The sequence below is a fragment of the Prosopis cineraria genome, unplaced genomic scaffold, assembly GCF_029017545.1.
Source record: "Prosopis cineraria cultivar Desert tree isolate PC_DT_omini unplaced genomic scaffold, ASM2901754v1 PC1, whole genome shotgun sequence".
NCBI classification, from domain to species: domain Eukaryota; kingdom Viridiplantae; phylum Streptophyta; class Magnoliopsida; order Fabales; family Fabaceae; genus Prosopis; species Prosopis cineraria.
The window spans coordinates 13,543,237-13,615,325 of record NW_026555332.1 but is presented as its reverse complement, the minus strand read 5'-3'; the positions used below and the strand labels follow the sequence as shown (position 1 = coordinate 13,615,325).

Here is a 72,089-nt window from a genome sequence, read left to right as displayed (position 1 = left end):
TTATTGACTTGAGAATGATTGTAGATGATTTGCTTTGCCCTAGGATGATTATTAAGATAAAAATTGGTGATCAAAATGGGATATTTGTGATGATTGTATTTTTCTACGAATTTTGACTGATTTATTTCAATAATTTTTAATTTAAATTTCGTGCATTGTTTGATTGAAGTAGTTTTTATCATTCAAAACTACATATTAAAATGTACTAGTGTACCAATTTTCATTACAATTAGAGTTCATTTTAGTGACAAAAACTGACATACGGTTTCTGTAAAAATCATTGCTATTTTATTGATATTTTACATTTGGTAAAGAATGATTTGTTCTTGGCTTGAGATTGCTAATATAGGATATGTGTAATCTTAGAATGATCAATGAGACAGAAAACATTGATTCAAAATGATTTTGTAGTATTTTTCTTTTTTCTATGAATTTTGAACGAATTTTATATATAATTTTTTAATAATTAGAGTTGCTATTTTGTGAGAATTTCGTTGGTTTTGTGATTGTATATAGTTGAAATTAGTTTGTTGAGTAAGATGCCAAGAATGAAAAGAGGGTTTTAGCCCGAGAAATACTTTTTTTATGTTGTTATGCTGCCGAATTTTTTATCTGCGATTGAAGGAGTATGAGAATGCTCATGCATTGTGACTCATGATTTATTAATTACTCTATATTATATGTAGAGTAGTCAATTTTTTTATTGATAATCTTTCTATCATTCCTTTCCTATCTCTATATTCATGAGTCATTGATCACATTTCCTTGAATGAATTATCTTTTAGATTATAAAGTTATAGATAGAGAATAGATGTCTTCCAATCGATTAAGTAAAGAGTATTTAAATGGTGTGAAAGAGTTTATGAAGTTTTCTCTTGAGCATGTAAAAGACCCTAGAAGAATAGTGTGCCCTTGTGTAAGATGTGGCCTTTTAAAGCAAATTAGTGCATCTAAGATGGAAGACTATTTAGTGTGCTATGAAATTGATAAAAATTACAAGTGTTAGCATAAGCATGGAGAGACTAGAGGGGATGAGTCTACTAGTAATTAGGAGTATAAAGGAAGCTTTGAATCAGACGATCATGACACAGATACTTATAAGGGTGACTGTCTTGAAGAGATGGCCAATGCAATTGAAAGGGAACTTGAGGATTGTCCTGAAATGTTAGAGATATTGAAAAGTGATACAGAGAAGCCCTTGTATGCTAGTTGCACTGAATTCACAAAGTTGTCAGCAGTGTTGAAATTGTACAACTTGAAAGTGAGCAATGGATGGAGTGATAAGAGCTTTACAGAAAATCTTACACTTATAAAATAACTTCTACCTGTGAATAACGAGCTTCTAAGGACTATGTATGAGGTAAAACAAATGCTACGCTTAATTGGCATGAGTTATGAGAAAATACATGCATGTCCTAATGATTGCATATTATTTAGAAATGAATATGCATCATTAATGGAGTGTCCAAAATGTAATGCCTTACGCTATAAAGAGAATGGGAAGAGTCCAAAGAAGGCATTATGGTACTTTCCCATTGTACCTAGATTTAGACGGCTGTACAGTAGTGCAGAGGATGCAAAAAATTTGACATGGCATGCGAATGAACGAATCAAAGATAGAAAGCTTCGACATCTAGCTGACTCTTCTCAATGGAAAAAAATTGATCTTGATTACCCTGACTTTAGAGTAGAAGATAGAAACCTTCGCCTCATATTATCTACTGATGGAATGAATCCACATGGGCTTCAAAGTAGCAGTCACAGTATATGGCCAATTATTTTGGTAATTTACAACTTACCTCCATGGTTATGTATGAAGAAAAAATATATGATGTTATCCATTCTAATTTCAGGGCCAAAACAGCCGGAAAATGACATGGACATATATTTGGCTCCTTTAATTGAAGATTTAAAATTGTTGTGGGAGCACGGTGTTGAGGTATATGATGGACATAGAGAGGAAAGGTTCAATTTAAGAGCATTATTGTTTGGTACAATCAATGATTTTCCAGCATATGGTAATTTATCAGGGTATAGTATCAAAAGAAAACTCTGATGTTCTATTTGTGAAGATGGCACACATTCAGTGAGATTAGAACATGGGATGAAGAATGTCTATCTCGGACATCGTAGATGGTTGCATCCTGATCATTATTATCGACGCCTAAAAAAAGCTTTCAATAGGAATTCAGAAGAAAGTAAGGCACCTTTGCCACTGATAGGTGAGCAACATTTTGACAAGGTGAAGAATTTGAATATCGAGTTTGGCAAACCTTTTGCAAAGCATCTTAAGACATGTGGGTGGAAGAAAAGGTCTATTTTTTTTTACCTACCATATTGGCAATCTTTATATGTGAGACATTTTCTTGATGTGATGCACATTGAGAAAAATGTGTGTGACAGTTTGATTAGTACATTACTTCATATTCTGGGAAAGACCAAAGATAGCATCAAGTCAAGACTTGATATGATTTCTATAGGGATAAGGGAAGAGTTGGCTCTGCAAGAGAAGGAAGTCACACATTTCTTCGTGCAGCAGCTCATACATTGTCTAGAAGAGAAAAGAAGATTTTTTATTAGTCGCTTGCTACTGTTAAAGTTCCAGAGGAGTACTCTTCAAATATTAAGGGTCTTGTGTCATTGAAGGATTTTAAGTTGAAGGGTTTAAAGTCACATGATTGCCATGTGTTGATGGAAAATTTTATTCTAGTGGCTATATGTTCTATTTTACCTGATACGGCTCGAGCCACAATTACAAAATTGTGTTTCTTCTTCAAGTCTATATGTAGTAAAGTGATTGACCCAACAAAATTGCTAAGATTGCAAAGCTGAATTATATTAATCTTGTGTGAACTTGAAATATATTTTTTGCCTGCATTCTTCGATATAATAGTGCACCTCACTATTCATCTAGTTAGAGAGATACAAATGTATGGCCTAATTTTTTTGAGATAGATGTATCCATTTGAGCGTTACATGAAGATACTAAAAGGATATGTGAAAAATCAGAGTTGACCCGAAGGTTGTGTAGTTGAACAATACATTTGTGAGGAGGCAGTTGAATTTTGTACTGAGTACTTATCAAATGTCAACCATATTAGTCTTCCGACTTCTCGGCATGATAGTAGAACTAATGGAGAAGGAATTATAGGCAATAAAGTAGTTACAATCTCCAACTTGCAATGAGAACAAGCACATTTATATGTACTACACTACTCTGTCGAGGTTGAGGAGTATGTAGAGATGCACATGGCCGAGCTTAAGTGAGATAACCTTAATAGATCAGAGATTTGGTATGCAAACAAGCATAATAAGAGTTTTACAGTTTGGTTGAAACAACAAATTCTTGAGAAGTTGACTGCCAATCCTGATTCAGTTTCTGAAAAATTAAAATGGTTGGCAAAAGGTCCAGATAAACAAGTTCTTTCCTTCACTAGCTATCTCATTAATGGGTACACATTTTATACCAAAGAGCAAGATGATCGGAGCATAATGTAAAATAGTGGTGTAACTCTTATAGCCCAAGCAATGCATATATCTAGTGCTAAAGACAAAAATCCCTTGTACGAAAAAATGTCATACTTTCGGGTAATTGAGCACATTTAGGAGTTAGATTACATCAAAATTAAAGTTCCAATTTTTATTGTAAGTGGGTTGATCGAAAAAATGGTCTTAAAGTTGATGACTTGGGGTTCTTAATGGTGGATCTTAATAGAGAAGGTTATAAAGATAAGCCTTTTATTTTGACTTCACAAGCTCAACAAGTGTTCTTTGTTCCTGATTCGGCTAAAGTAAATTGGTCTATCATTTTATTGAGCAGTAAAATAAATGAAGATATGAATAATTCTACAGTTGAAGATGATCCCTTTATGGGGATATCATTTGAAAGTTACTTTGTTGAGGATAAAGCCTTTTATATGAAAAATGATCACAATGAAAGTATTTGAATTTCAAAGAAAAGAGGTAGAAACATTCGAGCAAAGAAGGAGAGCAAAGATAAGGAATGTACAAGAAAAAGAAAAAAAATAATTTGAACTTATAGGTTACTTGTTTGTGTGATTTAAAAATTTATTGTTATTTATTATGTGCTATATTTGTTTTGTAATGTGTGATTTACATTAAACCTGAAAATTACTTATTATGTGCTTTATTTTTTTATATTTTCTACTTTTGTAGGTAAATGGCTTCTTAGAGGAGTGCTGGTCTCAGTGGACCTAGTAGTGCTGATCCTAGTGTTGAGATGAATGATTAATAAATTCAGCAAGAAGCCAATCAAATAACTAGAGGATTGACATTGATGACCGAGGTGAATAGAAGAAGGGCTGCTGGACAGAAATATGAAGTTGAATGGAATTTCAAAGGCCAACCTATTAAGACCAACAGAAATAAATTCATCAGCTACATAGGGGTTGTAGTAAAACCAAATGTGTCGATTACAATTAGGCACTGGAATGATGTTAGTCCAGCTACTAAAAATTATATTTGGGAGCAAGTAGAGGTAAAATACTTACTCACATCATTGTAATTAATTAAAATTACTTGATCAAAAATCTAATTAATTGTTTTTGTTTGCAATCAGCATTTGCAATTGATGCTAGTCGGATGAAATTTGTCATCCAACAATGTTCAGAGGTAAAATACTTTACTCACATGTAGGAATTGAGCAACAAATGGTAAATATTTATACTATATAATTGTAGCTTATTTCATGGATATATGTACTATACTCACATTTAAATTTACTTAAATTCGTAGATCGAGCGAGAGGTTCAAGGGAAAGCTCAGTTTCACGTCACAAACTATTCATAGAAGGCCGAACCAATAAAGAAGGAAACATTATTGATGAACGTGTTCAGGAGCTTGCTGACAAGTGTGTAAGTACATTAACTTAACACTTTTTTTTTATACTCAATCAACTAATTTAATTTTCTTACTATGTATTGCATAGGCCAAGATCGAGAAAAGTGGCACGCCTAATGATGATGTCTTGGACAAGGCGTTAGGTAATCTTGAACACCCTGATCGAGTTAGGGGATATGGCTTTAGTGTCTCGAAAAAACAAATATTCGGGTCACAGAAGAAAGCAAGGTCAACAGGCGATGTAGGTGCAAGGGCTGAGATTGCCACCCTGAAAGAGGAGCTATCTAGGAAACGGGACATGATTGAAGCTTTGCTAAAGGACAAGGAAAGGTGGGAGGCAGAGTTTCATATTAGTCTTAGCAGGAAAGATAGTTACAGTGTCATGCAGCCTATTAAAAATCTCCCTGAGGTAAAACATTATTAATTTATTTCACTTATATTTCACTATTTCTATTTCCCATAACTTTAATATAGTATATTACTTATTAATATAGGGTGAGAACCTATGTGAATTGTTGGCAAATAGCCCGAATCATCATGTGGTTGCTATCGGTTGGGTATTCAATTTGCCAGGAGACATGTTACATAATATGCCACTCCCTGCGTCCTATGTACGTGTTGCTATTGATGTGCCGAAGGATTTGAACTATCCGCTACCTATTCCCACCGAGGATGCAGGGATTGTTGGAGAGGCAATGGGTAGTTTTGTTGGATGGCAAGCTAGTCAAGTTAGGATGTCAAGTCCAAAAAAGACTAGCAAAGATGCACAGTAAGAAAAAAGATGATACCCCGATCTAGGCTCTCCTCTAAAAAACCAGTCTCCCATAAAGCTGTGCTTAAACAAGAGCCTCAATTGCCAAGCCAACATAGAAATTTGCTCTAAGCATATGTAACGGTACATAGGTCTAATCCTCCAGTCCTGCAAATCTCATCCGAGGCTGGTATATATGGCGAAGACCGATATGATATGCTTTCACTTGATGTTGTTGATGAAGTGCTTCAACATGATTTGACCAGTCTCACTGTTCTCAGCTTCTACATACAGTAATTTTTTTCCATATATGAATAGTTAATATTTCTTGTATTTATAATAGGTGCTTGTATGACAAATTTGTTATCCCTTTCGATCTACAAATGAAGTTTGTCTTTGTTAGTCCTCATGAAGTGGGTGCACATACCTTAATTAAAAGCGACAAAATTTTAGAACAAGCAAAGGCATTAAGCGAAAATTTCAAAGCAAAGGCTTGAAAGGGAACATTATTCATAATACCGTACTGTCAAGGGTAACGAAATTCTCACTTATCTTAATAATTTTTTTCTTTTTAATCTAATGGATTAATTATAATTTTGCCACACTTGTTAATACTATTAAGGACCATTGGATGTTGATCGCCGCCAAACTATTCGGCAACACTCCAAAAATATATTATCTCGATTCTCTTTGAGGGAACCAGGAAGGAGACAAATTTTATTAGAGTTGATTAATACATAAGTGCATAAAGTATTTTACATATTTATTTAATTATTTAAATTTTATAAAAATATTTAATTATTGTTTCATTAGGGCGATTGTGTTATACCGCACTAACACAAAACAATCAATTCCAAGGTCCTTTACAAATTTTGATGTGACCTACACTTAGAATATAATTAAGGTAATTGGAATCATTTATTAAATTAAAATTTAATGCATTAATACATATTCATATATTCTTTAATTTTTAGTGTCCAAGACAAAAGACAAATAGCTTGGATTGTGGCTATTGCATCATGAGGTTCATGAAGGACATTATTATCCATAACGAGAGCATAATTCCCGAGATGGTGTGTCAAAAATATTAACTTTTAAATTATAAAAATATTTAATGTATTAAAATTATATTAATATATGTTGAATCATTTATATATTGCAATACTATGATGATTCTTATGTTGAAGAATTCAGGGATGCAGAAATAAATGAGGTAATTGAAGAATGGTGTCAATATATTTTTCAAGTGTGGACCTCATACAAAGAAGATTAATAGAACTACCTTGAAGAAGTAGCTAGGAAGTTTTTTTTAATAGGTAGTTTATTTTTGGAAAAAGGTTACTTTATGTAATTACATTTGTTTATTGATTAATTTTGAAATTAAACACAATAAATTTCGTTAGTATTCAAATCTGAAATGGTTGGTTGCTGCTATTTTGATTTCTTTTTGCAAGGGGGTTGGTGTATAAAAAAACTTATGAATTAAAAAAAATCACATAAAAAATAATGGTTATATAAATAACCGTCATTTATACTGAAATAAATGACGGGTAAAAAAATGCCCTTCATTTATACTGATTTTAAATGACAGGTATCTTATTTACCCGTCATTTAAAATATGGTCATAATTTTTACCATACTTTAAATGACGGGTAAATTTTATGCCCGTCATTTAAAGTAATTATAAATGACAGGTATATAACTTACCCGTCATTTAAAGACTCTTTAAATGAACTTACCCGTCATTTAAAGACTCTTTAAATGACGGGTAAGTTATATACCCGTCATTTATACTTTATTTAAATGATGAGTATATCATTTACCCGTCATTTAAATTCTCAATTTGCTTCTCCCTTTGTAAAAATTTTATTTTAAATGACGGTTTTAAAACCATCATTTATTAGGGATCTTTAAATGTCAGTCGAATAAATGACACTTATTAACCGTCATTTATGGACTAAAATAACCGTCATTTATTCCCCTTTTTGTAATAGTGTAAAGAAAAATAAACATGATATATTAAAGGATACCCATTAAATTAAATAAATATATGGAGAATATTGATGAAGGACTCTAAAAGAATTTATGTTATAAATATAAACAATATGTGTCAATGTCCATCTCCCCATGTCATAATTACATAAATGGTCGTCTCCCAATATTATCCACATTACTCAAAAGTTGTAACCTATGACTCTTGAGCTTCAATCTTCCCACATAAAATTAATTTCTTTTTTTTTTTAGGAAACATTATTTCACAATCAATCATTGAGACGAATGAGTTGTGAATATTTGCCTGTACATATGACATATTATTTATATTGTAAGTATGAAAGAGAATATAAGTGAAATCATCATCATTTATATTGCTTCTATGCCCATCCTCCTCCTCTTTCTTCTCACTTCTATTCCTCTTGACACTTTATTTATAACACATTATCAGCCCAAGTTTCTAATAATTTTGCATAAGGCATAGACTTCATCATTGATTACTTGAAGGTTTTTGTTAATCGTAAAAAAAAAAAAATTGTACTTTCAATTCATGTGTGTCAAATTGATCATTTTTCCACTTTTAGTTTTTTTTATTTCGTTTTGATTAAGGCAAAATTTCACTTTCATTCCCAAAAAATACAAGGGCCTTGAGTCTGCAGTGTATTATCAAAATTTATTAGACCCAAAGTGTAATTTTTTTTTAAGGGCTTGCAATGCAATTCTCCCTATATCTAACTTTATATACTTAATATGATTGTTTTCAAATTCTAATTAAATTCAGTTAAAAAAATTCCAATTAAATCAATATATGTTTATTATTTATATATATTATTCATTCTATGACAAACTCTTATTATTTATAGTATCCATATATTAAAATTCACTTATCTTAATGTGATGTGATAGAAATGTGTTAAGTATATAAGATTAAATATATAAGTATTGCCCTTCAAGTTTCAAGGCTTTATTTGTATTTGTAGAGTTATAGTGATTAGATTTATCAATTTATAAAACTATGAATTAGATAGATTATACTTTTTTGTTATAATTAGGAACTAACATTATACCTATGCCATGCATTGGCCATAAAAGTGTTTGTTTTATTTTAACGACTAATTTTTACAAATATTTAAAATCAAAGAATATTCTTGTACAAATTACAAATTCAAATGAATATAATAAAAAAATTAAATTTCCGTGTAATTAAATCAATCTTTAAAGTGCTAATTTTCTTATCAATTTTTTGTTCAGATACACTAGGCACCCTCAAATCAAGGTTGGAGAAATGTCATCTCTCGTATATTAAAAAGAGAATAATATCACTTCCAACTACCATCTGCTAATTTGATTGTTGGGTGACACAAAAAATTATATAAAAGATCACCAAAATTAGAAAAAATAACCCAAAGAATCATGAACAAACACCCTATAAGAAAATTAACAAGAATTAAATTTTCTAAATTACAAACAAATTTCAAGAGACAAATGTTATTTTTTTTCCTTATAAAAAAAAATAAAATATCATTTGACTAACAACTTTGACCAACTACTGAGCGATTATTGAATCATCATTACTTGCAACAATACCCATAAGTAATTAAAAATAAAATTAAATGATAATTTACACTCTGCGATTTGAATCCTAAATTTATATTTGATATATTTTAAATCCTAAATAATTAAATATAAGACAACTTTGCCCCCTATTGTTAATTTGAAATTAACGTTGCTTTGTGCATAGTGAGCCCAAGGTTCTGTTACTTTGTCTCTCCCTATGTCTCGTCATGAAGGCACTCAGTACCAAATGCCCATCAAGGTCAGGAGCAATTCTTACCCTTCATTTTAGCCTTATTTGATCCCTGCCATCCATTTAATTAATTTTTAAATATTTTTATTATTATATTTATTAAAATAAAAAATATAAAAATTTTAATATTAGATCTAAATCATTTAAAGTACATTTGAATGGTTAATTTATAACATTTATAAATTTTTTAATATTAAATTACGTCATCTAAATTATACCTAAATTGTACGAGCCTATCTGTATAGTTAAATTGTAAAATTATAAAATTTTTAATATTAAATTAAATTGCTAGATTAAATCTATACTGACCAGATTGGTAATGAACAGATGTATTAAAATTTTAAAAATTTTATATTTTTATATTAATAAATACTCTCACCATTCCAAATTATAGGGTATTTTTAAAATTTTTTTTATCCTAAAATATAAGACACTTTAAATAGATTAAAATTTTATTAAATGCATCAATTTTAATATTACATTTTCTCTCTATAATTAATTTTTATTCATTCTCTTTTTAATATATTAAATGATAGGTATTTTTAAAAATTTATATTTTTATTTTAAAAAGATAAAATTGTTAAGTGTATTTAATAATATTTATTGATATATGAGATTTTTCTTAAAAATATTTTATAATATAAGATAGAGAGAGCATAATATTAAAAATATTTACAAATTAATTTAAATGGACCGCAGATACTAAATAAGGGTGGGCAGGAACTGTCCGAGTGCAATTCCTGTCTCATCTGTCTTCTCCCGGCTCCCCCAAGCATGTGCAGTGATCCGATGACAACGAAGACCCCACGACCATGGAAGTGAATTACAGGGAACCCACACCTTCAAGCTCAGCTCTGCCGCTCCTCCTCTGTTTTGGGAACTGCTCGTGAACCTGCGTGCAAGCCTCTCTGAACGTGATTCTGTTACTCTCTCTGTCTCGCCCTCCGCTCGAAAACGTGATTTACGACCAAGGGTCTTGAATTGTATCCGGTTTTTGAATTTGCAGAAAATGGGTCTTTGAAAGACTGGCTTCATGGTGGGCTGGCCATTAAGAACCAGTTCATTGCTTCCTACTGTTGTTTCCTTTCATGGAGCCAGCGACTAAGGATCTGCCTTGATGTGGCCAGAGATTTGCAATATATGCACCACGGCACATGATGAAAGCAAGATATACATTCATAAATGCATACACATGAAACAAAACTGTGTATAATTGTATCTCTTCTTCTTGGTTTTTTTTTTTCCCCTAAATTCCCCAACCTCTGACTGGACCCTGTGATGGCTCTTTCCATAACCTCCCCAAGTTATCCGAGTAGCTTTAGTATCTGTACTTGCTATCAGTTTTGGTCTCTGTTGATCTCTCTGCTCTAATATGGCTTCTGCAGGCTGTGGTTGCCACCAATAGATGCCTGAGTTTCTTTCATCTGCTGGAAAATTTAATCCAGTCTAGTCTAGAATGGAGAGTTCACGTTCAGCTTTTTTGTTTGTTTTTAAATAATGTACAAGTAAGGGAGATTACTTGGTCCAAGAACGTGGGCGGCGGCACAGGAAAGGGGGCAAATGAACCTCATGAGCTTCGAGAAAATTACAAAAAAGAAAATCCATATATTTTAATATTTTACACCCTTTGACCCAAATATTTTTTACTCTTTTAACTTAATTTTAAAGATTTTGGATTCAAAAATTTAAAATTGTTTTAAAATTATTAATTTTAAAAATGTTGCACTCCCATAACTAAAGATCCTGACACTGCCACTGTCAAAAAATAAAGTTGCCCTCCCTCATTATTATTTGGAGGAAGATGATAGTGGCATTCAATCCATGGCATGATCATATTGGAATCTGATTGTGCAAGTGAATAACCGAGGGGGAGTTGCTGACGTGGACATCCAAAAGTGGGCCATTGCAGACCTTGGGTGGAGACGAGAAATGGGGACAGAGATTAACAGAACCTATAGCGCCCCACTATGCATAAAGTAACGCCGGTTAATTTCAAGATTTAAAATGTATTTTTTATATAAGTTTAGGGCTTTAATCGCCTCAAATCACTAAACTTTTATTTTAAGATTTAAATTTCTATTTAATATTAAATATTATGCTACTACTACAAGATTAGAGAAATTTGGTGTCTCCAAATTTGATGGTTGTGAAAATAACTGTGGAATAAGATGAGGCAAAGTATCTGTGAAGCTTAATTTGATGGTTACAAATGACATCATCAAACTAATTGTTTTGAATAAATTTGACGATTATTAATGGAACTGTCAAATAAAGCTTTATATTAAAAAATAATAAATTAATTTTGCTTCATTTGATGATTTCCTCCCCTAACCGTTGTATTGTATCTTCATGCAGTTTGACGGTCAATCGATTATGTTAGTAACCGTTAAACTACGTGAAATCGTTTGAATCCTCTAAAATAAGGCCTTTGCGGACGGATTTAAATCCTCTAAAATAAGAATTAGTAAATTTTTGTGAATTTTTTTAAAAAAGAAAGAGAATATTTATATTTTATAAAAGAAATAAAATGAGTAAAAATATTAAAAAAAAAGTAAACTTTACAGAAATTCATCAATTCCAATTTCAGAGGATTTAAATTCTTTGGGGACTTCTCATTTTCACTTAGGTAGTCATGAACCGCTATTCCATTAAAGGCCAATGCCTACTCGCCACTTTCGAAAGTTCTTCAATAACGAATCCCACTAAAGAAATCGTGATTCAAACTCCGGCTGATTGTGAATAATTCGGATATTCGTGAATTAGACTTGTGTTGACAGCGTATTATGAATAAAATATAAAGAAAATACAAATGAGAAGAAAGAGGGGGAGGATGAGCATAGAACCAATAAAAATCAAGATAACTTCTCTTACATTCTCTTTCGTACTTGCAATACAAATAAAATGCCATATATGGGGGCAAGCACTTACAACTTAAAGGTCTCAACAATTGATTGTAAAATAATGTCTCGTAAAGAAGACAAATTATATGTGGGAATATGAAACTCAAAAATTTAGTAACATGGATAGACACATGATCTATTATCAGTGAAACTTACTCCTCTTGCTTACTAAAATAATGCACGTTGTTTTTTAATATTTTAAATTTTTAACACACATAAAGGTAGCAAATTTTTGAAATAAAAATATGCTGATCATTTTTAATATGCATAGAGGTAACAAATTATAAAATAAAATGTGTTATTATCTAGATTTTATAATATTATTTTAATATTTTAATATATCTTTAATTTATGTGCTTTTGAAATTAGCATCCATGTAGATGGTGAAAATAAAAGTAGCATCCATGTATAGTATGTATGACCTTACACATTCATTTCTTAAGTTAACGATTTGCACAAAATCTCATCTAAAGAATCAAATTAAATTAGAAGGTTATTCCCAAGAAATTAACGGAACAGTAACATAAAAAAAAATACTTCAGGTTTTCTATTCAAGTCCTTCAATCAACCTATACTTCCTGAGAAATAAACGTGAAAGCAACAAAAACAAAAACAAAATTCTCAAAAGAACAAAAGAAAATGGCGCTGATTCAGTCGTCGTTGTATTTTCATAAGCATTGATGATCCTCCTTGAGTTGTTTCAAAACCCGAAACCAGATCCAAGGCCGTGAAGCCATAAGGCAAGTGAGACAATTGTATTGGGCCTCAAAAAAACAAAATCATAATGCCCCTATTATATGTATGTATAATTGATATTGGAAAAATAATAATAATATCTCTCTAAAATATATAAATGACAATTTAATCTCTCAAAATATTATAATTTTTTTAAAGTCTTTAAAAATTTTTCTGTCATTAATAAATTTATATAAATTATTAAATTACCCTTATTAAAAATAAATAATTCACAACTTTCTTTCTTATATTTATAATTTTTTTTTTAAATTCACAACAATGTAACAACAAATCATAACTTCACATGTTAAATTTTTTATTTACTGTTGCATTGTTATAAATATAAAAAAAGTTACGAATATAAGAAGAAAAGTTGCGAATCATTTATTTTCAACAAGGGTAATTTGATAATTTATATAAATTCATTAATGGCAGAAAAGTTCCTGAAAACTTTAGGAAATTATGGCATTTTGAGGGACTAAATTATCATTTATATATTTCAGAGAGATTTTATTATCATTTTCTCATTGATATTTGTATTGTTACATATTTAATTGCAAATAAAAGAGAATGAAAAATATTAATTGCTTCTCTTGTTGAACAATCTTCAATTATTCTTAATATAACATCAATTATTTTGTTGAACCCATTATCTACATTAAAAAAGGATAGTAGGATCCATAATATAATAATTTGTACTACATTAGCTTATTCTAACTCTCTCATGGTTTCACTTTTTATTCTATCATTTTCTTATTATGAAACTTAAAACACTGACAAATATCAATATCAAAACCGTGTGCAGTTTTAGACCATTAAGATGACACCTTTAAACCTTATTAAATCTTGTTTATAATTTATATAATTATTATTATTTTTCACATTAATCATTAATATCATCAATCTTAATTATATCTTTTTGTTAATAATCTATTACCACCCCATATTAGTATTAATATTCACATTCTATCCCAAAATATGGGAATGAAGTAGAAGCACTTTGTCAATGTTAATTTTCATCTCTCTGTTGAATGTATTTTGTTAGAATTACTAGATTATAAAATTTTAGTACATGATTTTGTAAAAAAATGATGACTGGATATTTTTTTTATGTGAGCAATTACACATGCTAGCTATGCTTTATTAATAATTTCGCCTTAAACTTCAAAGCTTCTTCGTACGACCATGACGAGATCTAAGGGGGACCCAAAATAGATCTGACAACTGAGAGAGACGGAGAGTGAGTGATGAGATGCGATAGCGTGGACTTGTGGACAGAAGTGACCGGATAGCAAGCAGACTTGTGTACGCGATGGCGAGCTGGTGAGCATATTCAATGACACGACGGTGAGATCGTGGTGGAAGGGAGAGGCACAACGGCTAGCTAAGCGCCCAGATTTGACGGCAGCGTGATTGAGAGATCAAGAAGGAGAGGGATTAGGATTTGGACACAATTGAAATTTGAAGAAGTCATGGGGATAATTTGGTCACACAAAAATCCACTCCGAAGGAATAGACCCATTTCCATGATCTGTCAGTGGAATGGAGATTGCTTCAAGTGGGGTAATAAGCCCTTCCATTGAAATGGCATCCCTTGTGCACTAAACAAGATATTAAGCCTTTTTTTCTTTTGTTTTTCTTTTTTCCCCCATTCTCAATCCATCACCCCCTACTTCCTCGTACCAAACGAAGCCCTGGGAGTTTGATGATTGTGGGCAGGACCATGTTAAATATCTTTTTATACTTCAAGGCTATTAAGGCCATAGCCTTGTGTCTCAAAAAGGAAAAAAAATTAACTCACACTCTATATAACTGGTTATTATTTTTCTGTTCAGTATTGATGTTAATTAAATATTTTTATTAAGAATTTATTTCTTGCTTATACCCTATAATCAATTATCATCTTTACATTAACCATTAATTATAATTACATCTTTTCATTAAAAAATTATTCCCATTAAAATTATATGTTAACTACATATATTGCTTTGAGAGAGCAGTATTGACAATACCACTAAGAGCTATTACCACTGAAAAATATTTTTCAAGATTAAAATTGCTTAAATTTAACTTAAGATCAATCATGTTACAAAATAAATTAAATGAATTGGTTATATTTTTTTTTTGAAAGTGAAATGCTAGAATTATTTAATTACAAAATTTAAATATATTATTTTGCAATTCAAAAAGCTAGAAAAGTGATATAAAGATAGTTAAATGACAATACACTAGATTTCTGAAATAATTTTATTTTAAAGTGAAATGTACAAGGAAGCAAATGATGAACAACATAATGTGCAGTAATTCTCAACATAGTGAACATATATAAACCTGAAACATTTGTATAATATAAAATTTATAATGAACAACATACTTTCATTGAAATAATATACTTCAAGTTAATGTCCACCAGTTTGTGTTGTGCATTTATGAATATTGTGTTAAAATTTTGTGGATATCGTGTTGTGTATGCATGAACATTCTATTGAGATAAGAGTATATGTGTCTTTTCGTCCACAATAAAATTTGCAAGAAAGGCCTCGGACTTATAGTGAAAATTTTTGTATTTTGAGGGCCCTAAATGAGATTCTCCCTAATTTATTTGAAGAAATTTAGTATCTTTATTTAAATATATTTATCATGGACTTTTATTTTTAACTAATTTTCCATACATTCAAATGTTTAACTATAATTAACCAGTGGCCCAATTTTTTTGAATTGAAGCTCAATCTTTTGTCAAAGGATAAGAATGTACAGGATAAAGAAGCAAGATATGAAAAGATCCTCACATCTAGTTATAATTAACCACTGGTCCATTTTTATTTCTATTCAAGTAAAAAATAATTATATCTGTTGCTAGCTAAAATAATAATAATTAAATCACATTTTGGGGACTTTTTGTTGGCAAAAAATTAATAATTAAATCATATGTTGGTGCTCCTCCAATCCTGTTCCTCCTCATCATCACCATTAAATCAATCTAATAAGCATGTAGATTCATGAAGAAATTAGGAGTATAATTGTAAATTGGATTTTCATTCTTTCTTTTAGAACTATATTTTAATTCATTCTTTCTTTTATAGCTAGATTTTAATCCCGTGCATTATTCCTTAAGTGAAATGTAGACAAATATATAAAGACATATAAACATGACTAGGACATTGAAAAATTTTAAAATTTCATGGAAAAGAGAAAAATTGCTATAAGGAAATGAAAGTAACAACACCAATAACCCAACTAATTGCATATATAACTTTAAAGTTTGGTTTAATGCGCCAATAGGTTTCTCGCAAATAATTATAAAGTTGACCATTACAAAGAAAGCTACATACAAGTGGCAAGTCCTTCTTGATGCCAAGAGGTCTTAGGATCAATCCCCAAGTTGGTAACAAGTTGTTGTATGTTTGTGAGATCCCCTTTCCTATGAAAAATGATTAGAAAGGATAAGGGGAAAAAAAAAACCTACATAAATCAAGGATAGCCAAAAAATTTTTATATTACAATAATTTTGTAACTCAAAAATGGATAAATTAGATTTTTTTAGAAATTTAATCAAATGATTTATGTGTTCTCTCTCCATTTTTTATATAATATTTTGATGAGTTCTTTTGATTTTATTTATAAGAAATAAATATTCTTTATATTTATTAAAATTTTCTTTTTATACTCTTATTAATAAATGAGTGACGCCACTCCCCAATTACTAAACCACTAATCAATTTTATTAATAACATTATTAAATAAATTGGTACTTTGAAAATAAAATTACATCTCTAACATATTTATAACTTCTACCAAATTTTCCTAAAATTAAGAATTTCAATGTTAGCAATATGAGTATTTCTAATAAGTAATAAAAATATGTTGTCAACGGCTAGTCGTTTTTCATAAAAAGAAAGGGCTAGTTATTGCAATAATAATTGCACTACTTTCTTACGTTCGAACCTAATAATTAAGTACTATTATAATAGAGCATAATGATTGTTTACTTTACAGTAAACAATTATTGTATTGTTTTTTAAAACATTTTATTTTTTAAAAAAAGTTAACGTAGAATTTTTTTTAAAATTATATTTTAATTTTTTTTTCCTTTTAGCCTTTTCTTTTAAAATTTTATGAAACTTCATTAGACTTTTTTTATATGTGCTTAAATTTATTATTAATATTTTGAATGACTTGGAAATACATATAATGTACGGGTGATACATTTTGAAATAAAATATGTTGTTTGAGAATTTAATGTGCACAATAATAACATATTATAACATAGAATGAGTTGTTATTTATATTTTATGATACAAAATTAACATATTTTTTATTTATTTGATTTCTTTATTACCTTTTGATTTTTAAATAATTTACAATGTTTTGAAATTTCTAAATTGATTTTTTGTAGTCTGGTGAATGTAGTTTGATCCTTGATTAATCTTTCTGATGCATTGACTCTTCGATAGAATGAGCTAGGTAACTAGTGAAGCTCTCTTTCCTCTTCCAAACACTTTGTTTCAACTAAGTTACGGTCAGTTTTTTAGATGGCTTGAAAAGGGCTATAGTTTTCTTCGAACAAAAACATGGCAAGCTTTCCAGGGCATTAAATTGCTCTTTAGTTTTACGGTTTTTCTACTTTTGCAATTTTTTTTTTTTTCAGTTGACTGGTCTCCTCATAGGCATGTAAGTATTACAAGGGTAAATTGATTCGGAACTGTAAGCAGCTAATCATAAAACTACTGAACTAGGTATCTGCTATTAATCATTTTACTTTCAAGCATGAAATTTCTCGGTCCCCTGAATTTAAGTAACTGCAGTTGAGAATTTTGGCAGGACCTATAATCAGTGAAACTGAAAGATTCTGCACAACTTTCAGAAAATGGATTAGGCAACAGTGATCTAAATATGACTTAGTGATTGACTACATTTTTATTAATTCCTCTATTGGAAAATTTGAAAGGGCTATTGCAAGATTTTGTTGATATGTTGATTCCCCAAGAACGTGTTGTACAATGGAATGAAAAGGAAATGAAAAAGTTAATAAAATGAAGGGAAAATAACACTTGCACTTCTAATTTTTAAAAGAAAAGTAATATAAAGAGATGAGCACTTTTTAGTGTTAATAACAAATGCATAATTAACATTACATCATATTTTTTTTCTTACTCTCCTATTCTTATCTCTAATTGCTACCAAACATGCCCAACTGTTAGTAATTTTGCTTGATGCAGAACTTGCTCCCCTTTTTTATAATGTGGGAAAATAGTCTGTAGGGATAGATGCATAAATTGGCAGAGGATTGAAGTTCTTGAGAAACGCGTAAAATGCTGATTCAATGGTATTGTGTGTCATGATACCTGAGCATCTATTTATTGGATAACAAAATTTCATTGAATAAAAAATGTCCATCATAGTTTACAGGAAATGTCTTCTGTGGACTGTATATCAATATAGTTTACAGTATTGTGACATTTCTTTGAAAACTTGAGCATTAGTTCTTACTACTTAACATGTGCTTCTTTGAAAGTTGATAGTTATTCTCTATAAATACAAAATTAGGAATCTTTTTTCTCTTGCTAACAATGTGATGTTTGAGAGTTAATAATCTCTTGTGTACAGGAATCATTGTGGCAGAAAAAGTTACGATACATATGCAGGCCATATATGGCAGGGAAACACAAATAATACCAGATGGAGAGGAAAGTGAAAAGTACTCTTTTGAACCACCAGCCTATATATTATTAGTACATTCTGTGAAATACATAATATGGTCAATAAGCATTCAGTCAAGCATTCCTTTTCCAGAACGAAAATGATAAGAGTGATGATAATTATCCCTGCACTTCTTTTGACGCTGAGAACCACTGGGAATCGTTCTCCAGGGCTGTGACATAGACAGCTTACCGTGTTTCTGAGGGCGGGTTGAGTTTGGGATGATGGAGGATTAATGGCGCCAGGAATAAAGTACCCTACTAAAGTGGAGGAATGAACACCAGTCTTGATCTTGATTGAGTCATTGCACTTTCTTAGTGGATGAGTTCTGTGTTCGCATGAATTTATGAGGGGTATTTATTCTGGTGAAGATGGCAGGAAGTATTTGTATATCAAGTCTAATGGTTGTTTCGTAGGATGTCATAAATTATATCTAATTCATAAGACTGGGTAGCCTATAGGTAAAACATGATGCTTTATTGGCCCCAGATGTAGTTATAGGGGCCTTGCATGCCTTAATGCCTGAAGTACTATGAGTGAGGTGCCACACAGCTCTTGTGCCTCTCATATTACAAGAGTTGCAGGTTTCAGCAAGGCACCAAAACTAAAGCACCTTAGCACTCCATTCATGTGAAGCAATCAGATTATAAGCCCAATTCTAGAAACTATATCAGATAAGCTGAAGAGTCTAGGCCATGCTTTTATGTTTCAGAGAATAGGTTAAAATTGTAATTCTTGCTTTGAAATATTATTTAGGTTATTAGCTTCTTAGGTGATTTCAATGCAGAATTAACATGGGTGCTGTAGTAAAGGCAGTAGTTGTTGGAGAAGCTAGCAAACTATCTAGAAGCCTGACTAAAGGTTCTAGCCTACTTGCTAATATTGAGGAAGTAGAGGCTGATTCAATTGAGATAGAGGAAGGTGATGAAGGATAAAAATCCAATGAATGCGGGGAAAGCGATGAGAACTGTGGATCTGAATTTAGTGTTTTTGATTCAATTATCTAATTTGACAGGCTCTCTCATTATTCCTTACTGTCTTCAAAGATTATTTTGAACTAGATCAGTGGATTTTATCTTTTGTTATTTTGCTAATAGCACATGACTGACATGGCAACTATAATTACTTATTTTTGTTTACGTCTTGTATTCTTTAGAATCTATCCATATACTTCTATCTATCTGTCCATCTGTCCATCTGTCCATCAGCTAATATTGACATATTTATGTATATGCTATGTGTCTCTTTCATTTGGATCAAGGCTAGGTTGTCAAGGGAAATTTTTTTTTTAAAATAATAACGTGTTATTTAATAATAGAAATATCATACAATATATATATTACAATACTCGACGTATCCACAAAAGAAATAGAACACATGTTGTACTTTCCTAAATTAGAATAATATAATAATAGAAATATTTAAATAACATCGTTTAAATGAGTAAACAATATTTCCTTAACTACATTTCTCTTAACTACATTATATAAGTGAATTGATTGGATATTTTATGTTTCATGTCAAAACTGGGTTTGTGTTCGTTGTTTTTTTCCCCCAGGAGTTGCTTGGTTGGTCCATCTCAGTTTGGTTGTTCTTCTAGGTTGACATTACGGGTATTTTTGTAACCCACTTGGCTAATATTTTGTTTACGCATAGATGATAAAATAAAATGATTGGCGTATTTTTAAAATAATATCATGTTAAAGGCCATTATTGTCAAACTATCAAGTTAACTCTACAATTTTATCGTTTTTACTTTTTTAACTTATAAAATCATTTTAACTCACTCTTAAATATAGATTAGATGAAATTGGTTAAACTCATGAGTTGTCTCTTTCAATTTAATATTTTTACATTTTTAATTTAAAAAATTATATTAACTGGTTCATAAATTCAAAACAAAATTGGTATATATTATGTAGAACTCAATTCATAAAAGTGGTAGAACTCAATTCAATGAAAAATAAAACTTAAAAAAAAATACAAACTAATATTAATAAAAAACAAGAAATATTAAAAATAAGTTGTTATATTTTAAAATTTCTATGTTAAGTATAATAATATATCAATGTAGATTGATTTAATTTCAATAATTTATTTTTAAAATATATTTAAACCAAATTATGATTGTATTTTAATTATTTAATCATATACTTTTGAAGGTTATTTATTAATAGAAGTATAAGTTTACGATTCAAGTTTATGTTTTAAGTTTACACTCCCATCCCGAGCTTAACAACTTTGTTAAAGGCTCTACTAATATACTTGACTCATGGAATAATAAATTTTATAATAGAATTAGAATATACTGTTTAATTCTTTTAATACAAACATACAAAGAAATTATAAAATTTAAAATTTAAAAAATTATTATATAATGAGTGCGGTTTAAAATTTTTAAGTAATTAATAAAAAGAAATTAGTCTACAACACATAAATTTGCAATAATTCTAAAAGGATTGGGGGAGTGAAGAGTTATGAGTCCTGAGAAACATTAAATGAAACAGAAGCAAAATAGTTAGCAAGCATATAAATATCTTGCACAGCGAAAGTGATAAGTAATGCTTCAGGAGAATGCAGTGAAATAATTTTCTTCAATAGCACTAAAAATACAAGGCCGTATTGACTGGAGGCCCCATAATTTGAAAATGTTTCTTTGATCTAGGTTAGCATACCTCGAAAGCAAAGTAGACAAAGACATGAGCAATTGATATTGCTTTCTCTCTCTCTCTCTCTCTCTATATATATATATATATAATAAAATATAAAAGAAAGAAGTAAATAAAATTATTTGAAAATTTTAAACCACACTTATTTATATAATAATTTGTTACTTATTATCTATACATGTTTCTCACGAATTGCACTGTAGATGTAGATTGGAGTTTGATGATCACCGAAAAAAATTGATGTGGGCCTTCCATTTTGATTTGTGGCCATCTCTAGTATTCACCTTAAATTAATTTTTAAGTATTTTTAAGATTGCATTTATTAAAATAAAAATTTATAAAAATTAATATTAAATCTAGACTATTTTTTGGGCTCACTTTAGTGCTCATCATTCTTGATAAGATCTTAATCGTTAAGATTTAAAGTTTTTTATTTTTATTTATTTTATATTTACCAAAACAAAAAATTATAAAAAAACTATAAATTTTTTTTTTTAGGGAAAACTATGTTTCAGATCCTGTAGTTTCAGTCAAATTTGGTCAAAGTCCCTAGAGTTTATTTTTTAGAGTATAGATTCTTGTAGTTTAAAATCGTCAAGCTTTGAGTCCTTCTGTTAACTAACCATGTTGATGAAACTTAACATTGTTAAAAAATTATGATGTGGCAAATGGATGAGTTGCCTTTTTTGTTTTCCACAGTGCCTTGTTATACTAAAATGCATAGCATGAAAAAAAAAAATGCATCACATCTAGAGTTTGAAAATGCACCACCAAGAAGAGTCTTGGGAAGGAGAGATTAGCGAAGAAGAAGATGAAGGACGGGTCCACGATCTACGACAAAATGAAGAGATGGTGAAGGAGAAGTGATTGACAAAGGGGAAGAAGAAGGATGCACGCATTTAGTAAAGGAGATCGAAGAGGAAGGAAAGATGCACAACTAATCTTTGTAGCTAGCTTTGAGTGTTATCTAGCTTCAAATTGCTCCTAATTCTTCCAAATAGCAAACCCTAGCAGAGCTCTTCACGTGCTCCTTATTTTCTCTTTTGTTTCTCTTCAGTTTTTAGTGTAATTCTTGCTCTTATTTTTGCAAAAATGAGACCATGCACTTCAATGCATGCCACATGTGCCGTGTCATGTGGTACAGAGAGATTCTCTTCACATTTCTACGGCTCATGCGTTATGGCACATTCAACATGTGGCATAGAGGCACTTTTCTTGTTCTTCTCCCTTCTTATGGTTTCAGTGTGCCAACTCCACTTTGGAATTAATCTTAGGGCTAAAATTACAATCCAAATCATTTGGCAATTGCATGTGCCATGTGCATGACATAGAATTTGGATAAAGGATACGTGGACCATCTTGTGATTTCAGAGGAGAAAGGAAGAAAAGGAACGAATGAGAGGAGAAGAAAGGTTGGCTTTGCTAGGGCATGAGTTTTTCGAGCACTGGGGGATATTTTTGACTTGTTGTTTATCGAGTGAGTTTCATATCACCTTATACTCCTATTCTACCTTATTTTCTCTTAGTTTGAAATATGAAGAAATTAAATTAGGAAGTTTTAAGGGGTTGTTTTCTTATATTCTAGTAATAAAAAGAGTCTTGAAAGTTAAACTAGGGTTTTGTGACTGGGTTATGAATTAACAATGAAACTTTAGAGCTATAAGCTCAATTTGATCTAAACTAAGAAATTTAAGAAAGGTAGAAATATTTGTTTACTGTATGGAGAGGTGGTTTGGCTATTCCAATGCCTAAGAGAGTATAATTGGGGTGAACGGGTTAATGTGAGCTCAAAAAGTATAAATAAGATGGTTGTGAGTGTTAAGTAATGTGACTTAGCAAAATTTAGTGTTTTGCATTAAGGTTGAAAATTGACTAGGAGCACTTGTCTGTGTAGATTGAGTAATTTAGAGTCACTTATAGAAATCTACAATCCCCAAAATGTTTTAGTGCAAATGGTAACCCTTGGTAGAAAGGGTGTGAGATAACTGGATAAACTCTTATTCCTATTTGCTTGGAAAATTGTACACAAGCTAATTGTGAAAGTTATTTATACTAATATTTTCAAAACTAATAGAGTAGTTTTATAGTATTATTTGAAACATGTACATCTGGTGCATATAAAAAAAGTAATGCAAGGAATGCATATGCAATATTGCATATGTGTATACATGAGGACGTAATACCCTAGTTTAAGGTAGAGGCACGTGGCCCTACTTTATGTAAAGTTAGGAAGTCTTAGTCTATCCACTAGTGGGACTCAAGAGTATATGAGCATTCATTTGTGATTAAAGGTGGGAGTTCACCTTGGGGAGTTGTGTACACCATGGTGTTTGGCGTGTGTGTGATGCCTGCTACCCTTATGATATACCATAGCCGACGGGCATGTTTAGGGTACTCCCTACCACTCTGAGAGTGATTGGTAGGGGGAGTATTCAACATCCCACTATTTGGTTAGGGGGAATCCATAGTGCATAGTTGGTAAAGAGGTACTGGCCCTACTTCTTCTACTGATAGTGAGCTTTGAATGACTAGAGAGGTCTTGTGTATAGCCTATGGGTTCAATCAAGAAATTTGGACATTTGGAGGATACTAGTGTTGTCACATCCCAAAAATAGAGGTGACCGGCACATGATGTGAACCACTGCACATCTCTTAAGCCTTGCATCGGGTAATATTTCCATGACTAAAACATAATTATGTTTTAGTTTGAATTAGAACATGCATAAATATTTTTAGTATTAATAAAATGCTTCAATATTTTTATAGAAATTTTGACAGAACCTCCTTTATAAATAAGATCTCCTGAAAATTCTACAATACAATATTTCAATCAAAAATATCAAATTAGTCAAGAGCAGAGCTCCTTCTAGCCAACGGACAAAATATATAACAATATAAATAACCTAGTCACAAACTATGTGGACCACCTAACAGTAAGTTTACAAACTAAAATTTCATAATTAAAACTTTACATCAAGAGAAAGTTTAATTATTAGCTCCTCCATTTCTAGTCAATCATAAACTCTTCAATGCTAGTGGGTGGTTTAGCATCAGTTACACTATCGGAGACCAAAATTATTTTCAATAAATAACGTCCCAAAAATAAATAATTAAACATAAATCAAAATGAATGTTAAAACAATTATGTAAATTAAAAACAAAATGATCTCCATGAAGATTTAAATAAATTCAGAATAAAAGGATTCTCTATAACTTTAAATGAAATCTTGAACCGTTAAATTATTATATCAAATATTGTTATTACTTGATTTCAAGGAAGCAAATAAATGAAATGAGTAATTATAAATAGATTACTTAATTAAAAACCAATGAGATATAAAATCATTAAATAATCAAATTTCTATTTATAGGGACTTGTCAGAATAATTAACAAATGTAGACACACAGTCCGCGAGAGTAAGTAACCAGATACAGCCGAAGCCATGAAACAAATATGGATACACAATCCATGAGGGTAACTAACCAGATGTGGTCAAAGCCATGAAATAGATACAAGTATGAGACCCATGAATAACAAATGTGAGAACAAAACTCACGAAGATCAAACTAGCTAGTAATTGATCGTGGCACGCCAAGGGCTAACGGAACTATCATTAGCAACTAACGCTCTATATACAGTCCTTTTTTAAATCCACTTTTAGACATGCATGAAAATCATCACTTTCAAAATATAAATTCTCTTTTTAATATCAGACTCGCATGAAACATATAAAAGCATCAATATTTCTCAATATGAAAATTCACAATTAATATCTCACAAATTATTCACAAATTTTCATAGTTAACTTTATCAAATATAGGACTACTAGAATTTATAAAAGCATTTTCATTAATATGAAAAGTATAAATCATGACTTCAAGAAGCAGAGCAATTTAATTAACAAAAATAGCTAAAGCAAGAGAAATATACAAATATCTGTAAATTATTAAAAATAATATTTTGATAAAGAAAACATTCTAATATATAAATTGATTGGGACGTTATTCACTTACTTGATAAGTCTTCCCAACCTTTATAACTCAGTTTTTATCACTTTTTTCAAGATCCTCTTCCTCTAAACACCCTATATGAATATATTTTTGTACATATCAAAAATTAAATCAATTAAGACAAACCCCAATTAACTACAACAGTAAAAAAAAATTTTGAGAAAAAACACCAAAATCCATGTCTTAAAAGCTTCTCTAATATCATAGTTACCTGATATGTATACTCCCCTTATCTAACATATTGAGTATACTTCTATAACATACACGTCCAAAAATTAAATCATATGACAATACAATAATTTATAAATTATCAACCATAAAACTCTTAAGAATTCAATTAATCTCCCAATAACTTAGATAAATTTCTTCAAAATATTCAATTTAATTTCACAAATAAGCAACACCTAAGTCAATTCATGTTTCTTGTGAGATCCAACAAGGTTAAAGAAAAATACCTATTCAAGTGTCTCCTTTTGAAATTTTCAAGTTAAATTCATAAGATAATAGCATCCCAACCAATTATATCTTCCAATAAATTTAATGAGATTTTGATAATTGCAATTTCAAACAAAACTCTCCTAATGGGTATTTTATCAAACACCTTATGGGCACCAATTCCTTAAACTAATACCAACCTCTTCCTCTTCAATTTAACTTCCAAAATTTTTTATAATATCAATATTATAACTAATAAACAAATTAAATTTAATTAGAGCTTCAATCCACACCATCATCGTCTTCCTCCTAATACCTAAAGCTTCAACTTAATGAATTTTTCTTCCCTATTCACGTACACACAGCAGCCCACAAAAGCATCAAACTCTCATTCATTACAACATAAACCCATAAAGGCATGAAGACAATTAAGAGGAAAGGATCTGGAATTCCTACCTTGAATTAGTGAAGCCAAAAATTAAGGAAGACATAGAATTCTCATAGCTCAATAGAGAAGGAAGAAGACAATGGTATCTAGCCTTTAAATCTCCTAATACGAACCTCCTATGGCACCAAATTAGCTCCTTGCATCATCACCACACACGAACAAAAAGAATGGATGGAGAAAATTGTTCGGCTATGAGAAGTAGAATAGAAAAGAGCTTCAAGAATGGTGGAGCTACAATGGTGGACTCACAGCAACTCGGCTCTCAGGTCAGCAACAGCAAGGGACGAAGGGATGGGAGGAATCAGAACTTACAAAAGAAATAAAGATAGAGATCGCACTTGAGGTTTCTAGATTTTTCTCTCCCTCCCTCTAATGTAGAAATGTGATTAATCAAGAAGAAAGAAGAGAAAAAATATATATTTGATAGGCCAGAGGCATTTTGGTAATTTCAGAGGTTGAAAATAATTAAAAAAATCTCCCTATATCCTCTAATAGATTCAAATTGTGGACCCAAGGGATACTTTACGTGTACACTTCCACTATACCAACACTCCCTCTTGTCATAATTGTCCCAAAAATAATATAACTACAATTAAAACACAATAATATATTTAATTTTTTTAATTCTTGGGTTATTAAAAGTGTGACATGCTCGTGCATTATTATTGTGCATTGTATTTCTGATACTATTATATTTACATTTATTTGTGAAATGATGATATTACATCCCTTACGTATAGTTTTACTTGTTAATAAATATTTAAGTTTATTTAGTTACTAGGACTTTTGTCTCACTCTGTTACTTCATGATTATAGGTGCAGAGAGTTCGAAGAGACCAAAAAAGGAAGTGCAAGAAGAGTAGCTTTGTTTTTGATAGTTTGTATAGCTATTGTTGAGGTGTAATGAATGTACAATTATATATAGTGTTTAAGTTACCAACTAGGATGTAAATATATACATGTATCTTTTTGGTGACTTGCTTGTATTATTTTTATTGCATCTTCTCCAATTATGGTGGGTGGGCTTAAATGTTATTGCAAGCAAGTGTATATATATACTACTTTGTGAAATCTTGCTTTATGACATATAGTGAGTGGTATCCTCTTAACTTGTGGTGCCTAAGTTGTAGGCTCCTGTGTAAAGCTAATGGTATTTGTTAATAAGCAAATTTTAGGAATTTTAAATGTTTCAACTTGTTCCACTAACATGTTATATATGTTTATGTGATAATGTGTGTATACGTGAGTGGAACAAGTATGATTATGTATATGTGATATTATGTGTCAATCAGGTATATTTTGTCCTTTTAGACTTAGTTTTGAGGCCTAGAGTTGTCTAATGAGGTAAGAAGTTGAATTTGAAAACTTAAGTTGGATTAAATGCCTTCCTAGTTATACCTTCTTAACCTATAGTTGGGCATATAAGATGATATTGAGTCCATTATTTTGTTGCATATTGGGATATCTCATGAGACTCTCCAAAGGAAGATATGTGTGATTTGAAGATTAGCTTAAATGAAAAGTATAATGAATTTGCTTGATATTTTCTTTTATATTTATGCTCTCTACACTTGTTCTTTCATTCTTGTAGGTAGGGGATTACACAATAGTGGTTCTATATTTATATGTAGGCAACTTCTTATTTCATTATTGTTTTTGAATCATGCATAGACAATTTTATTTTTCTTTCTTTCATTTTGACTTATATCTATGTCTCGTTACAATTATTTCAGTTGATGATTTCAAGCATTGCAAGATGTTGTATATATTGTATACTATTTAATGCTAGTGATATCTATAGAGAAAACATCTTTTGATTTCTAAGGACACAAGAATTTTCAAATGACAACAAAGCATCTCATGCTGTCATAACATGAAAGCTTAAGTTCTCACAACTGAAATACTCTTAAAGCTTCAAGCTGTTGGCTTCATTTTTCATCAACAACAAATGGCCATACATCAAATATAGAAGAAGGGAACAACACAAGCAATGCCTCACTTTTGATAAAATATACAAGCAAGATTGAAAAATAAATCAACAAAAGTCAGATGAAGAAGCTGCAAGGAAGGAGAGAAAGAGAATAGGGTAGTTATGAAAAGAAGAAAATTGTATATCTCTTTAGTCTAAACTATTTGAATAAGTGTTAATGTAATATGATTTTGAGATAATCAAAGGCAATACAAAAATAGAATGGGAAGATCAATGTTTGTTTAATAGATTCATTATTGTCCTTTGAAATCAAATTTTGCTCTGCACTTCCATTTCATTTAGCAGGATAAACATTGTGCTTTTAGAATATCCATTAGTGTTTTTGTGAAAAATGAGAAAATTTTTAGAATACCATTTGTGATTTTAGAATATCCATTTGTGTTTTCATGAAAATTGAAGAAGCATAGGCTATGATTTTTTTTTTCTATTTTTTTTCAAAATATGCATTAGTGTTTTCATGAAAATTGAAAAAAATTTTTAGGATATCCATTTCATGAAAATTGAGGAAATAGAGGCTGTGATTCCATTTTGTTCATATGTAATGAGCTTCCATGATATATGCAAGATTTTATTCCTCATAGGCAATACTCTTCTGCATATGCAACACTCTCTTACAAATGCAAATTTCTTTTACGATATGCTATGTTCTTCTATTACATGCAGCCATTCTCCCACATATGCAACACTCTTCTGCATTGCAACACTCTCTTATGCGCAGATGCAAATTTCTTTTACAATATGCAACATTTCATTCGTTATATGCAACACCCTCTCGTCATATGCAACATTCTCCCACAGATACAAATTTCCTCCACGACATGCAACACACTCTCATCATATACAACTGTCTGCTATCAAATGCAATACTCTTCAATAGATGCTGATTTCTTCCATGATATGCAATGTTTCTTCCGTCATATGCAAGATTATTATGTTATATGCATATGATACTGAAAGACCTTATGTGACATATTGACACTTGTGAACATTGTATTTGGTTTGGGCCCTAATAGATAAATAAGATAATATCCATAATAAAAATAAAAAAAAGAAAATAATAAGAATGAAAGTAAAAACATATTTTACAACAAGAAAATATATAAAAAAAAGTTGGATGCGAAGATAATGAAAAAATATATAATCAAGCTAGATCACAATATAATAATTTGAATAATTAGAATATAATATAATAGTTTGAAGATTTTAAGATAATATAATCTAATATTATCTAAAAATTTCAAGATAATCTAATATCTAATATTAAGATTTGAAGATTTCAAAATAATATGATAATCTAGATATTATAATAGGAAAGATAACAATTAATATCTAATTTCTAAATAATAATAATAATAATAATAATATAAGAATATATAAACTATTAATATTGATCACGATAGGATTGAGATATTAGAGAAACTCTAGGTGTAAGGATCTATATAAAGGAGATAGTTAGAGAGACTCAAGGGGATAGTTAGAGAGAGGATGATAGATATTCAAGCAAACCGAGATTCATAGAGGTAAGTTTACCTTCTCTCATCTTATTTAATTCCTTTACCTTTATATAATTTACAGTTTATTAAGATAAATTTTTCATTTGACCTCACGTGCTCCTTGAATGCACATTATTTCCTTGACTTATTCTCTCATCTTTAAGTATGAATTGAAATTTATTTCTTCATTGGTCCCTTGTTTTACACGTAACACTATGAGAATCAATTTCTTAGTCCTTGCTTGTGTCATCCTTAAGTCTCAAGATGCGAGAACCAATTCTTATTTTCCCCTTGCATCATTTATTCCTCTTGCGTTATTTGTTTCCTTGATTGCATCATTATTGGACCTCAAGGTGTCGAATAAGAAGAAATTTTTTGAAGTTACAATAGACGGCTTAATGAATAAGCTTAGCATCATTTGAAAGGTATTCATCAAGGTTTTACCTAATTTATTTATTGTGAGAGACTTTCAGAGTCCTCATAAAATTTTAAGTTAATTAACTTGACATACATGGGAATAAATTATCAACATGTGCATCTACAAGGTGTTATATTTTTGATTGCGTGAGACTTTTTAGAGTCTATGTAAACTTATAAATTAATAAATTAATTTATTATCCTGTACATAGCAATAAATTATTGCATATACATAGTTTTGAAATTATCAATTGTGTGAGACTTTTAAAGTCCTCGCAGATTTATAAATCAAATAATTTATCTTATGCAGTGATAAATTATCACGAGTACATTTTAAAATATTTTATCCTTAATTAAAATAAAAGGTTTTCCTAAAATAAATAAATAAAATAAAATCAATCATACTTGAAAGATTGATTTGGATACATGAAATTTTCATAAATCTTATCAAAATATTTTTTCAATTTTCAAGATTATCTCTCAAAATTTTGTCACAAATAAAGAAATAAAATATTTTCTTAAATAAAAACTACAAACCAACATTAAAACTATTTTATAAAATTTAATAAATAATATTTTCTTTAAAAAAATCTCAACTAAAAGACACGTATTTTTACCCTGAACTACATGAGCTTTGATCCCTTAAAAGTGTATGTAAGCCCTAGAGTTTCATCCTAGGTTAAATCCAACTAATAAATAAATAAAATTTTTCCTTTTGAATTTTCTTACTTTTTATCTTATTTTTATTAAGTATAATTAATATATCTTTTAAGGCCATTTAAATTTATATAGTTAGCTTAAAGTAACCATTCACATGAATGGGTATTATGAGATGCCTAACACCTTCCCCGCATATAATAGACTCTCTTACCCTTTTTCTCTACATATAGACCATATGTCAAAAAAAAGTTTCCAAAAATAATTGGTAGCCAAGGACTTAATGTCTCTACTCTTTTTTAGCAATAAATATGCTTGTCAAGTCTTTTTGAGCAATTTTAAATCCTATACTCTTTGACTTTATTTTATTCTATTCATATTTTTAATTTAATAAAAGTTTCACTCTTTGATTAGATAACTTAAGTGAGACAAAAACAACTTTTGTTTATGTCCAATTCCTTTTCATTTAGTTCTTTGTGAGATGATCTTGATTCACTATACTATGTTATATTTGTACACTTGCGGTGCATTTAAATTTTTTGCACATCAGCAACTAAAGTTGGTAAAAGTAGTAGAGGTTCTTGTCATTTAAATAAGTGGTTGGAACTTGGTGGTTCAAACCCTAGCCCTTGTGTATATATCAATTTAATTGTGAGAAGCCTGCACATTTGCTCTAATTACTTTCAGGGATGATGGATTTGATGGAGAGTATCTCATGATTTAAATTGAGAACCATATATTCTCTCCCGGGGAGGCTGTTTTCTAACTAGTCATCGTCATAGTGGTGGAAAAATTAATTTGGTCATCCATAGTGAAACGTCTTAGAAACTTCAAAATTTGGAAGGCATCACTCCATTTAATATATCAATAAGAATTTTAGCACCGTCAATCACTCAAAAGAAAATTTACACAATTTTCATTGAATTGCCTTGTAATGTTTATAAAATGATTACTCTTCTCCGAGAAGGGAACTTTCCAAGTTCTTTAAAATTAGAATAGATCTAATAGTTGACGCGTACGTTCAAAGACAAAAGTCGACTTTTGTTCTAGTCTCACAAGCATGTGTGAAATTACTTTTCTTACACGTCCTATGCTGCAACCAAAAACTTTTAATAATTGAATATTTTACTTTCGGGAAACCAATATTAAGTTTATCATCGTTAAATAAAAACAAATATAAAACTACCAATATGAAGAATTATTTAAAAAATAAGGATGTTTAAAGTGATCAATTTCAATATTTGCAACTCACGAACTATATGTCAATGTGGGGTTCCAATTTTGGACCTCATGCATGCAAGGGGGGGTGATAACACGGTGTTGCCATAGGACAACTTACCATTAGCAAAACATAAGCATTTAGTTTTGTCTTAAAAGTACATGCTTTAACTATTTACTTCTTTTAGTATTAAATTCAACAAAAATTTTAATTTGTTAATAATAATTTTTTAATAATATTTTTGAAGTATATGACTTAACAGAAAATAAAAAATCAATAAAATTAACAATTTACCTAGCTAGTTGAATTCGTAAAAATTTTATTATTATTATTATTTGCTTTGATTCGAAACCTTGATTTCTTGGTTATGATTTATGCATAATTATACTTAACATTTGAAAGGAAACTAGTGAAAATATATATATGTACATAAAATATAAATTACAAAACAAGTTTACACATTATAAATATCTCACATGTTAAAATTATTTCATTCTTATTTCTTTTTAAATTATAAATATACATACATACATACATACATATATATATATATATTTGATATGGTATCTAGTATTCAGTACTTCCAGCTGGTAATAGGGGTAATTTTCCTAAAGGCATTTTTCAGTTAGTATACAATTTAAAACATGTTAATAACTCAGACCCTAGTTTAACCGCCAAACAACCTTGAACCAGTTTATATATAGAAAATTTTAATACTTAATTTGTTCCTAACCACAATTTCTAGAGAACATCCTATCCCTCAAATTATATTAGTTATGCACGCAACTTGGGTAATATAAAACAAAGTGAGTCAACAATCATCAATGACTTTGAACGCTTTGGCCTAGCCAGTTGCAGAAGAATAATCAATTCATAAACTTATTTGCAAGGGAATTCAATTTGAAATGGCACACGTTTTTCCTTTGAGTGATTGACGGATAACTAGAGAGTCTTTGCCATTAATAAAAGTGGTCTGGTACCTACCAAACTAGTCGCTATATATAAATGATGGTTCAATGAGTAGCCTCGACGTGCTCAAAGTATTTTGCTAAATACCATAAATAACTTTCTAAGGACGAAAGTTAAGCAATACCATCGTGTCTTCCATAATGCTGCTTCTTGTGATGCTATCGTCCATTGCTCTACAATTTACAGGTCAGTTCTCTCTCTCTACCTTGCTCTATCTATCCATTATATTGATGCATATAATTAATTAGCCACCTCTATTCAGGTTTTTCATAAAACAATTACTTTCAGTCGCTGCACTATAATTAATTATCATTGTATTGTTATTCATTGACAGCCAATATCATATGCTTTCTTAAATGTACTAAGAGGTCATTGGGGGGTTTTTTTTTTTTTTTGGCTGGTTCTAAAAGACTCCAAATAAAGTTTTATTGTTACTTTTGGCTAATTATTTCTTGCATAACATCAAGCATTCAATAGCCGTTAAGGTATTATAGGAGAATAACAGATGGGACCTTTTCATTTATTTTTTATTTTTATAAAACCCTCACAAATATTCAAGAGCATTTTTTACCCAAATTCATGAGGAACATTGGGTATTCTAAGCTATTCATTAGAGCAATATCACTCCTCAAGTGCTAATATAAGTGTTATGAGAAGTGGACTAAAGGAGTCAGTTAAATTGAGAATTGATTCCAAGTCCAATTTGGCCACAATAGAAAATCAGCAAACTTGAGAATTAGTAGAACTGGCCTTAAACCCATCAAAATTGGAAGTAGAATTCGTAGGGGAACGAAAACGGTTTTATGATTTTAAAAAAATTAATTCATATTTCCAAACTACAATTTATACATATCTATACATAATCATTGGAAAATGCACAATAGACATGAAATATGTATAAAATAAGTACATATGTATATATTTTCAACTTATAAATTATAAATTATGAAAGAAGTGTGTGTGTGTGTGTGTATTTTGGATGAAAATAACAGACTGTTTATAGATATTATCTTCTTTATTAAATATTATTTTGTTTTGGACTTTAAACATTCTTCTTTATTATTCCATAAAATTATTTCTTTTTATTTTAAATAAATATTATTTAAAATATCTCAAGGAAAAATACATATTATTTAAAATATTATTTTCTTGGATGAAAATAATGGAATATAGTATTCCTCAATTTTAAATTATATATTTGTAATTTATTTTATTTGAATCAAAGTCCTTGTAGTTTTGATTCATTACATTAGTTATATATGTTAATTTTTAAAGGTTACAATTATTAATGAATAATTAACTTTCCCAACATAAAAACACCTTTGAAGTTTATAGAAAATTTGACTTGATACTTTTGCCTAAAAAAGGGGAAATTTTGACTTAATACAATGCTAACATTTTTATTAATTTTTTCATGAAAATTCTGTACGTATAAAAATTATTTAGAAGACATAAACTAATAATATAAATTTTAAGTTATAAAAATTATGTAAGTAATTTTAAATTTATTTAATGTTTTAATAAAAATATAACATTTCTTAACTTCATTTGTTTTAAAAGGAAAAAATCAAGAATTTTAACCTTTCAGAGATTAATAAATCTACAGGATCAAATTATAAAGGCTTTGATTAAAAATAAATAAATTACTTGAACCTAATTCAAAATTTGGGAAAAACTATATAGACATGTAGATTAATTTTTTTATTTAAAATATATCAATTTTTTTTTGTGATAGTTTGAGTCACTATTCAAACCACGGTTTAACTATATACAGAATTGTGAATTAATTATGCCTCGACTGGTTTGATGGTCAATCCAATATTCTTTACATTGGTTAATATCATTGCAATATTGCCGCTTAACTAATAGGCATGAATGTTGACCAATAAATTTAGATGGATGCTGGGTAAAACAGCAATTTTTCACCTAAAGCATTCATAGAGAAACTACTATCACAAAGGCCAAATATTTGGAGCAATATATGCCATCTCTGGTTAATTATTTTACCAAAACATGTCACATAATATTTAAGGTGTCACATGAATTGCCAATTAGGCATTAATAAGTTAAAAAGATCTATTAGTATGTACTAATAATGATCAACAAACGTACCATCACAAATTATTTATATCTATACTATCATAGACTATATATAGGTATCATTATTCTGTCCTATAACTAGTTAGGATATATATACATATATACATAATCTATGTCAACACCATCAATTTGTAATTAGTGTGTGCTAACATATACCCTTTTTTTTAACCGACGAGTCTTTAGCTGACAAGCCAAATAGCATCCATTTTTTTTTACTCTAGATTTATGGTCTTAATGATTTAAGAATTTTCAACTCATTTTGTTCCATATTACGCAGCTGTGAAATCCATAGGAGTTTGTTATGGGGTGAACGGAGATAATCTACCAAGCAGGCAAGAAGTGATAGATTTATACAAGGCCAATGGCATTGGAAGGATGCGCATATACTATCCAGATGAAGATGCCCTTAAAGACCTAAGAGGTTCAAACATAGAAGTGTTGCTTGATGTGGCTAAGGAAACCCTTTCCTCTCTTACTGATCCTGCATCTGCCAATGATTGGGTTAACAAATTTGTAACATCGTACTCAGATGTCAACATCAAGTACATCGCGGTTGGAAATGAAATTAGTCCTAGTGACAATGAAGCACAATATATTCTCCCTGGAATGCAGAACATTCAGAAGGCAATTTCCGCATCAAATTTGCAAGACAAAGTTAAGGTCTCTACAGCAATAAAAATGGATCTGCTTGAGAATACTTCCCCACCCAATAATGGCAAGTTCAGTGACGCTGCAACTCCATATATACAGCCCATTATTAACTTCCTTGTCAACAATGGAGCACCACTTCTTGCTAATGTGTATCCCTATTTTGCTTTTAGTGACCCAAATAGCAACATTCCTCTTGACTTTGTCTTGTTCAGGCAACAAGGGACAAATGACCAAGGGTATCAAAACCTATTTGATGCAATGCTTGATTCTATATACTATGCTCTTGAGAAGATAGGAGCACCAAATTTACCAGTCGTTGTGTCTGAAAGTGGGTGGCCTTCAGCTGGAGGAGATAAAGGACCTAGTGTTGATAACGCACGCACTTACTATCAAAATTTGATTAATCACGTCAATCAAGGGACTCCAAAGCACAATGGGGCTATTGAGACTTACTTGTTTGCCATGTTTGATGAAAACAATAAGGGTGGTCTAGACACTGAGAGGCATTTTGGTTTGTTCAACCCTGATAAGTCACCCAAGTATGGAATCAATTTTAGTTAGTAGTTCTTAGAAAAGAATAATATATAATAGCATGTACTTTGTAGGATAAGACTTGTTATTGTTGTTGTTGTTATTGTAATATGTCTTGCTTGGAATAAGCATGCCACGAGCATGTTCATGTTTCTTCTTGATTAATGTATTAGAAATCAACATTCAAAGTTAATTCCCATAAAACATTATTTTAGTTACAAAAGTTCTAATAAAATTTGTAGGCAATGTTACTTTGTATTTTTAGTTAATTGATCTTGAGTGAGTGTATAGTGCAAGTTGGGTGTGCGTGTGTAATTCAGTACTTTTGTTGAAAATGCTATTTAACTCATGCTTGTTCGAAAAAATGTAGTTAATTAATTTCTTTAGTTTTAATTTATATATCTTTTTAATCTAGATTTTGTTTTGTATTTACTTTAACTTCGTTTGTGGTTTGAGTAGCTCAATTTAGAGGAAAGTGTGAGAATTAATTTATACTTAATGAAATTTTGCAATCAAATCCTAAACATGTGAAACCCTAATACAAGGTAATAATGCTAGAGCACTGTTACTAAATTGTAATCATTTGCCATGATAAAAGAAGTTCTTTTCTTTATAAGTTCCAAATTCCAAAATCTTCAAGTCTGCCAGCAATGAGGTGCACAAGTAATAAAGTGATAATTTGCTCCATGCTGGATGTTGAAGGATATGGCACTCAATATTATACAATAATCAATAAAGGGGATTGTAACCATTTTCACATTCTCAACCAGTCCATCCTGCTTGGCCTTGTAGTTGCAACGTGTGGAAATGTTACCCATCAGGAAGTGCACTAGAGCTTCGGGGAGGTGTCGAACTACTTCTCTACAAAGATGGTTTAAAGTAGCAAATCAAGCAAGGGCCTTCTAACTCTTTAGAAGATCCATTGTCAATTTAAATAGGCATCCTCAAAAACATGTTACCTCTTGGAGGCCTATTAGAGCAGATGCTTGCTTGAAGAAGGCTTCTTCCCTTTGGCATTACTTTAGGACTTATCTCTAATGAAGAGTCGTGTATGGGGGCAACTGTTTGGCCTGAAATATCCTCTTGGGCCACATCAGCACCACACTAGTGAAATGGTGTGTTCCAACTTCAATTATCCAAAAGAGCCACTACCCCACATCACCTTGAAATAGTAGAGCACCTCCTTGACCTCTTAGAGCACTGTGAATTTTAGAAGCGTGGGAGCGGTTATCCCTCCCCCTTTAAAGGGAGGAATTTGAATTCAAATATGGAGCAATCCCTTCCATTAAAAAGGGGAAAACATATAGCAAAGGGATCAATCAACCAATAATCATTCAAACTCCCAGACAATAATGTTTACCTTTAATCTTGCAAAGCTTCACCCAACATGACTTCGTAACATAGATCTTAGGCCTAGCATATCACTAGTTGTAGCTTCGAGAAACCCCAATGTTCCCTTTATCTTATACTCCTTTCCAATTCTTTTGAGTATTTGATTTCTACCTGGAGCTGAGTCTATTGTGTAGATGGTTATATTAAACTAAGGAAATTGAGGTAAAGGACCTTGGAAACCCACATCACTCTGATTTTTGACGCCAAGTGGCAGGAATAACCATTCTTGCTTCTTTGGAGCATAGAATGCTCCATACTTGTTATGGTCATGCTTCAAATTTTAAGGGAATCGTGTAGTGAATAGTGATGGTTTTCTTTGGAGGTCAACTCTTAAAATGTGTCATTTCACTTAAGCAGGCTTTGGATTAGCGCCACATCAGGATTAGGCTTTGCATTCTTGAATCTTTACCGCTAATCGATTGTGCTAAACTCTGCCCACTTAATTAATATTCAAGCCAAACAATAGTTGTAACACACCCAAAAAAATTTAAATAAAAGAATAAAGAAATTAATAGAGAGAGAGAGAGAGAAAAGAAAATTAACTAGTAAATAATTAGCAATTAGATTTAAAAAAAAGGTAGTTTAACCAAAATATACATAGTTATTAGAACTTGATCGGACTAGCCAGTTCGACCGATTTAACTGAGAACTAGCTAAGTATTCGGTCTAGAGATGATGCAAAGCGAAGGGGAGGGAGAACCAGCCATAAATCGCCTGAACCGAGATCGAACTAGACTGAATTGAGGGAATTGGTGATTCAGGCGATCCTACATTATTATTTTTTTCTTCTCCCCATTTTGATAAAATGATGTGATTTTGTCTTACAAAAAATTTTGTACTTTCTTTTGGCAAAACCTAATCTGAAATCTCTCAGCCTCTCACAATCTAGACTAGAGTCCACTGCTCTACTTTCCTTTGCTCTGTCAGGTGAGCTATTACAGAATCAGTCTAGTGACCTATTGCAAAACCAATTCGATGAGCTTCTATAGAACCAGATCCAATGAATCTTATGAGCTCTTACCTAGTCATATTGTTTGCATTCCTTTCCTCTCTTTCTCAATCTAACCGTCATCCTACATCTCTTCAGTTCTTCTCATCTTCGTTGGTTCTTCAGCATCTTCATTCTCAACTGACCCCTCATCTTCGTGCTATTCATTTGTCAGATTCCAGATTCCTTTTAATTTCTTCCACTTCTAACTCATGCATCTCTTCTGCCATCTTCAATCTTTATTAACAGGTTAGAGCTCCTACTCTTGAAGCTCGATCAAATGTTTTATAGTTCAATAAATAATATCTATTATTTATTGGTTTTGTGATTCTAGCCTTCTAGGTATTAATTTCTGAATGTTAATTTTGATTATATTTTGATTAAGATTAGTTTTTTTTTTATGAATTTGGAACCTCCCACTCTTACCATCAAGCCCAATGATGCAGAAAGGGGAAAGAGAAGGGGAGAGAATATAGAAAAGAGAGAAAGGAACCAATAGAGAGAATAGAGAGAAGATAAAACTCAGAGGAGAGGCAAGATAATAATAATTCTTATTCAATCAAATGTGCAAACAAATCAAATGAGTTGAGGTACTATTTATAGGCCTCAACTCAACCTTAGAATGAAATGTATGAAAATCTTAGAAATTCTAAAATTAAATAAAAAGGTAACAATAAATGAAAAGATAATAATAAATGTTGAAAGATAACGATAATTCAAATTAAAAAAATATGCATAATTAATATGAGAGCAAAATATCTTTGATCTTTAAATATGTAATATTTTTGTATTATCTTCACTTATTTCTTTTAATTTTCTTCCCACCATTTCCCTCTGACTCAAAAGAACTCTCCTTTGGAGAGGTATGGAGTTGGCAAGACTCAAGCAAAGTGGGATCAATCTAGCAAAATTCCTCTTCAATAATCCAAGTAGCATTTGAGTCTGAGAAGTCTTTCCAACAAACAAGGTAGAGGTGAATAGGACCAGTAGTGGTTAAAACAATTTGTTCATCTATGATCACATCAATCTTTTCCCTAGTGAGTAAAACATTTGGCAATAAAGGGATTGGAGCATTGTGAGGCTGTGTACTTGTAGAATCATCACTAAATAGTGGGGGAGGCTCAAAAGTGCCTCGATAAGAAACAAGATCCTCAATATTAAAAACTGGACTAATAGACATATCAAGAGGTAATTCAAGTAAATAAGCATTGGGACCAAGTTTCTTGAGGATTCAAAATGGCCTAGAGGCCGAGCATGCAACTTTTTGAAAGAATTTTTAAGATAATGCTCAGGACGAATACAAGCTATAACATAGTTACCTTCATTAAAATTTTGAGCGCAATGATGAGCATTAGTTGATAATTTATATTGATCATTACTAAGTGTTAACTTGTGCTTAATTTTAGCATATAATTCATGAAGGCGTTGTACTAGTGATTCTATAGATTCAGAAGTATGGGTTGTCACAGGAAAGGGTACCAAGTCAATGGGTTGTTTAAGGTTAAAACTTTGGACTATTTCAAAAGGGATTTTTCCTGTGGACTAATTGACTAAACTATTATATGCAAACTTAGCTGTAGGTAAGATTAAATCCCAATTCCCTAGCTTATATCTAACTAGACTTTAAAGTAAGTTACTTAGACTATGATTAGTCACCTTAATTTAGCAATTAGTTTGGGGATAGAAGGTAAAAGAGAATTTAAATTGGGTTCCAAAGAGTTTTCAAAGTGTCTTTCAAAAATAGTTAACAATTTTGACATCTCTACCAAAGACAATAGAAGTAGGTAACTCATGCAAGTGTACAACTTATTTAAAGAAGAGCTTGGCTAAGTAGGAAGCATCAGTAGTTTTATTACAAGGTATGAAGTGGGCCATCTTTAAAAACCTATCCACGACAACTAGAATAGAGTCATGTTGTCAATCAATGTAGGGTAATCCTAGGATAAAGTCCATGCTAAGATCTTTCCAGGGTGCATCAGGGATAGGTAAAGGAGTGCACTAATTAGTATTTTGTTTCCTAACCTTAGAAGTGTGATAAGTACGACATTGGGACAAAATTCAAGCAATGTTACTTCTAAGAGAAGGTTAATAAAATCTATCCTCAACTAAAGTGATAGTTTTATCTCTACCAAAATGGCTAGCTAATCCTCCCACATTGAGTTCCTAAATGAGGAAGTCTCTCATAGATGTTTGAGAAATACACAACTTAGTACCACAAAAGAGAAAATCATCCTTAATAAGGAAAGATGTGTGGTTATGGCGAGCTCTATTACCAACTTCTTAATAAATGACTTTAAAGTCAGGACATGAGATATCATCATCCTTTAGCCTCTCAAAGCCTATAACACTGGCCCTTATAGTGTGCAAAAGGTTAACCCTACAACTTAGAGCATTTGCAACTTTATTTTCAATTCTTGCACGGTGCTTATGAAGGAATTTAACCTATTTGGCATGTTTGGGGTTTAGATAATGTTAAGAGTTTATGAACTTAAGAGCTTAATGATCAAAATATACAATTGTTGATGGAGAAGAAAGTATTTTCAATACTTAAGGGATCTAACTATGGCATAAAATTCCTTATTATACATAGAATACTTTTGCTTAGCTTCATTAAGCTTTTCACTAAAGAAAGCTACATTGTGACCATCTTGACTAAGGACACCTCCAATTCCTACTCCAAAAGCATCACAAGCCACTTCAAAGCACTTAGAGAAATTGGGGAAGGTTAGAATAGGGGCTTTAGATAATTTATCTTTAATGTTTATAAAGGCTTGTGATGCGATAAGGATCCAATGAAATTTATCCTTCTTAAGGAAATTGATGATAGGGCTCATGATAGTACTAAAATCCCTAATAAAATGCCTATAGAAATATGCTAAGCCATTAAAACTATGCGCTTCTTGAAGAGATCTAGGTTTGAGCCACTCGCAAATAGCCTTGACTTTTTCAAGATTGGCAGCTAATCCTTTTTCAGAAATAATAAACCCTACGTAAATAACTGCTTCTGTAGAAAAGAGCAATTAGGAAAATTAACATAAAAATTTTCTTTCCTAAGGGTAAGGAATACTTTTCTTTCCTCAAACTTGCTAAAAATCAAAACATTATCAAAGTAGACAACTAGAAATTGGCCTAAGTGAGGTAGAAAGATATGGGTCATAACCTTCATAAATGTGCTAAGAGCATTGGTTAGACCAAAAGGCATTACTAGCCATTCCCAACCCATCTTGTGTCTTAAATATAGTCTTTCATTCATCTCCTGGCCTAATCCTAACTTGGTGGTATCCACTACGAAAATCAATTTTAAAAAACCAACTAGAACCTAAAATTAGATCAAGCATATCCTCAATTCTAGGAATGAGAAACCTATACTTAACGGTGATCTTATTAATGGCTCTACTATCTACACACATTCTCTAAGTTTCATCTTTCTTAGGTATTAGCAAGGCAGGCACAGCACATAGACTAAGGCTATGTTAGATATAACCATTCTCCAGTAAACCATTTACTTACCTATTAAGTTCTTCCCTATCTTTAAGGTTCATCCTATAGTATGGCAAGTTAGGAAGTTGTGACCCTAAAACTAAGCCAATAGCATGTTGAATTTCTCTCATAGGTGGTAAATCAGAAGGAAGCTCATCTGGGGTGAGTGGTGTCCTTAAATTCTTCTAAGAGATGGAATATTTCCTTTACTAGCTCAATATTCACTAGGATAGCAATCTTACTACAAAACTTGGACTACAATAAGGATAACATTGGCCTCTTGGGACTTATGAGCAAATTGTTGCTTTGCAAGAGGTGTAAGCCTTAGGGCTTTGATTAGGAGTTCCTTAAATTCTTAAAACTCTTATCCTTTAATTTAAGTTTAACAGGAATAGTAGGATAATTTTTCCCTCATGCTTAAACACATAAGTATTTGCTTAACCATGACTAGTGACATCATGATCATAAAGCCAAGGGCATCCTAATAATATATGAGAAACATCCAAAGGGATGACATCACAAAGGATCTCTTCATAATCTCCTAAGCGAAGAGGCACACAACACTGTTGAGTAACAAACAAGGAAGTGTTATTAACCTAAGCTACATGAAAAGCTTTTAGGTGGGGCTCAGTCTTAAGGCCAAGTTGAGCTACTCCCTAACTGAAAATCACATTCCTCTCACTTCTACTGTCAATGACAAGTTTACACAATTTATCTTTGAATTTCATAAAGGTGTAAATGATATTATTCCTCTTCCAAGAGTCCTTAGTGCAGGGATAGATAAGAGACATCGCATTACCCCAGGTGTCCTGACTCATATTCTTTTGTATTAATCTCTACATTCACATCAGGAGGGCATTTAGTGGGATCTACTACTATATTAGGAATATCCTCAGTAATCACATCATCCTCTTGTGATTCAAGAAGTAATACACGTTGTGGGCATTTTGATGCTATATGACCCTTAGAATGGTTCTTGAAACACTTAATAGTTGAGCTGTTAGGATAGGAACTAGAACCTATAGATTTATTAGGCTTCCTTATATTGCTCTTAAAACTAAAGATTTGACTAGAAGGAAGTTGAGTGCTTGACTTAGGGAAAAACCTATAGTTCGATCAATAAGAGGAAGGTTGTGAGTTTATCAAAACTCTATGCCTTGCATGGTAGGTTACCTAACAGAAGGGTACTTAGATAAATATTCTATCTCTCGAGCTCTATGGTAAGCTTCCTCAAGAGTTTCAGGAAAGTTAATCTTGAGCTCTCTTTGAATGTCTTATCTAAGACCATTAATAAATGGGTAAAGGTGCAAATTTACCCTTGAACTTTTCCTTCAAGGGCACTTAGTATCCTAAACTTTTGTTGGGAGCAATGTTGCCCTAAAACTCTCAAAAATGGTGCAATGTTGTCCTGCCTCACATGGCATTTTTTAAAAATTAAAAATGGTAAAGGTGTAAATTTACCCTAGAGCTTTTCCTACAGGGGAGATTATTATCCTTAACTTTTTATTGGGAGTAATGTTGCCTTGAAACTCTCCAAAATGATGCAATGTTACCCTACTGTCGGAGTTGATCATTTTGTTTGACTTCATTTGACAAGTAGTAGCACTATATGGCACTTTTTAAAAAAATTAAAAAAAATGTCATCCCCTCTCTCTTGTGTCTCAGTTGCACATCACTCTCCTTACTTCACAGTTGGCCATTCTTCTTGTCTTTATTCCTCCCTCCTTCAACATCAGCATTTGCAAGACAAGATCTAATTGAGAAGCCCTATGGCCATCACCCATTGAGTTTTTACTTCTCCCTACTTGGCACTGGACAATCTAACTTGTTAATTTTTTGTTCTTATTTTTTCGAATATTTTGAGTTGTTCTTGAATTGTTGAGTTCTTGAGTTGTGTTCTTTATAGATAAAAAAGAAGTTGTGTTCTTTATTTTCTTCCTCTCTACGCCCTGTCTTTGATTTTTTTATGTTTAAAATTTGGGTTCGATTGTTTTTCTTAATTGTTTTTTTGTGTTGAAAATCTTAGTTTAATTTTTCATCTTAGTGTTCTAAATTATTTTGCATTTTTAGTGTTGTGAATGAAGAAGAAGAAGTTAATGAGGACGAAGCATTATTTTATTTTTTTTAGTTTTAAAAAAAATGCCACATGGTAAGTGAAGTCAAACAAAATAGTTAACTCTGATAATAGGGCAACATTGCTCCAAAAAAAGTTCAGGATACTAAGCACCCCTAGAGGAAAAGTTGCAAGGTAAATTTACACCTTTACTACTTTTTAAATTTTTTAAAAATGCCATGTGGTAGCCACGTGACAAGTCCAGTTAAATAAAACGGTCAACTCTAACGATAGGGCAACGTTACACCATATTTCAAAGTTTCAAGGCAATATTGCTCCCAACAAAATTTTAAGACACCAGGCACTCATAGAGGAAAAGTTTAAGAGTAAATTTGCACCTTTACCCTTAATAAATATAGTAAGTGTTGTCATAAGGTCTTCTTTTATGTCACATTGAATTGTGAGGTCATCAAAATAAGATATGTAGTCAAAAACCATGGAGGTTGTCTTAAATTAAGGTGTTGACCTAATAGTTGGCTCCTATAATGGGCCAACACATACTTTTCCTTCAACTTTATCTTCATTTCAGCCCATGTAGTTATTAACGGTTGACCTTGGAGATCCAGGTTCCTTTAAACAGTCTGCTAGTATTTTCATGTAGATCCAATGAGTTTCATTTTAGTAAAACATATTCATTGGATGTCATTCATATCATAATGCTTAAAGTAATCCTCCATGTTGGCTAACCAATCTAAGAAAGTAGTCGAATTTAATGTACCATCAAATTTAGGAGCATCTACCTTGACTTTCTTAGTAATGTCCTCTATGTGACCATGTCTAAGGACATCTTGACCATATCTAAGGATTGACTTATCATTCCTAAAAGGGTCTCCTATAACTTCATCTCCATTCCAAAGATTATCCATATCTTTGAATTAGTAGGCATTAAGTCTACATGAGGATGCTGAAATGCTTTATGTTGGCTACTACCAGCATTTATTAAGAAATGGTGTATACCAATGTAAGGTACTCTCTGTTGATCAGGTGTAAGGATAGGTTGGTTTGATATCTTACTACTATTAGGGTTTGGTAGTAAACCTTCCCTAGAGTTTAGATGTAGGTCTTCTTTATCTTTGCCTATGTTGCAATGGCTTAAAAGGTGAACTGCATCTAGGGTTTCTTCAACTAAGGCTCTCAAGTCATCAATCTTAGTATCATTCCTAAGAGTTGACTTCCTAATTGAATGGTCTACTGTAACATCCCAAAAATTTTAAGACTCGAATTTATTTTAAAAAAATAAAATAAAATATCTATAATTAAATTAAAATTTAGAATAATTTGATAGAGGTCCAGAGTTTGAATTTTTTCTCAGTAAAAGTTTGGTTTTATTTGATTTTTAACTATGGGAAAAATTACCAAAGTTGACTCGAGCTTTTATGTTATAATAAAAAATGTTAGGCCCTTTATTGTAATTTTCCCCAAAATCTAATATCAGCAATTTAAGAGGGAAAACAGACGCAGAAACGCAGAGAAGGAAAAAAAGAAAGGAAATGCGTGAGAGAGAGAGAGGAAGAATAAAGGAGAAAGAGAGAGAGTTAGGCTCGGATCTAAAAAACTTTGCGGCCGTTATGAGCTCGACTACGTGATAGATAAACTCCCTACTTCAATCCTCTTCCCTTCCTCTTTGTTTTTCTCAATTTTTGGAAGAGGAAATTTGTGGATTTTGATCCCAAAGGCTTTATTCTTGTAAGCTTTTGTTTCTTTAGATCCTAGGGAGGATGTTTTGAGTTTCTATATGGTGTTCTAATATTTTGAGTGGATAATTGGATGAAAAGAGGTGTTTTGGGCACAAATTAAACCCTGAGAGATTGAGTTTTGCTCCTCAATGGTTTAAGCTTATTGATTTAGTTATAATTTTGCTATTTGATCCCAATAAGATTTAAATTAAGGTTTGATTTTCATTATAAGGGCTAATGGTGAAAGTTGGTGACACTAAGTGAAGGTTTTTAATTGATTAAAAATTATATAAATTAAAAATTAGCCTAGTGATGGCTAATAAATGGTTTTGGTGGTTAAGTGTTACTATGTGAATGGTTGATTTAATATATGGACCATTAGGATGGATTATGACTCATAAACCCAAGTTGTGTGGTATGAGTTATAGTCTTCATTAATGCTATTTGACATGATAAGTGATGTGGATCACTTATATATTGTATGAATTGTTGGTGGAATTTGTTTAAAAGTTAAGGAACAAGCCGAGCCCTACTTTGTACAAGAGGAACCCTTTTAGTACCAAAGGGTTGAGGTAACAGGAGAATTTATATTTGTTATTACTTTATTTTAGCTATTTTTGAATAAATATTACTAGTTATCATGCATTACATGTTTTAAAAGATTAAATGTGCTTTATAAGGGGTTATGGGGTACTACTTTGATTATAGTGTAAATATGTTTTCTAATTATTTAACAACAATGTTTTTATGACAACGAGATTTGTTTACATGTATTTTAATCATAAGGAATAGAAGTTGCACTTAAGAAAGTGTAACTAAGTAAGGTACCTTAGATAGGCTAAGGAACCGTTTAAGGGAGATTTATAAATGTTATACTACCTTAGAGTATTGAAGTAGTCAATACTAGAGAAAGGTAGACACGAATAAAAGGCATGATCTCGGTGGGAGTTCACCAATAAGAAGGTGTAGACTTTTGATATTCCATGGCACACTGCCAGTACTCAGTGTTGCCTTACGTATTATAGGCTCAGTGCACTAAAGTGGTTAGTGTATTGAGTGTTCGACACCTCTCAATAGGGTTGAGTGCCTAAGCCAAGGTAGCCCTCACATGGAGAGTAAGTCAGGTTGGCTCTGGAGGGAGTTAGCTTTGACTGCTCAAAATTCATGTCGAAGGAGCATAGGCGGTTCGGTGGATTAGATCTTGCCTCAAATTATGTTTTGTGCCTATGGAGGTACAAGTAGGTATAAGGTTTACCTGCGAGTTAAAGAGTGCCAGGGGGCATTCTGTTGGTCATGGAAGGCCATACCGGCCTAGGTCATGCATTCATGCATTTTAAATGGCTAAATTATATACTATGTTAAATTTATTATTTGCTTATTTGATTATGGCTTGCTTTGTAATAATCAATGTAGATTTCTCTGTTACTGAGATTGTGGTTGTCTCACCCCTTTCTTTTCAATATTCTAGGTCCAGATGAAGGAACCAGTAGAGGACGGGGAAAGGAGCAGAGCTAGGGGTTGTTTGTGAATTGTAAAGAACTGCAACCCCTTTCTTTTGAGAAAATTTATTGTAATGTATTTAGGATTAGGGTGCCAGTAGGATATGATTATGTAAATTAGGTGAGTATGTGTGGATTGTATGGCTTGTGTATGAATTTTTTATTGCTTGTAGACTTGTGGCTAAGAAACTTGGCTATGGTATGTGCTTTTGATGGATTTATTTATTAGACTAAGTTTTCACTTCAAGAAAATATTTATTTTGATATATATGTGATTCCACAAGCAAATGCAAAGTGGTTGCATTGCAAATAGTGTGTTATGGGCAAAAATATACCTTGGATAAAGAAAGTGGGTGCGTGGGCCCCACAGAGATCTCTGAACTAAGGGAAAATGTTTAGCGTGTGTATTCATATGTGTATATGATATTTGAAATAGTTTTTGGCCAATTTTGTGTGATTTGTGCATTTTGGGGGTTTAGGGTCCATTTTAAGAAATGGCACCCGAGTGGTCAAATTTTGGTATAAAGGGTTTTTCTACCATTTAAATGTTCTATCAGGTATTTTTAGTCCTATTTGACGTGTCTAAATTATAGTACCCTTTAAATGTGATGTGTGAGCTTTAAAATCACTTAAATTGAAGGTCGAATAATGGAACGGCGCCTCTCGAAAGTTAGCCCGGGAAGTCTGTCATGACAGCAATTTAATGCTGTCATGACAACATCTTTTTATTCCACTTTTATCTAACTTGCTTCCGTGTACTATAGGTAGAACCTATAATTTTTTTTAAGATTTTAAATGATTTATTTCTTAAATTGGTTAGAGGATCAACTCCCTAACCACACTTAGTTTATTTGAATTATTTGATTTTTTTGGATAACACTCGGGGCAAGTGTTACATCCACATACTCTTTAATAGCACTTTCAAGATTATGAAAGTTAGTAAAGGTGCTTTCATTATTTTAGATCATGGTGGATTTTATAGTTGAAAGTTTTTAGTCAAACAGGTCTTGTTTATCAAGAATATCTCCAATGGTTATGCAAAGTTAATGGGTGTTATACTATTGTGCAGGGTTTAGGGTAGGTCTAATATCCTATTAGATAAAAGGTTCCTAAGTTGCTTGCACTAAAAGTGAAGACCCTATTTAACAAATTTAACCCTTCAGGAACTCAAAAGCTCTTCAGGGATCACACTTGCTAAATAAGTAACAACTCAAGTGAAGTCTTTATAGTGACATCTGTGGGACTAGAAATGCCTTAAGGAAATCAATAGAAACTTCAACTAACATAAGGTAAAATTTGACCCCGAGTTTAAGGTCGAACTGTGTGTGAGGTGGTTGTATCCTAGGGTTATAAATATAAAGAATGCTGAATAATAAAGAAAAAAAATTAAAATAGATAATAATTAATATAAGTTAAAAGAGCTCAATAGTAAAGGAATTAAAAATAAAAATTTTATGAAAAATGACTTCTCTCTCTCTCTCTCTCTCTTCTTTTTTTGGCCCTTTTTTTGAACTTTTTTTCTTTTCTTTTCTTTTTTTGCCCCTTTTCTTTGAGCGTGGATTAAAGGAAGAATTAAAGGAGTAAAGGAAAGGAAGAAAAATATGGAAAATAATGAAATAAGAAAAAGGAGGGAACAAAACAAAATAAGAGCAAAACAAAGAAATATGGTAAATGGCTTGAAATGAATGAAAATTGAAATAGTCAAGAATAATTGAGAAGGAATTAGGAAATGAGATAAGTAGCAAATGAACAAAGTAAATACCTTTGTAATAATATTCAAAAGACCCAGAGATTAAAGTTTAGAATTAAAGAACCTTACCGAGTAACTTAAAGAGCCTTAAGTTATAACCTTATCTCCTAAGGTGTTTTTGTATGATAATTCTTGGTTCAGAGAAGGTATTTTAGAGTGAGTTTAGTAATAAAAGCGGTGTGGAAACCCTGACTCTAATGCCAATTGATGCAAAAGGGGGAAGGAGAAGGGGGAGAGAATATAGAAAAGAGAGAAAGGTATCAATAGAGAGAATAGAAAGAAGAGAAAACGTAGAGGAGAAGCAAGATAATAGTAATTCTTATTCAATCAAATGTGCATACAAATCAAATGAGTTGAGGTACTATGTATAGGCCTCAAACCAACCGTAGAATTAAATATATGAAAATCCTAGAAATTTTAAAATTAAATAAAAAAGATAACAATAAATGAAAAGATAATAATAAATGTTGAAAGATAATAATAATTTAAATTAAAAAAAAATATGTATAATTAATATGAGAGCAAAATATCTTCGATCTTCAAATATGCAATATCCTTGTAATATCTTCACTTGTTTCTTTTTAATTTTCTTCCCATTAGTAAGTTAATAATCCTGATCCTGCTCCTATCATTGGCAATCTCTCTGGTTCAACTCCAAATAGTAATAGTACCCTACAAACTGTTGTTAGTTTGAACAGTAATGATGCCTCCATTCTTCAAGTATCACCTATACCATCTCTTTGAGGGAAAAGTGATCCTGCATGGGAGCATTTTACTTTTAAGAAAGAGGGAAGAACCTGTGTGTATACTTGCCTTCATTGATCCTCATTATTTAAAGGAGGGGGGATTAATAAAATGAAGTAACATCTTGTAGGTGTTTCAGGAAATATAATTTCTTGTGAGAAGGTTCCACATGATATTCACCATAGGATGATTTAATCTTTGAAAGAAGTGTCATTAGCAAATAAGAGGAAGCTTGATAATCTAAACATGCCTGAAGAGTTTGTTAATAACCTAGAATGTGAAGTAATTGCTCCAAATCCAGAGCCAAGTAAGCAAGCTAAGAAGGTAGGTTATAGCAGTATTACTGTTGTGAAAAAAAGGAAAAACTAGTGGAGCTGACAATTATTTTTCCCAAAGGTCAACTCTTGGCTCCCAACTAGGCCTAAAGAGTGTATGGTCATCTAAAGAAGCTCAGTATAAAACTAAATTAGCCATTGCTCAGTGGTAATATATGAATTCCATTCCATTTTATGCTGTTAATTATCCAAAATTTCTAGCTGCTTTAGATGCAATGTTGCAATTGGCCCAAGTTTTAAAGGTTCTTCATTTAAGGAGTTAAGGGTTAATTTGTTGACTGATTGTAGAAAAGAGTATCAACTGCTTATTGAAAGCCATTAAGCCAATTGGAAAGAAAGTGGCTGCACACTCATGGTTGATGGCTAGACTGACAAAAGCAATATATATTAATAAATTTCCTAGTTTATTCTCTTGTTAGCTTAGTTTTTGTAAAGTTTATTGATGCTTCACATATAGTCAAGGATGTTAAGAATTTATTTTCTTTGTTTTGTGAAGTCATTGAGTGGGTTGGTCCTAAAAATATAGTGCAAGTTGTAACTGCTAATATAGCCAATTATATAGCTGCTGGCAGGCTGATTTGTGAAAAATATAATCCCATTTATTAGTCACCCTATACTGCTCACTATTTGAATCTTATTTTAAAGGACATTGTAAGCATGTCCTATGTAGCTGACCTTGAAATAAAGGAATCAAAAATTACTATTTTTGTGTACAATCCTATGACTTTTCTTTCATGGCTTAGGAGAAGAGATGGCTAGACAAAAATTGTGCACCTAAGAGTCATTAGGTTTTCTACTGCTTTCATTACATTGAAGAGCTTGCATGAGCACAAGCATGACTTGCAAGCCTTAGTCTTAGATAAACACTTTCATGATAATAAACTAGCAAGGACTAAAGCTGGGCAACTAATTGGTGACATTGTATTAGACAATAAGTTTTAGGATGATGGCCATCAAATTGTATGTCTTGTGGGTCCTCTTATCAAGCTATTAAGAATTGTAGATGCTAATGAAAACCTTCTTTAGGTTACATTGATAAGGGTATGCAGAGAGTAAAGAATTCAATTAAAAATTTCTTTAATAGAAAGAAGGAACAATACAAGCCTTACACAAGCATAAATCAAGCTCAGTAGGATAAGCATTTGAAGTGTGATTTTCATGCAGCAGCTTACTTTTTAAATCTTGCATTCTTGTATGATCAAGGATTTATTGGGAAGAGTAGAGTGGCAGAATCAATGCTAGACTATTTTTCAATATACAAGTCTACCTATAAATATTTTGATATGATTTATGAGATGAAAATGTACTGCAAGTGCCAAGGCTCTTTTGGCCAAGAAGAAGCTCATAAAGTAGCAAATGAAATACAGCTTGGTTAGCTTCTTACTCTTTTTTCCTTTTATTATAATTTTAAATATTAACTACTATTAATTTATTTGAATTTGATGTAGATGTCTAGTGGCAATGTTTTGGGGGTAATGCTTCAATATCACAAAAGTTTGCAATTCACATTCTGGGACAAACTTCTTCTTCTTCAAGATGTGAAAGAAATTGGAGTTTATTTGAAAGAATTCATACTAAAAAGAGAAATAGGCTAGAACATGAAAGATTAAATTGTAACATCTTGAATTTCAATCTCAGGAACTAGTTGCTAATTAGGAATAAATTAGTAATTAGTGGATTGATTATGGTTTGGATGTTGAGTTAATAATTTGTGTTGATTAGATGTTGTATTAATAGTATTTAAGGGTAAAAAGATAATTTGAGGCTTAACACGTGAGTACAAGTGAGATTGGCCTCACTATGCCTCACTGCGCTGTAAAGTATTACCCAGGGATCACTTAAAGCTTATGTGAATAGCTCGTGAAATCAAAAGAGAAAGTGCTAGAAACATGTTTGGAGAGGAGGAGGAGTTTATCTCTCCTAGGGCAAGCCATATCCGAAGGTTTGGAGTCTACTTCAATTAGTAACTTACTAGGTAAGTATCACACAATTCCAAGCTTCATTTCTACCTCATTTTTGTTGAATTTCATCGATTGAGAAATCAAATCATGAAGTTCTAAGGTGTTGTAATCTAAAAGAAAGGGTTAAAGGTAACTGGAGTAACTCTTTTACTTATTTGTTTGTGAAATTGTTTATAAGTATTTTTATATAACTATGTGTGTTGTGTTGTGAACTGATAGAGTAGCAACATTATGAAAGATTTTGCATGCAAGTATGTGAGTATTGATTGAAATGCATTTAAGGTGGCATGTGCATTTCCATGCATCACATCCACAAGAATACCCTAAATTTTGATGAGGAAATGCAGCCCTATCGTGAGGAGGTCTAGGAAGTGCTAATGATCCAAGGCAAAAAGCTTAACTCCACCAGGACAAACCTAGGAGAAGAATCCTGATGGTCTAAAGCATAAAGCTTGACACTGCCACAATGAACCTAGGATATGGAATGATCCATAAGGTTACCTTAGATTAGGATAGGGGGTCATGGTCCCACTTTTGTAAAAGGCTAGGAGGTCCTAATGATCCAGAGCATAGAGTTTAATTCTGCTATGATGGACTTAGTGTTAGATAGGGAGGCGTAGCGAAAGATTAAAATTTTAAAGTCCCTATCCTGATATGGACTGAACAAACTCATTTAAGTCAAGATGGATATAAGAGTTACTTTTTAATTCTTTGAAGTTGGTGTACATTCTCTTCAAGAGTTTAGATCTCAGGAGCTAACAACATAGATATGTTCCTCCACCTATATCCACACGAATAGCTCTCTAACTCGAACAGCGTGCTAGTGCTCTTAGTGTCATTCTTCTTTGAACGTTAATTTTTCTTTCTATTGGGTGTTTCGTAGCTCAGAGTGTTTTTACCGTCAAAATTTTTCTAACTCATACATCTTTCATAAAGGACGTCCCTATTTATATATAGTATATAGATAAGGGTTTTCGTCTTCCACTTGAAAGCTCACGAAAATTTAATTAAATTTATCTCATAAATTTAATCCATAATATCATATCTAATTCAAATTTATCGTATAAATTCAAATCATAAAACTGACATAATATTCTCTCATATCATGTTAGTTATTAAATTTAATCTATCATATAAAATTAAATTTAAAACTAACATAATATAATATAATATAATATAATGTAAGATAATATAATATAATATATATCATATATACATATTATATTTTATATTTATATATATATATGTATATACGAATATATATATACATATATATTTCAAATATATATATATATATATATATTATATTATCTATATTTAAATTTATATATCATATATATATCTGATATATATGTATATGTATATATATATATATTTTATATATATATAATTATATTTTGAATTTTATATTTCATATAAATATATATAAATGTTTATCAAATAAATATTTAAATATATATATATATATATATATAATTCATTCACCCTATATTACATTCGTTGAATCTAGACATATTCCAGATTCAATGAAATTGGACATTATAGCTTAAGTTGGGCTGTTCTTATGTGTGACTCTGTAGGCCCAAATGAAATTGGTAGTAGGCTAATCACGCTATTAGCTCATAAGTCACAAGTGGCCTCTAGCAAATATTGCAACTACCCAATTCATATAGGGATCGATAATTCGATGTAACTTATTATGCAACCATATTACATCCCTTTTGTCACATGATATTTTGGTCAAGTATGAGACATGGAATTGTCATTCTTCTTTACTTGACCGTTACTTTCTCAATCTTTGAGTAGACTAACAGTTGCAATAGAAAAATCCTTTCCATTGTAGTATGGCTATACATTTTTTCAGCTTACTCATCAGAGGCCCAATAATATCTCTCACTTAATGTGAGGGACAAATTCTTTCTTGACCACTCATATTTCTCTGCATGAATATCACTAAACTCAATTATAGCCTTTATGATCATCCAGTCAAAGGTGACTTTTGATTAGATCAAAGTTCAGTGGTCATCATGTAGGAATCCATGATGATCTCAGGTCCAAGGGCTTACTAATATAGTTACATATGAGATAAGCTTATGACTTGTACCATGCAACTTTCTCATAGCGGGTCGATCCAACACCTTGTACTATTTCAAGTGCCTATGACTTTAATTTGTATCTCTATAATTAATCAAAGTCATATTAGTCTTATTTCATTTATGATCCCTCAAAGATGACTAACCAGGGACGTTTAGGATAATCATTATAGTTTATCTACGGATACAGTTATCATATTGAACATGCAATTGTTATGATAACAAAAGAAAAATTCATTAAATAATAATGTGCATAGTACAATGATTAGCCCTAGGGCACAATTTCCAATACCTAAAAGACCACCTATATGTGAAGAGGATTACCTAGTCTGAGCAGTGGTATGGTGAGCCCTATTCCATGTGACTGGAATTCCTAGTTCGAACATAGAGATTACTCCACTAAGTGAAACTAGGAATGCATTACATGAGCATGATAAGATGAGAATAAATTCCTATATATTGATATGATATTTCTTTTACTGATTCACATGCTACTTTATCTATTATTTATAATTTTTCTTACTAACTAGTAATTGGGGTTACCTTTGAGTTACTAAGACATATGTCTCACTCCGTTACTTTTGCACACAAGTGAAGAGAGCACAAGAAGGCTGGGAAAGGAAGCGAGGAAAGAGTAGCTTCATTTGATAGTGGTATGACTACCATATATATAAATGAATGTAGAAAGTTGTGTATAGAGTTTGAATTACCAATTAGGATTCATAAATGAATGTGTATATATCTCGTCGAGGGTGCCCTAGTGAGAGGGTACATGGGTAGGCCTAGATGCTAATCAAGCAAGTATATGATATTGTGTAACTTGTTCCACTTGTTTATATGTGAAAATTGATATGATGATTGTGTTTGTGTATATGAGAACTTAACACACATGGTAAGATAAAGCCCTATTTGAAAAAGTCAAGTATGTTGTGATTCTCGACCATATGGTGAGGTGGAGCCCCATAAGTAAGAGTCGGAGGGTTGAAAGTAGAACAATTCTAATTGTATATATGTGATTATGTGTTGTATGTGTATTCCTCCTATAAGTTCACAATTATGCAATATGGCATTTAGAGGCCAAAATGGGCAAATGATGTGATATATGTGGTATAAGGTGTCAATCAGGTGTATGTGGGCCTTTTAGGCTTAGTTCAAGGCCCGAAATGGTCTAATGGGACAAGGAAGGAGAATTGAGTACTTAAGGTGTAAGTTTTTTAAAGAAAAATAACTTATTGTATCAGGTGTTCAATTTTAGATCGAATTGTTAGATCGAGTCCAAACTTATCCCATTAATTAGTATATGTTGTAAGCTTTATATGGGCGCGTGAATCGCTCTAATCGGACATCGGGTATGGAAATGATGCGCTGCGAAAGTTCATCTTCCAAGCTGTCATGCACCGCAACACATGATATGCCCGTCACAGCGCATGGCACAGACAGAAATAGAGCATGTTGCTCTATACCATATGTCACGGTGCATGGCCATTTTTTCAGGGTAGGGAAGTTGTGTTATGTTAAGTCGTATGATTGTGTTTGTGCTTTCGCTAGCCCTCTTATTTAAATATATATTTTAAGAAGTTGGGATCCCGCATTTTGAAAACAAATAAAGAACTATTACTCTGATATTATTATTTAAGTGTTTGTTGATTATGTGATTGGGAATGATAAAGTCTGGATTGAGTTGGAACTTTACATGAATGATCTTATGTTTGTTAATTACAACTTGTGTTTGCTAAATAGGGATCATTATTCATTACTCAAATCTAAAACGATTCTCTTTGGCTTCAATAATTGAATAATTAGGGATTTGATTGTGAATTTATTTTATTTTATATAAGGTCAAAAAATGAAGAAGGTGAGTTATGATCTTATTGATTATGAATCAATTGATAAACTTGAGTACTGGATACCTGAAGAAGTTCCAACTCCAAATCTTGATTTCACTGTTGAGGAAATTTAAAATGACAATTTTCTTGGTGGCAATGCATGTCCCTCTAGATCTAGTCCTAAATTAAGGAAAAATGAAGATTGGTCCTCTTCTTTTTACATTAAAGCTTTGTTTGATTTATAGTTTATTTATTCATTATTTATATATCAATGCTAACTATTTTTTGGCCAAATATATGTATAGGTGCTACTAAAGATGTGAATGTTCTGCTATCTCCTATTTTGGATTCACCAAATGCTATAAGAGTTGAAGGAGATGTTTTTAATCTTTCAACATGGTTTTGGAGAATTTAATTAAAGATCTGTATGGCAATTGAATGTTGTAGTTTTTTAGTTGAATCTGGACTATTGGATTGTATGAGAATGTTAGATTGTGGTGTTGTGTTGTGCATGGCCATGAATGACTTTGAAGTTTGATGTTTGTACTTGGATATTTCCTATTTTCTTACTACTAATGTGTACTTGAATTTGTATATCTTTGAACTTTGAAGTACGGTGAGATTATCACTTTATCAGTAGTTAGTTTTCTTTAGTTTATCACTTTCCTATAATTTTTAATATATAATATTTAAAATATATTAATTTAATTATAAACAGTTTGACCCCAGTTTGACCTTTGAACCATGAATCAATGCCTTGATTAGTTTAATGCCTAGTCTAGTTTTAATAACATTGAAAATACATACTTTAATAGAAGATAAACTAAGTATTTGAAATAATAGCAAGACCCAACAAATCTTGTCAAATTTTAAATAACACAAAAATCTATCCTAATATATCTCTAGACATAGATCTTATATAAATATTCAAAATAATAATACTGAACTTTAAGTTTAAATTTTATAATCTTTATATTTATATAGACCTAAATCTAGTATCTCTTCTTTCTTTATTCTCTAAAAAGCCGCCAAACCCTCATCCTCTTCTATTTTTATTCATTTCTTTCCTTCTCTTCTTTTTCTTTTTCACCTTCTCCGCCACACATCTCTGGCTCTCAAGCGTCTTTTGCTCAATTATATCATGTAAAAGTACATTCACACCCCGTCACATCATTCCCTTATTCCTAATGTGGTTCTTTTACCTTCCAAGAGATTTTGAAGGATTGTTTGACTTCAATATTATATTGTGAACTACATCTTCAAGTTTTAAATATAATCATGATGTCTTCTGTAAGGTGACGCAAGTGAGTCTCCTTAGTTGGTGCCAAGTCAGAGGAAAAATAAGAAATCTCTACTATTGATCCCAACGTGTGAGTGTATGAGTGTATAAATAGCAAGGTGGTAGTTTTTTTTTTACATGTATTTGTCCTCTCTAGTCTCATCAAATTTTGATCTTGTTCTTGTGTATTTGTATGGGAAGCAAATCTAAAACTTATTTCTTCTCTTTATTGTGATTCTTAGATCATATAAGCTTTTGAGTTAAAATTTAGTTTTAATTATTATTCTAGTTTAGATTTTATTTCGACAATTGATAAGATGTGTTTATTTATCTAAAATTGATGTGATGATTGTATGATTGAAAGAATGATGGTGACTATTTATATTAGTGCTACTACTTCTAAAATATTATTATATTCTTCCTTTTTCCTTCTATTTGTAATTAATTTTAATTTCAACTTGGTGTTTTTAAAAAAATTAAATTAGTTTATTTTTAATACAATAAATTGTTTTATTTTCCATAGTAGAACATTTATTTCAATTTTTCTTATTTTTGTTTTAATTAATTTTACATTCTTTTAATTTGTCAATCATCATTTTATCTTATATTTATATATTTATTTTTAGGTGGGACAGTTATTCCTTACCATATATTTATGTGACATGTAATATATTGTATACATATCGTATTGGTGGGATGGTTATTTCTCACTTGTAGATTTACTATATTATAGGTGGGATGGTTATTCATCCCTATGGATTATAAAGAGTAATACATGAGATATTGTATTAGATGAGACAGTTATTAATTCCCATGAATTAATGAGCTATATATGATATGTTATATAATAGGTGGGTGGGATAGTTATTCTCCACCAAGATTAGTGTTAATTGAAGGAATGTTTTGATTGTATATTTAATTACCATTGCATGATTGTCGATTTGGTTAATTGATGAAGAATTGAAAATTGCCTTATCCTTCTCCAAAATTTAAAATATGAATAATTGAAGATAGTGGCATTATTTTATTTTATAGTGCAATAAAAAAATTGTTTGCGAAAAACTCTAGTGCACCTTTGGTTCCCTTCTACACACTTTGTTATTTATATATTTACTGAGTTAGTGGTAAACTCACTCCTCTCTTAATATTTTTTTTTTCAGATGAGGCTCTTGTTAAAACTTTTTATGATGAAATATCATTCCTAGCCGGATGATGTAAACTGCAAACAATTGGATAGTTATGGGATTCTGTGATGTTGTGAATACTATGGTACTGTTTTGAGTCAAGGTGTAATGTTAGATAAATAGTTAGCGTTTCATATAAAGTTTCATATAAAGCTTTTTTTCAATTTGATTTATCATTTTTTAGCACTTCAATCTAGTAAGAATGGTTTAAACTTGGATTAAAAAATTTTATATTATTGGACACTTTTGTGTGGGATGTATCCCTAGTTAAGACTTGCTAGGCTAAGAGGGAATAAATTAGCTGAGCCTATGTGCCAGTCACAACTCAGATTTTGGGTCATGAAAATAGTGTTCTTAGTTTCTTATATTTAGTTAATTAAGATGATGATTTTTATTATGATTAAAAATAATAAAATTTAAATTGTTCAAGTTTCACCTAAGCAATCTATATGATATATCATGCATATTCTTGAAAAAAAATTCAAAGTTAAAATACTCTTGACAAGAAGGTTATGTGAAGGAAACATGAACGTTGTTAAAAACACATCTAATGTCACATTCAAAGTCAATAGATGACTCCTTTTTTTTTTTATCCCGAGGGTGTGTGTGACGACTTTTTGGGTGAATGGGGTTTAATTAGAAGTCTGCACAACTCAATTATTTTTAGTTTGTCGGAGATCAAAATATCCACAAAAAATTTCATAGCATCTCTTGATCACGTTTGCTCAGAATGCATCCAAGAAGTCCTTTTTAGTTATACACCCAACTTGTGAAAGAAGAAGACCATTGACTTTAAATTGAGATGTCTAGTGTCTACATCTAACAACTAGGAATTTGTCCATTCCGTGGCCAACTTGCCGAAGAACAATCAATCTGTAAACTTTGCAGTGGATCTCAAAGTAAATGGTATAGATTTCCTTTGAGCTATATTGATATTTGACAGAGCTAATTAGAAGTCTTGGTCAATAATTGAAAGGAAAAAATGACATTTAGTTTATTACACACGCAACTTGGGAGGAAGAAAACAAAGAAAGTCTCCACTGAGCACTGACTTGGGACGATTCCTCCTTGAAGCAGCCTAGCTAGTTGCAGAACAAACAATCGATTCATAAACTTATTTGCAAGGGAATTCAATTTGAAATTAATGGCACGTATTTTTCCTACCAAACTCTTTGCCATATAAATGCTGGTTGCGTTCTATGACTAGCCTCGATGTGCACAAAGTATTCTTCTAAATCCCGTTAATAACTTTCTAAGGAATACGAAAGTTAAGCAATTATACCATCATGTCCTACATTTAGTTCATTAAGATGATGATTTTTATTATGATTAAAAATAATAAAATTTAAATTGTTCAAGTTTCACCTAAGCAATCTATATGATATATCATGCATATTCTTGAAAAAAATTCAAAGTTAAAATACTCTTGACAAGAAGGTTATGTGAAGGAAACATGAACGTTGTTAAAAACACATCTAATGTCACATTCAAAGTCAATAGATGACTCCTTTTGTTTTTTTATCCCGAGGGTGTGTGTGACGACTTTTTGGGTGAATGGGGTTTAATTAGAAGTCTGTACAACTCAATTATTTTTAGTTTTCCGGAGATCAAAATATCCACAAAAAATCTCATAGCATGTCTTGATCACGTTTGCTCAGAATGCATCCAAGAAGTCATTTTAGTTATACATCCAACTTGTAAAAGAAGAAGACAAAGTAAGCCCCACCATTGACTTTAAATTGAGATGTATAGTGTCTACATCTAACAACTAGGAATTTGTCTATTCCGTGGCCAACTTGCCGAAGAACAATCAATCTGTAAACTTTGCAGTGGATCTCAAAGTAAATGGTATAGATTTCCTTTGAGCTGTATTGATATTTGACAGAGCTAATTAAAAGTCTTGGTCAATAATTGAAAGGGAAAATGACATTTAGAGATCACTTTAGAGCTAAAGTATCGGTTAACTTCTTAGGCACTTGAACCGACCCCATAATTTAGAACTGACTTGAAATTGATCTTTCAAGACATTTGTAAGCGAGCTTCTGAAATTTCCAAGTGATCTTTAAAGATTTACGACATTTTTGTAATTGACAGATGATTTGCATCCGATATTTCATGATTATTGACTATACAGCTCTCAAGATCATTTGCAATTGGGTTATGTTTTACCGACATGCGTAAGGTCATATAAAAGCTTTCTGCAGGACCCGAAGTGAACTGATGAAAATATTATATACTTTAATTTTTCTCTCTCTAAAATTCTCTTTTGCTCTTATTATATTAATTCTTATATATCTAATAATATCATTAAAAAAAATTAAGAACCCATTACCACCAACAAATTTTAGACATTGATAAATTATCACTAAATTAGGACTTGTTCCTTTGGGACAAATAATATCTATTTGAAAGTTTTCATTTACGAGAACTTTTTTAGAATAGGTTTACATGTAGTGTATCTATCTCTTTTGATTTTACAGAGAGAAGAACCGTATATCTTTCCTGAAAATTAACTTGGTCATCCCTAGTGAAACTGTTATGAAACTTCAAATTTGGAAGGTACCACTCCAATTAACTAACATATCAAATAATTTTAGCACTGTCAATCACTCCAAAGAAAATTTATATTATATGCCTTGAATTAATTATAAAGTTCATAAATTGATTGTTCTTCTAAGAAACTTGTGTTAAATGACAAGTTCAAAGATAGAAGATGACTTGTCTCACAAGCACATGTGAAATGACTAGTTGAAATTTTAAAATTATTTTTTTTATTACATATATGCCCTAAAAGATCATCAGTTGACATCAAGACAACCAATAGTTCAACTAGTTGAATAGCTTATGATTTATACATTATTATATCTAAAAAGACTTTAGAAGGAAACCAATACATGTAAATGAACAAGAATGTGTACGTAAATAGAAAACAAGTATATAAATAATAATATCTCACATCTTAATAATTATTTTATTTTCATTTAATTTATTGTTGCTATTTCATTCAAAATCAATTTTTATTAATCCCCCCTCTAATATTATAAGATACTTTTTTCTAAAATATCATGTTAAGAAATATAAGACATTTTATAGTTTTTAAGATGTAATTAATGATATTTTCTAAAAATGCCCTTAATTAGGGATTGTAATTAATAATGTTTTCTAATTGAAACATTATACTAAATAAGAGTAAACATGAAAAAGAATGTGCAATTTTAAATGTCATTAACTAACTTATTGATGGGTGTAAATTCATTAAAGGTGTCTAATAATTCTGAACAAAGAAAGTATTTTTTATATTTGTCACTTAAAATAGTTCATATATAATTAAAAATACATTAATTTAATGTCTATCAATTCAACCACAACTAAGCCCCTAGTTTGACTACAAAACAATGAATCCGTATAGCAAATTTCAATACCTTGCATCTTGAACATCCAACAATCTATTTTAGTTTATTACACACGCAACTTGGGAGGAAGAAAACAAAGAAAGTTTCCACTGAGCACTGACTTGGAACGATTCCTCCTTGAAGCAGCCTAGCTAGTTGCAGAACAAACAATCAATTCATAAACTTATTTGCAAGGGAATTCAATTTGAAATTAATGGCACGCATTTTTCTTTTGAGTGATTGATGGATTAATAATGTCTTCGTCATTAATTGAAGTGGAACCTACCAAACTCTTCGCTATATAAATGCTGGTTACGTTCTATGACTAGCCTCGATGTGCACAAAGTAGTCTTCTAAATCCCGTTAATAGCTTTCTAAGGAATACGAAAGTTAAGCAATTATACCATCATGTCCTCCATAATGCTGCTTCTTGTGATGCTATTGTCCATTGCACTACAACTTACAGGTCTCTCTCTCTATCTCTTTCTCTCTCCCCCTCTATCTCCACCTCTCAATATATTCCTCTATATGTCTCTATCCATCCATTTATATATTGATGATGCCTACATAATTATTTTTAGAAAACTCTTTCTGGTGCACTAAAACAATTATGTTTAGTCACACTATAGTCACTATAGTTATCTTTGTATTGTTCCTTATTGACAGCCAATATCATGCATCTACTTTCTTATATGTACTTCGCTTAAAGGTGTCAGTGGCGTTGATTTTGGTCTGAAAGGGTACAGATGACATTAGTTATATTCAGTTTTATTTATTAGTTTTGGCTAAATATTTTTCTTACATGACATTCAATAGCAGTTAAGGCATTAATATAAAAGAATAATAGATGGAATATTGACATTTTCATTGATTGTTGTACTTTTTTTTTTTATAAAGTCCTCACGCATATTCAATATATCCCATATATTGCGAGTATATATGACAATTTGAATAGTAAATCTGTATTCATTAGCACTTTTTATTCTTATGACCCTTCACAGTTTGAGAAAAATTGCCACTAGCTTAATTGGTTACATAATATGCAGCCGTGAACTCCATAGGAGTGTGTTATGGCGTGTATGGAAATAATCTACCAAGAAGGCGAGAAGTGATAGATTTATACAAGTCCAATGGCATTGGTAGGATGCGCATATACTATCCAGATGAATATGCCCTTCAAGCCCTTAGAGGTTCAAACATAGAAGTGTTGCTTGATGTGGCTAAGGAAACCCTTCCTTCACTTACTAATCCTGCAAATGCCAACGCTTGGGTTAGAAAATTTGTAGCATCGTACCCAGATGTTAACATCAAGTACATTGCTGTTGGAAATGAAATTGGTCCCCATGACAACGAAGCAAGTTATATTCTCCCTGGAATGCAGAACATTCAGAAGGCAATTTCTGCAGCAAATCTACAAGGCAAAGTTAAGGTCTCTACAGCAATAAAAATGGATCGACTTGAGGACACTTCCCCACCCAATAAAGGCAAGTTCAAAGACACTGAATATATACAGCCCATTATTAACTTCCTTGTCACCAATAGAGCACCACTTCTTGCTAATGTGTATCCCTATTTTGCCTATAAAGAAGACACAAATGGATTCATTCCTCTTGACTTTGCGTTGTTCAGACAACAAGCAACAAATAATGGGTATCAAAACCTATTTGATGCAATGCTTGATTCTATATACTATGCTCTTGAGAAGATTGGAGCACCAAATTTGCAGGTCGTTGTGTCTGAAAGTGGGTGGCCTTCATATGGAGGTAAAGGAGCTAGTGTCGATAATGCAGGCACTTACTATCAAAATTTGATTAATCACGTCCAACGAGGGACTCCAAAGCGCAATGGGCTCATTGAGACTTACTTGTTTGCCATGTTTGATGAAAACAATAAGGATGGTGACGAAATTGAGAGGCACTTTGGTTTGTTCAACCCTAATAAGTCACCCAAATATGGAATCAAATTTAATTAATACTTCTTACAAAAGAAGAATAATAAATACTTTGTCTTGCTTGCTTGGCGGAAGTGTGCCATGAGCATGCCCATGTTTTTTCTTGATTAATGTATTCAACGCTCAATGTCTCAAAGTTCTAATAAAATTTGCGTTCAATGTTTTCTTCCTTTCTTTTTTTTTTTTTTTTTACATTTACTAGTTATTAGCTCCTGTTGTGTTATTCATCATTTATGTTGCATTGCATGATATTAATCCATAGTTGTTGATAAAACATGAAGTAGATTAATATTTTAATTTTTACGCTCTGCACTTTTTTAACGATAGTTTTATATATTTACTTTAGTTAACTTCATTTGTTGTTTGGCAAATAGCTCAATTTAAATAAGAGAGTGCAAAACTATAAGAACTAAATTGCAGTGAGTCAAAATTCAAACATTAAATTACAACTAAATCAAAACTATAAAGACTGAATTACAATAAATCAAAATTTAAAAACTAAATTATAATTGAATTAAAATTATAAGAATCAAATGATTAATTTTTTTCATTAATTTATCTTAATCAAATTTCAAAAACCAATTCTGATGAAAATGACACATACAGAGATGAGGTTTAGTGATAGAGATTATTTTTGTCACCTCTAGAGGCTTAAACTTTTAGTGATTTTTGAAGGTACACCACAGCAAAAAAAAGTGCTGCTCCATCAATCACATGAAGGAAGTGTCACGTCCAAAAAAAATAAAGGTGTGACTAGCATGAAATATGCATAAAAACTCACATCCCTTAAACCTTCAACTGATCAAAAAAAAAAAAAAAAACAATCTGCTTTTTAACCACAAACCCATTTATCCCATAGAACAGAATTCTTTCAATATTATTACTACTATTATTTTAGTCACAAATTTCTCGTAAAAATTTCAGCAAAATATTCACTATAAATAGAACCTTCAAGAAAAGAAAAACATATATAACAACAACGTCAACTCATTTAATCAAGGAGGAGCCCCACTCCATGTCAACAGTCCTACGACACCACCCAATAAGGTAAGGATCATGCTTATGGTCTATATGAAGACTTTAGAACTTAATTTACAAAATATAGTAAATAAATTTAGATTTTACAACAAATAAGGAATAACCATAATAGCAGTTCAACTTCCAACTGGCAATAAACCCCACAATGTTCAACTAAAGGTGCATGGCCGGCAATGTATTATTTGAAACTAAAGTAAAATTTTTTCAATGAATAACATTCTAATAATAAAGTTAAAAGAATCAAGATGAGTAAATTCAAGTAATTATATGCAAATTAAAATGAGAGCAATCAATATACTATAACCACTAACTTGGAGATTGAAAGATTCTATATAGCTTCAACAGTACTAAATCATTAAATTTACAACAGCAAAACGAACTTAATCCTTAATCTTGTGAAATAAGATAGATTAAGCAAATGAATAAAAATAACATTTAATAATTAAAACCAATGAAGTGTACATTCAAAATCAATTAAAAGCTAATACTTCGAAGACTTTGCAAAACAGATAACAAACATAGACACAATCCACAAGAGTAAATAATCAAATATAACTTACGTCACAAAAATAAAAGTGGATATACAATTCATGAGGGTAAATAACTAAATACAGCCTATGCCACGAAAACAAATATGGATACACACTCCACGGGAGTAATACTAATCAAACGCGGCTCAAAACCATGAAATTGAATGTAGGTATAAGACCCATGAATAACAAACGTGAGTGTGATGCTCATGAAAATCAAATTAACTAATCATAACCATGATGCGCCAAGGACTAACAAAACTACCATTAGCAACCAATGTTCTACATATAGTCCTCTCAAAACTAATTTTTAAACATGCGAGAAAATAATCATTTATTAAAATATACTTTTCTATTCTCAATAACAAACTCGCATGAATCATTTAAATCACCAATCCTTCCAAATATAAAACTTCACAACTAATGTTTCATAAACTCTCTCACTAATTTCCACATTTTTTTTTACCCATTAAAGAGTACTAGAACTTGTAAAAGCATCTTCATCAATATTATAAATATATGTCATAACTTCAAGAATTAAAGTAACTTAACTGAAAAAAGTATTCAATGCCAAAGAAATATATACTAATAACTGCAAATTGTTGAAAATAATATTTTTGGTAAAAGAAAATTCAATAATATATAAATTGATTGGGATATTATTCACTTACCTGATGCATTACCAATTATATATATCATTTACTTCTAATTAGCCACTTTTGAAATATGGGCCGCTCCTTAATTCCCTAATACCCAATATAACAATATTGTCATTTTTACATACACTTTAACTACATACAAACCTAGACTCTTTAAATTACTTGAGACTAGTACTCAACAATCCCAAAAAAAAAAAAAACAAACAAACAAGCAAACAAAAAATTCAATCTTGATATTACCAACCAGGTCACAAGTCTTGCAACAAATTATGAAGCGAAAGAAAATCCGTTAAATAGTGAACCCTCACCTTATATCACTCTAGCAATCCATCAAAACAATCCAGAACCAAGCTAAATATATAAAATATAAAATCATCATTTTCATCTTTCAACAGCACAATCCAATCCATAACTCAATCAAGAATCTTGCTAGTACTATACCCAACTAAATTTAGTTTTTCCTATACCAATGCTACCATAAAGTCACAATTTCCAATATGAACTATTTAAAGTGGAACACAAAATGTTGTTTAAGATTTAATCTTCAAATGCAAACTTTGCTCAACTTCAAGTTGGAAGGAGATTTACGATTATTGAGTTTAGTGTTTGAAGCTTCTTTTGACAATCCCCTTCTCTTAAGACCAGGCTTTAACCCAATTTCATCCTCTAAATCGTTGCACATCCAACACCCATATTTTCTAATCCACTTCAAAATTTTTTTAGTACAGCAAACATCAGACAAACATCACAGTCAACAAGGACTATATTTTTGCCAAAGTTATATTTTTGAGGAAACCAAACTAAGCATAGTTTCTTTCTAATATCGACGCATCCAAATTCGGAAGCAATCATTGCTCAACAGTGGAAAATATCAAGCATTAGAATTCATAAACATATATTGTAGCAAGAATTAGCAGCATCACAAATTCTAACACACAAATCACAGGTTAAAAATTTAAACAAGAAGGGAAGAAGCTCCTTATACCAGAACAGTGATAAAGAAACAGAGAGAAGAGTAGAATGTCAAACACAAAAAAGGGGAAGAGACGAACTCCACCCAACCACGGTCGACGACGGCAAAGAAGAGGAGAGAAGATTTTCGGCACACCCACGACACCAGCAAAGGCAATAAACAGAGGAACAAGAATGAAGGAGACGATGCAAAGCAGAGAATATAAAAGCAGAGCAAACAGACGCACGCCCCTCCACTGTTCGGGCAAGGATTGAAGAAAGCAACTCTGGCACTCTCAAGGCCGTCGACGATGAGCAAGAAAGAAGGCAGAGAAGGTGCCGGTGATGAACAAGAAAAGAAGGCAGAGAAGGCACACAAGGGTTTCACTCTTTTTCTGCCTCTGCGGCAACTCCCGATCAGAGGAACAAAAGGATATATGATGAAAATATTAATAAAAGCTGATGGGTTTATGTACGTATGTGTGTACGTATATATAAAGAAGGGCACTAATTCATAGCTTCACACCAAAAATAAAAAATCTCTCTAATAGGTAAAAATTTGAAATTAATGCATCCACTAAAAAAAGTTTATTAAATATAATCAAGTAGCTTATCATTGAATTTTAATTTTTATTAACATTTTTTCACAAATTAATATTATTTATTGCATTTTTTTTTAATTCCCAAGCCATTACGGGAAGTTTATTTCGTTGATTATTATGCCTAGCAAAGTTTATAGATAGACCTTGTTGATTATTATAAATAGAGTAAGTCTCATTTATGAATAGACCTTGTTTTTCCTTTTTTTTCTTAATGATGTTTATTTTAAAAGATAATTTTTTTATTAAAAAGTTTAATGATAATTTTAATTAAGGTAACTGAGCAAATTACTCTCCTAAACTTTAAATCAAATAGTATTATAAGTCTTAAACTCATTTATTATGCAAATTATTCTCTCAACTTATAAAAATAATGCAATCTGATACTAAAGGGGCGAGACTCATGCAAATAGTCCCAAAGATCCTTGAGCTGGAATTATTCAGGGTATATTAATATAATTAAGGCCCTTCAACGCCTCTTCTGGACAAACTCAAGCTACTTTAGAATCCTCAACCCCTTATCACTTAAGCTTACGTATCTCTAAGCATAACTACATGGGCTCACTCTAAAAGTTAAAAACACTTTTGACAAATTTATATAAAGATAAGACAAAAGCAAATAACTTTGTCTAAAAGTCAAAAGTAACTTTTGACAAAGCTTATTACAAGACAAACTTGAATCTACAAAAAAGGAGATATGACTTAAACAAAGCAAATTAACGCAAGCCCCTGTGAATGCACTCTCGATTTAATAAACAAGTTGAACCATGTCTTTTATTTCCTTTAGTGCCACCTGACAGTGGGAGTTTCAAGAATGAGCTGTTCTTCATCAAAGTCTTCTTCTATATGTTGAGAGAGTCTAAAGCTAGGTGTATCTTTAGCTCTAACAACTAGTAAGTTTGAGTCTCTATCACATATGGGTCCTGACTGTCTAGAAGATTCCATCCATGTAAAGTATCCTGTTTGAACAGCAAGACTTGTGACCCAATCTAGGAATTTGTATTGGACAACTGGTGATGGATCATTAAGGATGAGGGATAGGCCCAAGTAAGGTGCATCTGAGATTAGGATCTATTACTGAGAAATTATTCATTTCACATAAAAATTCTTTTAATTCACTTAAAGTTGGATCCTCATGTGATGGCCAATCAGTTGTAGTCTTCCAAAAATATGCTTGATTAGCTACATAAAGATTTCCATGATTGTTGACAATGGCGGAGCTAGGATCCAGAATCAGGGAGTGCATGAAAAAAATAATTTTAAAAAATAATTACATTAAGCAAAAAATATAATAACATGAGTAAAATTATGCATATTTTTATTTTAAAAAAAATATACTAAGGATTTGTTTGGACAAAAATGTGTTGAGAAGGTTGATATGGATCTTAGCCTGGGGGGTTAAAAAAAACAAAGAAAACTATTACTTAAAATGATGACTTAATTTGTTATGTTTGGATTTTATTATAAAATAAACAATTCTTGATCCATTTTTTTAAATAATATGTCTAATGACTATAAATTTTTTGGTTTAGATGTATGAAATATGAATTAAAATATCATTTATTTTAAAAAAATTGAATCCAAATATTTTTTTATTAAGTTTAAAGGGTTCAAAATTTCAAAACTAGAGGGTACAAGATTGTAATTATTACAAACCACCTATATAATTTTCTCCATGTGAAGGGGTGCATTTACCCCCCTCACATGTACGTAGCTCCGTCATTGATTGTTGAGATGGTAGGGATGATGGACAATGAAAAAGGGGCTCACTCAGAGGTTTTTCCATAGCTCATTGGATTCAATAACTTTAGAAAGTTCTTGATGCCATCTAGCTATTGGTGAAACCATTCAAGAAGTTTTCAAAGGTTTAATCCTTTATTTGCCAAGTCATAAAGATAATGAAATGTTTCTAAGGGTGGAAAGGCTAAGGCACATGCATATAAAGTGGAGAGAGACCAAAGGTACTACATGAGTTCATCAAGAATGGGATTTCTTGTAAAAAGGACAGCTAGATAAAGGGCTTGAATATCAAAGAATTCAAGCTATGGCTAGATATGAGTTTTTTTGAGGGGGAGGTGAAACCAGAAGAATAAACTTCTTCTAGCAAGCTTTAGGACTTCAAAGACAGTGTTTGGGCTATGGCCTGGAGGGAATATTATTTTACTAGGCATAATGTTAAGGATGAAAAGATGCTGAATTTGTGAAGAAGTGATAAGGCTGATCTTTTTCTAAAGTTTGGTGAGATAGTCTACAATAATATTGTGGTTTCCTTTTATATGTCGAACTATAAATTTATAGCGAGAAAACCAGTCCTTCTATCAAAGGAGTTGAGCTTCAAGGAGAATCTTTATGTTTTGATCAAGGATCTTTGAAAATAATGCATTATCCATTTCTACCATAAAGTGATAGGGACTAAGATGAAAACTGAATTTTTCAATATTACATGTCATAGCTAGGACTTCTTTGTACACAATATGGTAGGGTTTGTTTTAATTCTCCACTAGCATTACTGCAATAATGTCTCTTCCTGTCTACTTCCTCAATAATCATTACTTGCATCTATTTTCAAAATGTGTTATACTTTGTTAAGAATTCTAAATGGAGGAGGATGTTGACAAATATGTTTTAGGTGTTAGACAACTTTTGTCTATCTACGACCCCATGATGGTGGATTTTTTCTCAATAATTTAGATGGCTAGCTAATATGATGAGGCATCTGAGGAATAAAGGCTCTGATATAGTTAACTATACCAAAAAACTATTGAATTTGAGTTTTGGATAAGTTTTTATCAAGAAAATTTAGTAATTTCTCAACAATATGTGAACTGGGCTGATATTAGCTATCCTGAATAATCATTCCCAAAACTTCTATATGAGTTGCACTTATATGGCCTTTATGGATTGAGAGCATGATCCCATACTGTTGAATGATTTTATAATACAGGGCTAAAAGGTTCTTATTGTTGGATATTATAAATATTTTTGAGTATTTCAAAAGGAATTATGATAAATTAATAATGTTAATTATTATTTAAGTCTATTTATTATTTGTAACATATAATTTAGGCAACATTATTATTTGAAACCATTTTCTTAATTATGATTAAGGTGGTTTTATTGCCCAGCATTATGAGATCTACCTATAAAGGCAATGCTTGCCACAAGTTCTGGGAGAGACTTGGTGCTCTCTACCTTTCTCCCCTCTTCTATCATATTGATTCACTATGTAGTTTCCTGAGTTTATTCTGTGAATTTTTGTTATTTTGTGTCCCTGCTTTTAGTAAAAAGAGTCTGTTTAATCCTAGAGAACTGCCACACGATCAACCCAGTATGGCGGAATAGCTCTTAAGGATAATGTCTTGGGCACGACTGAGACTATGATTTTACCTACTGGTGCCAACAATCTTTAGAGCTACTTTTCCAGCATGTTATAGTTGTACTAAACTTGGTTGTTTTGGACCTGGTAAAGGCATGTGGTGAGACAGTGGGTTTCGATGATGTTTATGAACAAAATTGACCATTAGGGTGCATATGAGTAAATATATGCTGAGATAGGCAATGGTGAATATGAACACCAACAATACTAAATTTGTCCCAAAATCTGAACTTACTTAAGACCTCAATAGTGGTACATTTGAGTGAAACACTTAAGTATGAATGCCACATGCTAATGATACTGGTTATTTAAGAAAAATGATATGTTGTAGTGTAAGGAGAGCGTTCATGTTCCTCAGATTTCAGTCAAGGAATGGAGTGCGGAACTTAAGCAGGAGCAAATACTTGAAGTAAGCCGTGGTGGTGTCTAACTGCTGCTATTCTATTGATCAACTTCCTTCAGGTTCTTATTTATTCCTTCATTTGTTTGCATCTCTAGAGAGTCAGATTATGCTTCATCTAGATGCTTAGAAGATTATTGCTTCTGGATCTGCTTGCATGCTAGAAACTAGTTTGATTGGCATAACAACAAAGCCTCGTAACTTGTGGTAGAATGAATGGGGGAGAATGAAAATAGATAGTCATATAGCTAGTAATAACAAATTGATAGTGTAGATATAAAATATATTGAGTGATATTTAATATGAATAAAAGCATAATTTTAGATTTCAGTTGTTAGTGGGTTATGTCCATTCTTAATTATCAAAAGAAGATAATAATATTTAAAGATGATGGTGCGTTCCTTTCAATTAATTCCGCACAGTGGTTGTAACGTTCCTTAATATCATAATGACAATTATGCTAACAAAAAATATTTTAAAAAAAAAAGGTGCGTGAAGTGGTTGTGTGGAATTATTAAAAAGAAATTTCATTAGATAT

The 72,089-nt window shown here is 31.3% G+C and overlaps 2 protein-coding genes across 2 annotated transcripts; both read left to right on the top strand.

The window, feature by feature from the left end:
* The first annotated feature begins 33,098 nt into the window (after positions 1 to 33,098).
* On the top strand, positions 33,099 to 36,558 carry LOC129291465 (glucan endo-1,3-beta-glucosidase-like). Its single transcript, XM_054928826.1, has 2 exons — positions 33,099 to 33,239; positions 35,431 to 36,558. The coding sequence occupies exons 1-2, from the start codon at positions 33,194 to 33,196 to the stop codon at positions 36,363 to 36,365; spliced, it is 981 nt and encodes a 326-aa protein (XP_054784801.1). The 5' UTR covers positions 33,099 to 33,193; the 3' UTR covers positions 36,366 to 36,558.
* Positions 36,559 to 62,353: 25,795 nt separating this feature from the next.
* LOC129318385 (glucan endo-1,3-beta-glucosidase, acidic-like) lies at positions 62,354 to 64,162 on the top strand. The gene is made up of 2 exons (XM_054963111.1): positions 62,354 to 62,513; positions 63,094 to 64,162. The coding sequence occupies exons 1-2, from the start codon at positions 62,456 to 62,458 to the stop codon at positions 64,017 to 64,019; spliced, it is 984 nt and encodes a 327-aa protein (XP_054819086.1). The 5' UTR covers positions 62,354 to 62,455; the 3' UTR covers positions 64,020 to 64,162.
* The last annotated feature ends 7,927 nt before the right edge of the window (positions 64,163 to 72,089 follow it).

Coding starts and splice junctions, on each gene's coding strand:
- LOC129318385 (XM_054963111.1), top strand. CDS start 62,456: ATGTCCTCCATAATGCTGCTTCTTGTGATGCTATTGTCCATTGCACTA. Junction 62,514..63,093: donor CATTGCACTACAACTTACAG/GTCTCTCTCTCT, acceptor CATAATATGCAG/CCGTGAACTCCATAGGAGTG.
- LOC129291465 (XM_054928826.1), top strand. CDS start 33,194: ATGCTGCTTCTTGTGATGCTATCGTCCATTGCTCTACAATTTACAG. Junction 33,240..35,430: donor CATTGCTCTACAATTTACAG/GTCAGTTCTCTC, acceptor CATATTACGCAG/CTGTGAAATCCATAGGAGTT.